Source organism: Necator americanus, chromosome V, assembly GCF_031761385.1.
Source record: "Necator americanus strain Aroian chromosome V, whole genome shotgun sequence".
NCBI lineage: Eukaryota > Metazoa > Nematoda > Chromadorea > Rhabditida > Ancylostomatidae > Necator > Necator americanus.
Window position 1 is genome coordinate 4876248 of NC_087375.1, and position 64749 is coordinate 4940996.

Here is a 64749-nt window from a genome sequence, read left to right on the forward strand (position 1 = left end):
GAAGTATTAATGATACTGCCCTGGAAGAAGATCCATACCAATCTTGGCTACAGCTCAAGAAAATCAATAAGAAAAAATTATTGATATTATTTTAAGAAAGATAACAAAAAACTGGATTGAACAGCTATATTCTAGTCTGTTTTTTGTCTCGCTTTCTCCCCTCCCCTCAACTCCTTAACTCTTTGACGATGTCGTGACTCAACGATGAACCTAGTTTTTTTTGGTCGCGTGGGAAAATGCAGCTTATCGTTGAGCCCCAGAGTTTTCAACGATTATTTTTTAATAATTTTTCCTAACTTTTTTATTATTATTATTTTTTATTTTTTTGTTTATTTTATTTATTTTTATTTATTTTTATTATTATTGTTTTGTTATTATTTCCTTTTTCGAATATGTGTAACTTGTAGTAATCTATTGGAGCCAGTTAAAAAAAGATCCCAGATAAAAAAGATAAAATATATAAAATAAAAGAAAATATAAATATGAAAAAAGATAAAATATATAAAATAAAATAAAATATAATTGTGGAAAAATAATAAAATAAAGATAAAATATACAAAATAAAATAAAATATAAATGTGGAAAAAGATGAAGTATATAAAATAAAATAAAATATAAACATAAAAAAATAATATAAACATAAATAAAATATGATATAATAAAAAAATAAAATATATACAAAAAAAAATCGTGCTGTCCCCAACGAGTTAAGGTAGCCAAAGAAAATGTTTGACAATTCGTAAAGCACATGAACATATGCAGTTTGAAAAAAAAAAAAACTTCATAAGAGATTAGCATTATAAAGCGCTATTAAGAAAAGAGCACAGTATCCAATAGGCTTTTGAAGGTTTTTGTTTTTTTAAAGCTCTTCTTTTCAAGTGTAAAGGAGACCCGAAAGATCCATAAGTGAATCATGGGATTCCGGAGACGACGAGCGCGTATATGTATGTAAGCGAACAGTAGTAGAAGTCAGACGAGCTTACTAAGGTGAACTAGGAAAACAGATGTTTGAGCTACATACGGTTTGACCAAAGAAGCATGTGGTGCCTAAGATATGCACACAACATCTGTGCTTTTTATTGTCAGATGAAAAAAATTAGGTGGAATGGTGGAATTTTTTTTACTTTCTTTCAAATTTTGAATCGGACAAAATATGGTTTCATTATTTTTCGGCATCACTTCCTCCGAACAATATCTATATTGGGTTTATATCCGCTGCAAAGTCGCAAACATTCTTCCACAAAGCTTCATTCGTTCATGTGGACACAGATCCTTATTAGATGCTCTTCTCACCAGAGAGGACACAAAAAAAAAACGAAATTACAAAAAAAATATGAAAAGAAGAATTCTCAGAGTTGTCGACATTAGTGAATAAATTGAATAACAATATAGTTAATAATAATACAAGAAATTTTGCATGATGGTCTAGTACTGAGTGGAGAGGCGAATTTTTTCCGGACACTACCTTCAGGAGATCCAAAAATCGAACCCATAGAACTTTTCCCTTTTCCCTACAATTAGTCAGAGATGTATAGGAGGTTTCTCTCTTCAGCAGCTATTTTTCATCCACAAATGACCAGCGCTTTTCATCGCTTTCTTCCATTCCTATTTATCTTTTTCTCTTTTTCACAAGTATGTATCAATATCAATAATTTTCATTCTCGTGTTGCTTTAGAAAGCTGGAAAATTCTCCAATTTCAACGAGAATTTTTCATATTTACATAATTTGAAGCTATTAGATGGATCGTTCTCTCATATGTATTTCACGTGAAGATTTCTCCTGCTTTTGGTATGGTGAAAAAAATTTGATATCACACCTTACATCACACCAATTTCTCGTGAAAATTTCCAATAAAAAAATTTCAGTGGATGTGTCTGATCCTGCAAAACAATCTTGCAAAACAATCTACGTAGTAGCTCATAAGATTATATCCTAATCGGTGATACACTGTATGATCAGGCAGGTAGGCAGGTAACGTCATATTTATTATTATTTATCATTTATTTATCATTGTTTATTGTTCATATTTTTCTATTTAATTATCTCCAGCAGCAAAACACTCCATCGCTATCTTCATTTCAGGCAAGGCATGATCCAAAGGGAACCCCTCAAAATGCTCTACGATGCTCTACGGAAACCTCTTTACATGCATCCAGTGTAAGTGAATTAAAAAAAATAAAAGCGTAAATAATAGTGATAATAATATTCCTTCAGTAATAATAATAATAATAATAATAATAATAATAATAATAATAATAATAATAATAATAATAATAATAATAATAATAATAATAATAATAATAATAATAATAATAATAATAATAATAATAATAATAATAATAATAATAATAATAATAATAATAATAATAATAATAATAATAATAATAATAATAATAATAATAATAATAATAATAATAATAATGACAATAATAATAGGAATAGTCCTTGTAAAATAAGGAGACGACTGCTGGCTACCGTAATCACTGCCCGTAATGTTTGTGTTTTGAACCTGAACGTATTGTGTGTATTGCCGTGCTAGAAACGAAATTAATATTATGCGAGGAAATTTCGGAACGATCACACAATAGCTGTTCAGTCCAAAATTGGGAAACGGGAGAATTCATAACGATGGAATATGAGAGAGAAAACATAGTTCAACGATGTAGTAGACGTGAATCCATGAAAAACGACGGCCTCTCACCACAGCAGGAGACCATTCCATGCGTATGTATACATACATGTCTAACTGTTATTAAAATCCCGTTAAAAAAAGAAGTATTGAGAGCGTGTTGAGGGATCGGACTGATCTGATCCTGATTCTTTTTTTTTCTTACATAAAAATATAAATATTACATTAAATAGGTTTTAAAATACATTATTGTATTATTATTTTTACTATAATACTATTATTCATATTTTATATTTATATTCATTTGTTTTACATTTTTTATATTTATATTTTTATTTTACCATGTTTTATATATATTATATATTATATATGTACTTATATATATTTATATATATTTATACTTTACTATTACTATATTCTTATTTATTTATTATTTTTTTTATTATTATTATTATTATTATTATTATTATTGTTATTATCATTACACACCGCTATTACATTATTATTGAATCATATATATATTGTTATATGTTATTATTATTATGTATTATTTATTATACTATTATATTATTATTTACTTAGTGCATTACATGAATTTATAAATACAAATATTGTGTCATATTATATATTATTCATTTATTTATTTAATTTTTACTATGTAATTTTTTTCGGCAATATTCTTCATTTTCACCTTTTTTTCATTTTTTTTCCATTTTTTGCACTAGAAATCTCCATTTTAAACCATCTCAACAGCTGTGCACAGCGTAATTTCTCTCTGTATCCGAATATCCTCCGAATATCGTCCGATCGTTCAAAGCGACACTAAAAACGTGTTGAGATCGCCACGGTGCACCATAAAAGAAGGCATAGGCGAAGAAAAATCGCCACGACGAAGATGCGATGCTGATGACAGAACGCAGTCGTTCATCGAATTCCTGACATGAATTCGTCTTCGCAATTCGTTGAATTCCGAAGAATCGTTTGAATAATTGAAAATGATTCAGTACCGGCCAACAAAGGAATGGAATTGTTGAACGAGAAGAGAAGTGAAATGTAAGGTGAGGTGAGTCTCAGCACGAGAAATATTTGTAAATGTAATTTTTACGGCATACATTAAACATCACAAAAACATCGTTTTCACTACTCATCACAGCAAATACGTAAATCCTGTTTATTTAATTTTTTTTCAATTACTGCTCCTATTAGTTTTAACAAATTCTAGACGTTTCATTATATTTAGAACACATATAATGTACCTATATTATGATATATATGTATAGATTTATTTTTTATGTTAATTTTTTAATTAAAAAAAAGTAAATCTAGAGTATGTATATAAAAAATCTAGTGTATATTGAAAAAAAAGTAAATCTAGAGTTATTATATCAAGTTATCTAAATTTATTATATTTATTAATATATTTTGTATTTTATTTTTAAATTTATATACTTCACTTTAATTATATTTTTGTATTTTATTTTCATATTTTTATTTATTTTATTATCTAATATATTTTGCGTTAAATTTTCTTGGAGAAGAGAATGGAATGGATGGGAACATGAATATCTATCCCTCATTGCGGTTCTACACCACTTCTACGAGACGAAATTCAGACATCTTTCAGCAATTCTACTGCATCGCGGTCCGCTAATATCTCCAGCCATATATGACTATAGCCGGGTACCAAGCCTATCTGACGCTCGGTACGTAAGTTTGCGTAAGCGGCTTCGCTCGAAGCGGTGCGGTGGAGCGTAGCGGTTAGGATCGATAGGGGACCCGTGCTAGCGCGACATATCGCTGCATCCCGATAGCGTTTCGGTCCCATCTCGTTCCTGACCACGACGCGACGCTTCGAGCGCAGCCGCTTACGCAATCACCAGATTATATATGATTATGTTTTTATAGGTAATGTTAACGTTATCGTATTCTCTGATTCGATTCTTAGTCAATTCTTTTGCTGGATGATAGCTTGATGAGGTATTTGGGTATTTGGGAGGAACCGTAGGGGATCTCTTCGCTTTTCCAGGTTCTGATGCAGGCGACCGCCACGAAATATTAATCGGAATAGAAATATAAGTGCCGTTAACAATCTTAGCCTTTCTGGTGCTGATCGACTCTTACGAGCCAAACATATTTCAACCAGGAAATAACGATAATGAATAATAATAAAAGGATAAAGTTTCTCGCGTTAATCAATCCGCTTGGGACCCGCGCCCCCACGTTCACTTCAATTCAGAATCGTTTGAGGTTTACGAACGTGTATCTGCCCTATACAATGACTTGCGGTGGCTAGTCGATGTGTCAAGTCAGTGTTTTTATCCTCCCAGACAAGTCTGGTACCAATTTATGGACCCCGGAGGGATAAAAGGCTTGGTGAGCACTAGGGAGGATTCGAACCTCCAACCTCGATCGTGCAGGAAGCGGAACCTCTAACCGCTACACCACACTCGGGCTAATGAATAATAATAGAACCATTAAATACAAAAACACAAACTTCCCAAAAAAAAATAGAAGATTATGAAAAATAACCAAAGGTAAGGGGCATTGGGTTTTAGCTGGGGCTGTCGTCAGGTGGTTAAAGCTAAAAAAAAAAACGGTGTCAGCACATTACATTGTAGCAAAAATGGCGTCTTCGTATCGGAAAAATTCTTCCAAAAGATTCGTGAGGTTCGTTTTTGCCATCTTTTTGAAAAATATTCCAAAAAAACAGGTCACATTTTTCCTACAAGAAAAGAAGAGAAGAGGAAAATTAAAGAAATCTTAAAAGAATAAAGGACTTATTGTTAGAGTAGTGGTGAGAGTAGACGGACTGGGGTCATATTGTGTGTGTGGGGGTGTGTGTGTGGGTTTATTTTCTCTTTGTGTGATGTATAGCTATAAATAATAGCGTACTTCTCACTATTCCCCAGTGTGTCTGATGATACTTTTACAACTGTCGTTGTAAACTTATCTCCCCGACGCGCGCGCTTAGCGCAGACATGTGCGCAGTGCGGCGCAGACAGAGGAGACCAACGGCGTCGAACGTGCGCGACACCAGTGTAACCAGATCGAATTCGCAAAGATCACGAAGGGATTGGTTGAACAATAAAGTGCGTAGCGCCACAACGATTTATACACGTATCAACTAATAAACGGGTTACGCGGTAGATTCAGGACATCGTCCCGTGCATGTACTTTGTGGATCTATAATTTATTTACTTATTTATTTATTCACCTATTTAATTAATAGCGACGAATGGATTAATTCTGTGCAGGCTTTCGCAGAAGATCGAGAAGGTTGGGCAGAGCTGTGTTCAAGGAGGGCACACCTCGGCGAAGATTCGTCAGGCGATGACATCAGCCAGTCGATTAAAGGCATCACCCCACGAATTTGAGGTGGTACGTGTTTCAGGTGGAATATTCGCATACGGGATCGTAGATTAAGGAGAGGAGGAGGAGGAGGGGGGTGATTCAGTCCATCTTTTCCTAATTGCCGTAAAAAAACGGTCTCGAAGATGTGGCGAGTGCACAAGGCCGGCGTGCTCCAGTCGAACTCCTTGTAGAAAATAGTGCGCCGGAACGCTCGAAGCTGTAACTTCCGGGCCGTTTTTTTACGGCACTTAGGAAGAAATGGACGGAATCACTCTCCTCCTCATAATCTACGATCCTGTATACGAATACTCCACCTGAAATCCGTACCACCTCAGATTTGTGGGGTGCTGCTTTTAAGTGAGTATGTGAGTCATTTAATATACTTTCATTTGATACAACATTGATATCAATTTATTTACAATTTGTCCATTTTTTAGTTTTCCTTAAATAATTCATTCAGTAAAACCTAGTTATTAGAAATAGTTTAAGCCTGAACATGTTATAAATTAAATTAATTAGTCAATTCGGGGGGAAAAAACCTCAACGGGTGTGATTTTGGTGGAAAAAAAAATTACGGGAAAAAGAGTTTTTAAGCACCAGAACACCACTACGACACGATATTTTAAAGATATCAGGGCGGTTGACTGATAATTTTAAATAATAATAAATTAATGATAATAAAAATAATAAAAATAATGATAGTAAAAAAAAACAGCTACATGTTATCTGGAACAGATTATTATAAAACTCTCAGCACATAATTGAGCTCATTTTAGGCGAAAATTGAATCCTCGTGATAGTTAAGAAAAGCTTTGAAGAAAAAAAAAGACTTCAAAAACTTTGAAACTGCAAACTAATCTATTTTTGGAGAAAAACATATGTAGGTTTTTTTAATAACTTCAATTTTCAATTTAATCAATTTTAATTTATTTCGTTATCATTAAAAATAATAATAACAATAATAACAACATTGATATACTATTATTTTATTATCATAACGACGTTATATAGTTCTAATTTTAATTTTTGATATGAATTTAATTTTTTTCATGTAATAGCTATTTAAATCATTCCCTACGATCCTCTAAGTGCTTCCGCTTCAACAAATATCATTTAATAAATTATTTTTAATTTCTTAATTTTTTTTTGTGGTTAGCAGCTCTGAGAGAACATGTGCGAAGCAGCCGGATGCCTCCGCCGACTCATTTTAAAACGGAATCAATCGTAATTATTTTAAACTGCACTCTCAATGGGAACCAACGACAAAATGTCTCGTTCCATACACAAACACTTACATCGCATACATATTGATCGATAGCGCTCGTGATGATCCCACTCTTTTATTATGATGTAAATCATAATACATGGTTAGTCCACATAGACATAAAAATCTTTAAAATCTGAAGTTTTGTTTTGATTAAACACGTGTCAATATATATATATATATATATATATATGCACTATTTTCAGGGAATATTTTTTAATATTTTATCTTTTTATTTTATTTTAATATTTTTAAATTATCTATTTTTTGATTCCAACACATTCCACTGCCGGATGTCGTAGACTGCCAAGAGAATAAATAAACAATATAAATAAATATAAGTAATAATAATGAAAAAAATAGATGAAAATAATAAATTGTAATAATAAATAAATATAATAAATAAATATAGTAAAGAATACAAATATAGTATAGGTCGGATAGATTGTTAAGAGAATAGATAAATATAGTATATCACTATGAACATCCGGCTAAATCCTTTCAGGCGGAAGCCATCAGACTTTTTGTTGTGCATGCTTCCTCCTCCTTCAATGATAGAAATTAAGTGTTGTGGCATTTTTCATAAAATCAAATTTCCAATTTTTTTTTCATAACGACGCTTCTTTCTTTTTCGTTCTTTCTTCCGAAGGAATATAAGAATTTATGAAATGATGATCAGTTGAAGTAATGGTTTCATTTTGGTTCTCTTTCTAAAGGCGTTAGAATTCCATTTGGAGAGTATTCAAACTTGATTTTACATCTACACATATATTCTTTCAAAACACTTTAACAATTTGGAAACATAATTCAAAGCAAAAAAAAAATTCTCATCTCCTTCTCCTTAACAATTAGCGCAGAATAATGTGGTGACATAAAATGACAGTGTAGGTGGGTGTGGTGTAGCGGTTAGAGGTTCCGCTTCCTGCACGATCGATCGGAGGTTCGAATCCGCCCTAGTGCTTACCAAACCTTTCATCCCTCCGGGGTCGATAAATTGGTACCAGATTCGTCTGGGAGGATAAAAACACTGACTTGACACTTCGGCTAGCCCTCGATAGTCATTGTATAGGCCAGTTACACGTTCGTAAACCTCAAACGATTCTGAATTGAAGTGAACGTGGGAGCGCATCCCAAGCGGATTGATTAACGCCAGAAACTTTATCCTTTTTATAAAGTTACATGAACATCATCATCGTACTGATAAAGATAAGGTTTCACGCCACATGACGGGAACTGTTAGCTGCTATTCAAACAGCCGTTTGCATTCGTGTTTCCAATTCCTGAATGCTAAAGGATGCTATCAACCTAAGGGAAACGTGCTTTGGGAATAGTCATACGGTGAAGTACATAGAAAACAGTTGAAGTGAAACAGCAACACAGCAGTTTTTATCGCCATAAAAACGTTCACAATGTTTTGTTTACTTCCTGATAAATTCATTAGGAATTCTTGTACGCTAATCCCACACCGTGGCGTATCAATTAGACGCCGTGGAGTCCATCTAAGTCATTTATCCGTTTCCTGGCGCTAGCTAACCAATTCGACGCTATCCTATTTTATCGCATTCTAGCACCAGCACACTACTTCGGCGCCATAGGTGCGATAGTCGGGGCCGGTGCTCTGACCCCCTTCACTTTTGAACGGTTGGAGAAGTGACCTCATTCATTTTTGAACGGTTGGCGAAATTATCCCCTTCACTTTTGGGCGGTTGGCGAAAGGACCTCGTTCACTTGAGCTGCACTCCATGAACTGAACCCCCTTCATCTGAGGAGGGTCCGGATTCTCCCTATCGCACCTATGTTCGATGCCATGAGACCCGCTCCACTCCATTTTATGGCGTTGTGGCGCGGCGCACCAATGCGACGCCGTGGGACCCGTTTCAAAAACACTTTGTCACATTTTGGCGTCGAGGCCGTGAAAAGTATTATCGAGGTTTTCACTCAATGTTAGCCCGTACCCCTTTTTAGTGATCCTGAAAAATTCTAGATTGATGTAGGCGATGAACAACAGGGTGTGAAATAGATCCCGAGTCCAACAAATTACAATCTGATGGCTTTGTCTACATAAGGGGAAGGGAGCGGAAGAGATTTATCTTTTTCACTTTTTTTAAAATGAATTTCTGTAAGCGCATCCATTCTCAAGAGGAATACGAGTAGTTAAAAATCTAGATATTGATCGGAAACGAAAAATAGCGAAAGTGCAGGTGAGTTGGAGAAGAAAAATGCAACAACAACCTTTTGCTTAGAACTCGTTCAGCGAATGGATTCTTCTTGAAAGAGAACATGTGAAGAGATGTTTCAGTTGTTGTCCTTTAAAGAATGAAAAAAACGACGAAGATTTGACGTTGGAAGAATGCGAAAATATTACGGAATCGATAATATCGGCGCGTCTTTGTGAGCCTACCGCGGTGTCGCATAATGTAGTGGCATTTGCATATAAGCGTTCATTGTAATTGATATCGGTACAGGCAATAAAATAGCTATATAGGTAAGTAATTGATCAGTATAAGCGATCAATTATAGAAGATGTAAAGAAATGAATAACACCTTATCCGTGCATTCGATCTTTCAATCCTACCAAAATAATGGAATAAAATTCCAGGAGATGCAGGAAAGCCGACTTGGAGTAGTCTCCAACAAATAAGCTCCAAGCTTTGAGTGATTTCCTAGAGTTGTGGCCAAAATTAGTGCTGACTTCTCTTTATTAGCTAACAACTGACGTTTCGGCGTTATCGACTTCGTCAGATCATGGAAAAACAAATTCATCAGTGACTTATTCTATCAAGCCCCTCATAACCATACAGAAAGCATTCAAATGATAGGCAAACTCAAAGAACTACACATCGGCTAGTGCTTACCTCATTTGCTGGATCTGGTAACGCAACAGACGTGATGTATCACGTATCAACAGCTGTTAGTCACAAGGTTTTTTTACAAGGGACCTGACTGCTTACACAAATTTTGATTTTGGGCTGATACGTTTGTGAACACAATGCATTCATCATTTCTGTTCAAATAGCACTAGATTCAGTAAATGAGGCAAGCGCTAGCCGTGGTGTTGTTTTTTGAGTTTGTCTATCGTTTGAATGCTTTCTGAAGGGCGCTTGAGAGGAAAAGTCACTGATAAGGCGATAACGCCGAAATTATTTAATAAAGAAAAATTAGTACCAATCTTGGCTACAGCTCAAATATATCATTTAAAGGCATCACCCCACGAATCTGAGGTGGTACGGATTTCAGGTGGAGTATTCGCATACGGGATAGTAGAATATGGAGAGGGACATGATTCCGTCCATTTCTTCCTAATTGCCGTAATAAACGCCCAGGAAGATGCGGCGCGTGCACAAGGCTGGCGTGCTCCGGTCGAACTCCTTGTAGAAAATAGTGCGCCAGAACGCCCGAAGCCGTATCTTCCAGGCTGTTTTTTTACGGGAATTAGGAAGAAATGGACGGAATCACCCCCTCTACATAATCTACTATCCCGTATACGAATATTTCACCTGAAATCCGTACCAGTTCAGGTTCGAGGGGTGATGCCTTTAAAAGCTACGCGTTCAACCAGGCAAGATTCGAACACAGTCGAACATGAGCACTACTAAGTTCCAACTCCACAAAACCCGTGAAAGTAGGGACCAGCAAAAATTAATTCAAAATTTCTTATTTATTTTTTAATTTCTTATTTCAAATTAATCTCTACACATGGTAGTAAGGGAAAGTCTCCGGCCAACCGATGTGGTTGTAGATGTCATTTGTTGTAATAAGTTGCCAAAACGAAAAAATAAGATTAAATCTCTAGATCTGAAAAATGAACATGATGAACAAACTTTTGATGATTTCCGAGTTGAACAGAAGACATGAACACATTGAAGAGGATTTATGAGCATTGAGATGTAATGAAGAAAGCCACGGAAATCTGGTTCCGTGTTTACTTCCTTGAAACTAGAGTTCTTCATACTTCAAAACACACTTCAGCAGAAACTTAGGCGCTTTGCAAACAGGAGGAGAATGTGACCTGTGTCACTGAACGCTCCATCAAAATGATGATTCTTGGAATATCTCTCTTCAACTTGCAACTGAAAGAAAGGATTCGAAGTTCTCTTCTACGTCATCGATCGAAAATTGAAGACATTGCTGCATCTATGTTTATGGAAATTGAAATACGTTGCAGAACGTGGTGCGTTCTAACGGCACCAACGTTCGATAAGGCTAAAAATGCTAAATATTAATATAATTCATATTAACGTATGCATATACAGATACACACATTTAACAGTGCGCGTCTTGGAATCGGTGCGGGTGAGATGTTTGAGTGGTGACACCATAGTGAATCATAGAAAACTTGGAGAAAAAAGTAGTTCGGCAACAAATATGACGTACAACACACTTCAACACTTGTCCTAAGAGAAAGGATCCTAAAATATTTCCAAAAAAAACTAACTAGATGATTTCACATCATAGAAAAGGAAATGGATTCTGAATTGCTACAGCGAAAAAAAAAACTATTACTGTTTAGTTAAAAGCAACGTATCACAAAACTGATGATGAGGTCTCTCCGGGAAAATATAGAATTAAAGGTGTAAATGACGAGTGTGGGCGTGGTGCCATACTGAATCCTTCCTAATCGTCCCAAAAAACGACGTAGGAACGCGTTTATTCCTACGAAACACGTTAGAACGCGCCTCATTGTATACGTTCCGTTCCCCTCAGCAGCTTATTTATATGTTCCTCTTGAATAGGATGAGTCGCCTCATTGATCGTCGACTGCCCGCTTGTGGATGCGGCTGCTGCACAACGGCGCGAAGCGTTTTAAGGAACCTCGTAGGGACAAATGCAGTTTCTCACGCCTTTTTTCATGGTGATTAGTGCAAATTGAGTGGAGTCCGACTAATCTAATCTACCCTCCGACTTCCATATTTTCTCACACGTTCTTCAATTACGTCAGTTTCGTGATACACCGCCTTTAATGAGCTGCCAACTACAAAATGAGGAGAAGAGGTTTGCGTACTTCATTACGGAACAGAGGAACTAGAAATCTGGAGAATTTGAAGAATGCTATTTGTGATTGTTTATTATCTGTTTGCTTCTTAACATTCATATTGACGAACGATAATTTGGAAAAGAATCACGACAGCGTATTCTTTCATTGCGACAAATATTCGAAATATTTCAATATGTCAGTTTTTCTACGATGCCTAAACACTTTAACAATAGCTGTACTCGATCAGTTAGCACTTCATTTTTTTTTCAGTTAGTGTGCGTTTGATCAAATATGGCAACATTACAACTTCCCTACATTAGGAAATGAGAGTATTAAAATTTCAAGAAATGAAGGAAATGTTTCCTTAGAAAGGAATAGTTGAAGTAGAAATTCAGAAAAGAAAAAAAAAACATTGCAGAGGGTGAACATAGTGAATGCGATTGAAATGGAACGAGACGACTGTTGAATAAACAAATAGTACAAGGTTGACAGAAAACAAAAGTGCAAAAAGGGGAAATGATGAAGTTCGGGAGCAGTAGAATCCTCGAATCCAATAGAAGACATCGATAATGTTTATGTTTCTTGTATGTTTGTGTTTGTAGTGAATTTTTGGAGGAAGTTCGTTCGAAAGAGATAAATTTTGCACATGTCCGCATTATTCAAAACACTAACAACTGTCAACGATGGTGAAGGTGTTCCTGCAAAGTAGGACTTTTGAGCAGTGGCTGAGCCACGAATTTGTGGAATGCTCATTTATTATTAGCATTTGACCCCAGTACTAACCATTTACATTCCAGTTTATATAGTCTGGGACGTGGGAAACCAGCAACTCTGGGATTTTTTCGTTTTAAATGTTATCCTAATGAGTCACATATTTGATCCTAATGAGTAAAGCAGAAAATTTATTCCTTATAATTTAGAAAATTTTAAAGCAGTTAATGAAATACTATTTATTTGTTGTTACCACTATTAGTAGCTAAATTTAATCCATACAATAGTAATAAAATAAGTTGTTTATATTTTGAAATTTCTTAAAATACGATATTTTTGGAAGCAGTCACCAATACCGCACTTGAGGCTTTCCGGATCAAGTGTCACAAAACTTGCTATCTCGCGTTGTTTTTCTTGAATGTTTGAACATAGGAAACAGTCTCTTTCCTTTCCTTTTCATAGTATGTGAGGTAAAAAAAGAAGTGAAAAAAGTAAGAAAATAAAGGGCAGAAAATTGCAGGAGCGATTTATCTGGAAGTGCTGAAATAAATTAAACGAGCGTGTTACTGCCAAGGCGATAGTGGATTTGAAGAAAATATTTTCAATGTCGCATGTACGGCGACGACGGAATGGAAAGGGTTAATATACTCAGGCTAAAAGGAAGTAAAAACTGAGAACTTTAAGAGGTTGTGCATTTCCTCTTTGTGGAAATCTCTTACCGAAATACTCTCAAGAAGTTCATGATTTCCAGGATGATGTTGTAGCCTACAGTAATCTTCTGCAACTCAACTTGAAGCTTCACTAATCATAAGGTGGACGTGGACATTGTGAAAGGATTATTTAGCCACAAAAGGGAAGATTATATGCGTTGTCGTAAAGAAGGAAATAATGATTACGGAGGCGGTGTTAGTGGAATCGGCAAGAGGTTCCACTGTGGCTACACCATGATCGATCGGAGGTTCGATTTCGCCCTGGTGCCAATCAAAGCTTTCATCCCTCCGGGGTCGATAAATTGGCGCCAGACTCGTCTGGGAGGATAAAAACACTGACTTGACCCATCGGCTAGCCATCGCAAGTCACTGTATGTGTCAGTTACATTTTCGTTAACCTCAAACGATTCTGGATTGAGGTGAATGTGGTAGCTCATCCCAAACGGATCCATCGACGTCAAACACTTCACACAATTTATGGGTGATTACATCAAGCAGCAAGCAAGGACCAACTTTAAAAAAAAGTCGCGGAGAATTTCAGGAATGCAATGTTCCAATGTTCCCACTTTGTTGAAGTTTTTTTTTTTGAATACAAAAAGAAAAGATTCTCACTCTTTCTCACCGCAGGGTGGAACCGATTATGGAGAAGTTCTATTCAAAACTTCAACCTTCCGTCGTTCAACCGCTGCTACAAATTTAGGAAGAAGGAGGAGACACCATCAAGGGGACATTAAGGGGCGATGTGAACCAGCACGTCACAGCTATGGCGTACAGCTCACTCTACCAACCTAAATGTTTGCTGAATGAATTTTAAAGAAAAAAGAAAGTTTTCTTCTTGCAGAAGTTGTTCTCAAGCGCACATTTATTGGCAATGGACGAACCATAAGTTTTAGGTTAGAGTTCGTTAGAGTTCGTCATGGTTTCAGTTGTATGGACCACAACCATGATTTGTTGAGGGTTGACAGCGATTTGCCGGCTGTGTCGCCAGCTCCACGTCTGACCCTTCGTCAAAAATAAAGGATAAAGGATAAAGTGTTTGGCGTTAATCAATCCGCTTGGGATGCGCCACCACGTTCACTTCAATTCAGAATCGTTTGAGGTTTACGAACGTGTTACTGGCCTATACGATGACTAGCGGTGGCTAGCCGATGTGTCAAGTCAGTGTTTTTATCCTCCCAGACAAGTCTGGTACCAATTTGTCGACCCCGTAGAGATGAAAGCCTTGGTGAGCACTAGGGCGGATTTGAACTTCCGATCGATCGTGCAGGAAGCGGAACCTCTAACCGCTACACTACACCCACTTTCGTCAACAATGAAGAAGAAATTCAAATGGAGACAGAAACAATTATTGATCAACCAAGAGATCAGCGTGCTTGTAAGGACGTGAACTGACTGGTATGAAAAACTCATCTGCTACATACTGTAGGGTCAAAACGATATGAAGCACGAAGCAGCTGCATACGCGACTTCTCTCGAGGCGGTGCGGTTAAGCGTAGCGGTTAGGAGCGCACCGGAACCGTTGCTGTCAGACATGCGATAGTTGGAGCCGGTGCTCCGACCCCTTTCACTTTTGGACGGTTGGCGAAGGGACCCTCTTCACTTGAGCTGCACCCACGGTCACCACGAGAAAAAAGAAAAAAAGGTAGACAGTTTAACCAGTTGAGAGATGTAAGAAAGTCGAATATTTCCACTGCATGTATTCTCTTCAACGTAAGAAGCAAATAGAGGACGGAACAGTCAGAAAAAAAGGAATATTCATTCATAATTACATATAAAATAAAATAATATTGACTATGAGCATAGATGCGATAGTCGGAGCCGATGCTCTAACCCCCTTCACTTTTGAACGGTTGGGGAAAGGACCTCCTTCACTTTTAGGCGGTTGGCGAAATCACCCCCTTCACTTTTGGACGGCTGGCGAAAGGACCCCCTTTACTTGAGCTGCACCCCATGAGCTGAACCCCCTTCATCTGAGGAGGGTCTGGCTTCTCCCTATCGCACCTATGACTATGAGAATAAAATCTTAGTGACTTACCTGTCCTCTGATCACAGTATCTAGTACTGTACTATATCGACAGCGTTATTGCGAGTAATTAGAAGGAAGACAAAATTCATGAGGAAATGGTGCTGTGGTTAGAGAAGAATACAACTTGAAAGCTCCCAAATAGTACAGAATAATCGTCGTATGCATTCCACATAGTTTCTGTGAATACAGTCAACGAATTCAACGAAGAATTTTATGGAATGATGAGATAGTCCTAGGCTGATTCAATTCTTAAGATAAACTCTCTTCCATCAGTTTTCCCATGCCACTAACAAACTCGTCCGATCTGGGTTGAAGGCAACGTACCTTAGCGTACTCGTTCGACTTCAATTCGGATTTCGATTCGAAATTGTTTGAATCGAAGTCCGAATTGAATTCAGGTTCTAGGACAACCAACTCAGTGTTTCAACCTCCCGGACAAGTCTCGTAGACCAATTTATCGACCCAGAGGGATGAAAGGCTTCGTTGGCACTAGGCCAGTTATTGAACCATGGATCGTTCAATCGTGGTTGAACCTCTTATCGACCACGCTACACCCTGCCGCTCGTTAATGAACGTTAATGGAACGGAATATGGATGTGTAAAACTGAAATAAAAGATATAAAAATAAAATAAATATATGAAATTCATGCATTTGGTCTGCTGGCTGCTTCAGCGGCTCATTTGCTCCGTTTCTATTCTTAGCAAAGCCTATCCGGCGCAAAAAAAGAGAACCCCATATTTTTTTCTATTTCCTCTCTTTTTGCTTGACTAATTTTTTTAATTTATTTATTGACCTTTCATTTGCTCAAATAGAGGAAGGTGCTGAAGGTGAATCGATCAATCAATCAAAATTATTTAGCATATTATTATTACTATTATTATTATTCAATAAATAAACCGATGAATCGATAACACGGTGCATATATCGATTCATTTGTTGCATTGAATCAGAAGGAAGAAGAGGACGAGAAAATTCCAAACATTCCAAGCGGCAGCGTTAAGTCTATGCAAATGAAAGGAGGATGGTAAATAGCAGGAGCATGGAGGGCAAAGAGCAGCAACGAACGAAACAGCTGATAGGGTGGAAAATTCGGGCAAAACAAACAAAACTTTGGTCACATTGTGAAATGTTTCGGGCGGAAAACCACCACGTTACATGAGAGTGAGAGAGAGAGAGTACATAGAGCGATGAAATAAAAGGATTTGAAAAAAAAAACCTACAAATTTAAGATAGAATAAATTTTCCACCATTTTTCCCTTTTGTTTTGTTTTTTTCTCACGGTAAATAATCAGTAAATTTTTGGGAACAGTAGAATTTAGTGGATTTTGAACTATTCGAATCCACAGAAATGAGGTCAACGCTTTTTTTTTCTGATGTTCCCTCTTTTTCTTTCTTTCTTCAGTTCAATATTGACATCAAAAAGACATTTGATAGAAGAAAGATAAGAATTTAAGAGGATTTTTTGAGTGAATTTTAATTTCTCCTTTTTATTTTATGTTTCTTTTGGTAAGTATTTACTAAGTTTTTGGAAATAGTGAAAATTACTGGATTCTGACCTACTTGAATACATAGAGTTCAGCTCAGCAACGCATTTGCCCTTGCCCTGTCTTCTCAGTTGAATGTTGACATCAAAATTTGGCTCTACCCGCCCAAATATGATAATAATATGGAAATAATATGAATTATTATGGAAAATTGAAGTGAATAAAATATGGAAGAAATTTTTACCGATTGTTAAACCGACGCATAATTTTCTCACGACAAATTGGTTCCTGAATATTGCGTGAGTGAATATTACGTGAACGTCGAATAACAATCATTAAAATTCCCTCTATATTTTCTTCACATCCTTTTCCTATTATTACTCTTAAATTTTCGTCTTTTCTATGGATAAAAATTTCGTTTTTTTTTGAAACTCTAAAGGTACCAGAATTATGTATCTTCCTTAGGTATTTTATGTCGGAAAGACGTTTTCATGTCAACATTCAACTGAAAAAGATAGCATGAGGGCAAAGAAGAGAATTTACAGGAGGACAAAAAGAGGACAAAGGGGACAAAAATCTCAACTCCTTGTGCTGAAGTAGTCCAGAAATCCAGTAATTTCCACTGTTTCCAGAAGCTTACTGATTACCTCTCATAGGAAAAAGAAAACAAGCAGGAAAATCATAAGTTTACACTCAAAAATTCTCTAAAATTTCTACTTTTCTTCTAGTTAAAATTTTTCTTGATGTCGACTTAGAACTGGGGAAAAAAAAGAAAAAGAGGAAGCATGACGTGAAAAAAGACGTCGACGAGAACTTTGTGGATTCGATATGGGTAATCCAGAATGCCGTGGTGATTTTCACTGCTTCTTACCAACTTCTTTAGATCCACTGGAATAATTTTGAAAACTTCGCTCAAGAGAAAAAAATTGAGTGAGTGGACAGTACAAAAATTAGAGAACGATTCGAAATTTTTACCTACACCCATTAATTAATCGGAAGAGATTGGTTTTATTTAAAATTTTCATTAATTAATTTTCAGTTGATTTTCTTGAGCTGTAGACAAGACTGGTATTGATTATGTAATTAATTATTGATCGTCTTTGCTAAACAACAGCTAACGTTTCGGCGTTATCGCCTTCGTCAGAGCCGGGAAAAAATCAAAGCCATTAGTGATTTTTTTTCTCTCGAGCGCCTCATTATCCTACAGAAAGCATCCAAACGGTAGGCAATTTTCTATACTAATTAATAAAAGGATAAAAGATAAAGTTTCTAGCGTTAATCAATCCGCTTGGGACCTGCGCCACCACGTTCACTTCAATTCAGAATCGTTTTGAGGTTTACGAACGTGTAATTGGCCCATACAATGACTTTTGGGAGCTAGCCGATGGGTAAAGTCAGTGTTTTTATCCACCCAGACAAGTCCAAGACGAATTTATCAACCCCCGTAGGGATGAAAGGCTTGGTGAGCACTATGGCGGATTCGAACCGATCCGATCGATCGTGCAGAAAGCGGAACCTCTTGCCGATTGCGCCACATCCGCCCAAATAAAAGTAGAAAAAAAATACACAATTATGAAACAAAGAATGATAATAGACATAGTAATAAACGATACAATATAATATTAATGCATAAATAAATATAATAATATAACTGAGCGATGTCATTACGGTGAAAAAAATTCAAAATTTCAAATTCAAATCAATTCAACTAATTTGATAGAACTAATCAATACAACTGATAAACGTACACATAGGGACGTGGACGTGCGGAGGGAATGAGAATGGTGGAGCACGTATGCAGGCAGCAATTGCACGCGAAGTGCACTGGCGCAAAAAAAAACAACATACACTCGACCTTGAATCGTCCTCGTCGTCGTCGTCAGCAATAGCAGAAAATATGTGTGAATGTATGTATGTGTGTGTATGTGTGTGCGTATGTGTGTGTGTATGTGTATGTATGTACGTGTGGAGATTGCACTCTCACCATAAATTCATTCAATAGAATTACGGAATAAATTGTGAATACTATAGTAGCGCTGGCTGTTTGGCTGAGCCAACGTACAACGAATACGATGTCGATACGTCATCGTATACGTATATGAATTCCAATTTTTCACATTTCTCTTTCTTTTTCATTCCCATTTCTAATATATAGGAACATCCAATTAAAAGAATTTAAAAGAATGTTTTTTCTTGATGGACGTCGACAGAAAACTCGATATTCTCTGTAAAACAGAAAAAAAAATAAATAGTAAGAAAAACCTCAACCTAGGCAGCAAACCAAAAATACGATGAAAAAATGTGAAAAATGATTTGAAAAAAAAAACGCCTATCGGTGGAAATCGACAGAAAATTCAACGTTTTGGGTAAAATAAAAAAGTAAATAAATAGTATGAAAAACCTCAACCTAAGTAGCAAACAAAAAAAAAATGTTCTTGATAGAAGTCGACAGAAAACTCAACGTTCTCGGAAAAACAAAAAAAAAAGGTAGAAGAACCTGAACCCAAGTAGCAAACTAAAAATGTGACAAAATACGAAAAATAATTTTAAAAAATGTTTTTTTAAAATAGAAATCGACAGAAAACTCGATGTTCTTCGGTAGAACAAAAATTAAGTAGCAAAAAAAAAAAACAACCTCAACCTAGGCAGCAAACCAAAAACAAAATGTGAAAAATGAAAAGAAAAAAGTGTAAGGAGATAATTCCTAAGCCGAGGGGATACTTTTTCAATCACGTGGATACTTTACAGACGAACTCAAGAAAAATTTCATTGACTCGGTGCTCAAGGTTGAAGAGTAAAATTTTCCGTCGCTGTCGCTCACTCCCATATTGTCCTCATAGAGAATTTTTTTCAAATCGATACTTCGCACGTCGGGCGAGTGTAGCGCAGTCGGCTAGATGTTCTGCTTCCTGCACAATTGATCGGAGTTTCGAATCTGCCCTAGTGCTCACCAAGCCTTTCATCCCTCCGGGGTCGATAAACGGGTTCCAGACTTGTCTGGGAGGGAATAAAAACACTGATTTGACACATCGGCTAACCCCGCAAGTCATTTTATAGGCAAGTTACACTTTCGTGAACATCAGACGATTCTGAATTGAAGTGAACGCGGTGGCGCAGGTCCTAAGCGGATTGATTAACGCCGGACACTTTATACTTTATCCTTTACGCTCCGCACGTGGTGCAGGTCTGTCGTTCGTTGCGGTCGCCCAATGCGACTCAATTATGAACCTATCCAGTTGACAGAAAAATATAAAAGATATAAAAGAAGATATGAAACAGACATGACAGGAAAAAGTCCCCTCAAACCCCCTTCTCACGGGCTGTGGCTTTTATTTCTCAGTTATTGATGGAATATGATAAAGAACAGAAGTGAACGGCAGAGAAAAAAAAACGGAAAAAAAAGAACAGAACTGAACGCAAGAGAAAAAGGTGTGCTCGGTAGTGTGCTTGTTACAACTGCCACAGATTAAAGGCATCACCCCACGAATCTGAAGTGGTACGGATTTCCGGTGGAGTATTCGTATACGGGATCGTAGACTAAGGAGAGGGGGGTGATTCCGTCCATTTCTTCTTAATTGCCGTAAAAAATGGCCCGGAAGATACGGCTTCGAGCGATCCGGCGCGCTATTTTCTACAACGAGTTCGATTGGAGCGCGCCAGTCTTGAGCATGCGCCGCATCTTCCTGACCGTTTTTTTACGGCCAATTAGGAACAAATGGACGGAATCACACCCCTCTCCATAATCTACGATCCCGTAAACGAATAATCTACCGGAAATCCGTACCACCTCAGATTTGTGGAGTGCCTTTAAGTGATGTGCCAGATAGAAGAGAAGTCAGAGACGATGATGAATATAGCAAAAGATGATTTGTTTAGCCGCGTTCGTATGTAAACAAAAAGTTCTAAATCCTTTCAAAATTTCATACAAAGTAATTTTTTTCTTCTTGTCGCTTTTTTTTTCCTAAACCTATAAATATTGATGTATATAGCTGTCTGAACAGTTCATTTCTAAACACAGTTTGGAAACGCTAAACTGCACAAAAAAGGGACCTACGTACTGTAATAGTTTACGTTCGAAAGCTGTTACAGAGATGTACATAGGTCCCAATTTCAATCTTATTACGGAATTTTGGCATTGAGAATTGGAAAATGCAAAAGTGAGAAATGTGAGGAAAAAAATGAAGAAAAAAAAAGTGAGAAGCAAAATGAGAAGCCAGTGCTGTAGTGTAAACTTTTGGAGCAAATCAATATGATTTGTTATTGATCTCCCATTTCCGCCAAAACATTCTGGCGCCTTGAAAATCAAACAAAACCAGTGTAATCTATGTACCCTATACACTCAAACGCCTCTTCACCCCCATAAAATATTATTTAGTAAACATAACTGAAAAACAACAACGTCAGAAAGGCGTACCATTTGGGATTTCGAGCACCACCTCGCTAATGACTAACGAGAAAGTCTCCTCACATCGAATCCTGCAGAAAATCCGCAAATTTTTTGATATGATGTCAATTCGTTGGATACTGTTACGTTATATTCTTCGTTATAATAGGTACTAACGCTTCTACGTGTACACGAAATTCTCCAGTGTTTTATGGTCAGTGCATATATATGGAGTTCACGTGCAGTTCACGTGCAAAGATCGTGACATTTATCCTCGAAAAGAAGTATCACCATGACATTGTCGGCGATAATCGCCTAAAAGAAGAATCCAATTAATTTAATTAATGCTAATTTTTAATTTCAATTTTAATTTTACAAACTCATCCAGATTTTCCTTCACTCGTCTACATAATGTTCTATCCCTCATAAAACTCAGTCAATCCATAAGTAATAACAATTTGATCAATATTTCATTCAATATTTCAATATTTCATTATTTAATTTAAAACCAGACGGAGAAACATAGAAAGCGCTTGCATCAATTTCCTCTGAACGCAACTACCAAAACAAAATAACGTTGTTCTTAGTCTTATCGGCATTTCTGGTAGAGTCCAAACTTTCAGAGTTATTTTTACAAAGTTGAGTTGAGTGTGGAAAATATAGAAAATATATAGCGTATTTGATTTTTTTTTGTTTTATAGGTTCGATAAAGGCAAGAGGAAGGCGACGACGGTGAGATGTTAACCGAAATGAACGAATTCAAAAAAAAAAATCCCGGTCTTTTGCTCAAAAAGTAATACACGACTCCTTGGATACAATCAACATTCTCCGGCTGAAGATTTACAGAACCTGCAGTCGCTCATGGAATTTGGAAATGTTGATCAACATCGCCATCGTCTAGTTAACAACATCATGAACCAATTCTTAAAGGCAGCATACCACGAATCTGGTGTGGTGTGGATTTTAGGTGGAATATCCGTGAACGGGGTCGTAGATTATGGAGACGGGGTGGTTCCGCTCATCCCTTCCTGAATCACTGCAAGCAGCCGGCTCCTGAATGCTGTTTTGTACGATGCTTTCTATTACAACGCGCCACCCTTGCACGCGTAGCGTCCCTTACTGCCTATCGGGGCGCTCCGAATTGATTTTCGACGAATCGCAGGGCGGAGGCGGTGCAAGGGGTGGAGCGATACAATAGATGGCGTCGTACAAAACAGCATTCTGGAGGCGGCTGTTTGCAGTGGCGCAGGGAGAGATGAACGCAACCACCGCCGTCTCCATAATCTACGATCCCGCCTACGGATACTCCACCTGAAATCCGCACCACCTCAGATTCGTGGTTTGCTGCCTTTAAAGCTACCAGAAAGCTAATCTTGTATACAGTACGCAGTTCACGTTCACTATGTACAAATTCACGTACTCAAATGTGCGGAGTATGATTAGACGAACATGTCCTGACCTATGACCTTCTCTCCCGTTATTGTCTTAGGAGGATTAGTACGGCGATACGTTATCTTATCGCGGTAACCTTGTTTGTTCAATCCTAAAGACATCACTCCACGAATCTGCGGTGGTACTGATTTCAGGTGGATTATTTGTACATGGGACAGTAGGAAATGGAGAGAAGGGTAATTCTATCCATTTCTTCCTAACTGCCGTAAAAAAACGGTCCGGAAGATGCGGCGCGTGCAAACGGCTGGCGCGCTCCAATCGAACCCGTTGTAGAAAATAGCGCGTTTAAAAATACGTTCGGAGCCGTACCTTCCGGGCCGTTTTTTATGACGTTTAGGAAGAAATGGACGGAATCACCTCCTCTCCATAATCTACGATCCCAGCGGAAATAAAAGTATAAAATTATTACATCTATTATTAATTATTATAAAACTGGGATTTTATATTTTATATAAATTATTTTTTATATTTCACTAACAGATGCCACCTTAGATTCGCAACGTATTTTTAACGGTAATCGTAAGACTGCACTAAGGGAAAAAAGAGATGATTTATGACAAAACGTTTAGCCGAAATGCTAAAGGCATCAAGTTACTATGGAGTCGGCGTATCGATGAATAAATTATCTTGGACATGAAATTCTGCACCACCAGCCACAGAGTGCTCCACGGACATCTCTCATTACCGAATACATAGCATTTTTATTCGGATTCATATATATCGACTTATTTATATTATTTTAAACACTATATATTTTATTTTATTATTATTTGTATTTATTCGTTTCACATAAAATTATTAGATTTATTATTAAATATTATAAAATTGGGATTTTATATTTTTTGTAGAAATTATTTTTTATATTTCAACAACAGCGACACACCGCCAAAAATCTTGAAATTCTGATCAAATTTTTTCGAAAATCGGCTGGAACTCGAGACGTGCTTTGCGGTTATTTCACGCAACAAAAAAAAGGTAATTTAGGATCACGTTGTAAAGTTTTTGACAAAAAAAAATGGATCCTTAGCGATCGTAACCGTAGACAATCAGCCTAGTTGGAATATTGGAATAAAACACCTGAATTCTTTTTTAAAACGGAATTTAGGTACACACCAAAAAAGGTACGCTATCTGTATGAATATTATATTTGGTTCACCAAACCCTTCATCGTTCCGAGATTAACACATTGGTGCCAGACTTGTCTGGGAGGATAAAAACACTGAGTTGACACATTGGCTCGCCCCCTCAAGTCATTGTATAGGCCAGTTACACGTTCGTAAACCTCAAAACGATTCTGAATTGAGGTGAACGAGGTGGCGCAGGTTCCAAGCGCTGATTGATTAACGCCAGACACTTTTTCCCTTATCTTTTGTCTGTTAGGAGGTTTTTTGAAAGTCTGTGTGTCCGGATTTATTCATTAAAGCCCTATATACTACATACTGAACCCTTTAAGGTCTTTAAGTACTGTACGACCAAGGATCAATCAATAAAGGAACGACTATTTGTGATCAACAAATCATCAAAATGGATCAAGGATTGCAAAATTGGATTTTATTGGAAGAAAGATTGAACTGATAAAAATAAATAAGACATAAATATAAATATATATATCAATAAACAAAAATTTGCACAACAACAATCGAATTGACGTTTCACCAGGCGATGTTAAGAAGGAAAGGAAGAAAGAATGGATGTTTTCGGAGAAGAAATTTATGAAATCCACGGATAAAAAGGCTACTCATTCCTGAACCTACGCAATTTTGGCAAAAAAAAATGTCGCTTCATCCAAAATATTCATAAGATCACTCATTATTTAGTTGAACACTAGTTTTTTCCAGAAACATGGCAGCTTTTTCATTTCATTTTAATTTTCCCTTGAGTTCCTTGATTTCTTTCTTAAGAAGGTACCGTAAATTTTTTCATGTAAACAAATCTTCTACACCTAGAACAGAACGGAATCGTAGGTGGTTTCATCGACATAACGATCGTTTTTCACGGTCGATGGTTCGAGATCGTTCAAGGCCAACCGAGACCTCCATCCCCATCGGATCAATAAGCGGCTACTAAATGTTTAACTAATACACATTGATACATTGAATAATCCCGGCAGATCATTTAATGGCTGCTGTTCCACAAATCGCTTGGACTACTTGGAACTGTAGCTGAACGCAACGTTTAGGACACATCGGAAAGGGATTGAACAACGTCAAGCGCTTTACGGTTATTTTTTTTTCAAATGATCAATTCAAATATAAAGCCATAAATATATTTTTATTCAAAAATATACATGCAATGTTTAATTATAGGTAGTTCTATGTTTAATTATATGCTACGTTATAATTTAATCTCTGCCTCGGTTTTTTATTTACTTTTTGATACAACTGTTATTATTTAAATATCAATAATTCAAAATCTATCCATTAAAAAAAATCGTATTTATCAAATCAAATCTATCAAAATCAAAATCAATTGTTTTTATATGCACTTATCATTTACTTTTATTTATTATTTATTAATTTTTAAAATTTGTATTTTTTAAATGCACCTGTTATTTTTTGCACATCTGTCAACTACACATAACTATACCACCTACGGTCAGGTATGCTCTCATCAGAACATGAATGTAGCTCGTTTTTGAGCGCTGTGGTAGGAGCTTGTCGTGAAAGTTAATCTAATCAATAACTATTAAACGTGGAACTGCAACTAAATAAGTATTAAGTAAACAAAAAAATAGAAATATTAAAAACAATGAAACCTCCGAAAAAATGAATATCAATCCACCCCGGATGCGCCGACGGCATTTTCAACTGCAAGTCAGAATCGTTGAAATTTTTAAGAACGTCGGTGGTGGTTTGGCCTCTACAATTATTTGCGAGGTCAGCCAATGTATTAAATGAGTGCTTTTATCCTCTCAAACATGCCTGGCCCCAATTTATCGACCCCGGAGCCATAAAACGCCTGGTTGGCATTAGAGCGATTCTGAGCCATCGACCGTGCGGCTATGCAGTGGACGGGTCATGCCGACTGCGCTACACATCGGCTCCGTTTGCAAGTATGGGATTTAGAGGACTAGCAAATACTTTTAAACGCTTAAATTTTATATATACTGTACTTTGATGTGATCATCCAGTATATTACGTTGCTGGAGTATTATATCTGTTTTCTCATAATTAGTAAATACCAAAATGTTGACAAATCACTTAGATTACGTTAGCAATCTCATCGTTTTTATTCCTTATTCCCTTGAAAGGCGGATTTCTTACCGACTGCGCTACACTCGCCCTCATTTATATATTAACTAAAAGGATAAAGGATAAAGTGACTGGCGTATCAATCCGCTTGGGATGCGCCAACGCGTTTTACTGGAATTCGTAATCGTTGAGGTTTTGGAACGCGTGGTGGCCTATACAATGACTTGTGGGGGCCAGCCGATGTGTCAAGTCAGTGATTTTATCACTCCCGGAAAAGTCTGGTACCAATTTCTCGACCCCGGAGGGATGAAAGGCCTGGTGAGCACAAGGGCGGATTCGAACCCTTGACCGTGTGGCTATAGCGGACCTCTACCCGACTACGCTACACTCGCCCTCATTTATATATTAATAAAATAATATCCTGTCAGATCACAGTAATATCATACTGTTTTCTAAATGTTAAACAAGAATTATCAACTACATTTTAAATTTTCTTTTAATTTTAAAAAATTTAAAATTTAAAAAAAATTTGAAATTAAAAAAAAGTCCATCGCAGATGACTTGTAAGTAACGTGTGATTTAGTGTGTCGTACTAGTAACCTCATCACCAAAAATCCTATAACCAAATGATTAATTAATATTTTAAAGGACGTCGAGGGAAAAAGCAGAAATGCACCAGTTTTTTTTTTCTAAAAAAGCTGCATTTGTGAGATTCTTGCACTTTTTAATGAGTACCATGTTTTAATTTCTACTTTTTGTGATGAAGCACGCATTTTGAAATAAAACCCTATAAAGCGCCTAATCTGACATTAAAATCTCATTTTCATAGAGCAGTTGCCCGGGGCTTAGATGGCCTTGAGAACCCTCGATGAGAATTGACGGGAAAAATTAGGAAAATTATTGTCAAAAGACGAGAAAAATTGGAAAAAATACCGACATTTTTCTAGAAAACACTCTCCCAATAAACCGTTGTGACTGTTTCCGAATTTTCAAATAGAATTACAGATAGCTTTGAATGTTTCTGGTAAATTTTCTTTTATCTATTACTAATATTTTGATCGAGAACGTGAAAAATAGAACTTGAGAACTTAATTTTACGCCTAATCATCGAATTTGAAGCTAGAGTGGGCAAAAAAAGAGGGAGAAATGCTTTTTCACTTATAAAAATGTCATATGACAATTAAAAATTGAAATTGTATATGAATATGAATTGAAAAGAAAAGAAAAAAAAAGCTACAGTATGATAGGGAGGAGAAGAGGTTTTAGTGTCTGAGTGTGTGTGTGTAGGTGGCGAATCCTCGATGCTCGCTCTCTCCTTGCAGCGCATCTAGTTTTTTTGGCCTCGCGCCAATGGCCTTGGGTTTGAAACGTGGTACGTGTGATGGAGACGACGTAGGCGGCAACGGTACGGGAGATCGAACAGCTGATTTCTCTTAGATTCACTTTCGAAGTTTTGCGAAAAATCTCGAAGAGTGATTTTCGAGAAACTACTTCATTAAAGGCATCACCCCACGAATCTGAAGTGGTACGGATTTCAGGTGGAGTATCCGAATACGGGGTTGTAGATTATGGAGAGGCGTGTGATTCCGTCCATTTCTTCGTAATTCCCGTAAAAAAACGGCCCGGAAGATGTGGCGCATGCACAAAGCTGCCGCGCTCCAATCGAACTCCTTGTAGAAAATAGTGCGCCAGAACGCTCGAAGCCGTATCTTCCGGGCCTCTTTTACGGGAATTAGGAAGAAATGGTCGGAATCACCCTTCTCTCGATAATCCACGATCCCGTATACGAATACTCCACCGGAAATCCGGAATACCACTCCAGATTCGTGGGGTGATGCCTTTAATCGCGCTCTTGTCTTCACCTATCGCCGTTATTCGAGAAAATTCCGCGGTAAATTTCTTGAGCGCCGTAAAAGAAGTACTTTTACGGGGCGTTTTCGAAATATAAGGAGGGTTCTTAGATAAATTAACGACTTTTTAATTATATGTAATTATAATTAAAAAGTCGTTAACTTATCTAAGACATGTAATTATATATATGTATGCATAGTGTGGTGATGAGCATCATATCATGTTTTAAATCATTTTTTTTTTTTGCCAAAAAAAAAGATCTACTCAAATTACACTTTTCAAGTAGAGTTGAGGAAATTAGGGAAAAAAAGCCTGGATAAACCAACAACTATGAAAATATCTCACGGAATTTCTGTGTTTTCCAGGATTCTCGAGAGATGAAAGCAGAATTCACTGCGAATTTTCGTTATGAATATTTTTCGCTTTTCGTTGTGAATATTTCGTTTTTTAATCCACGGAATCGCATGAATTTCACGTCGCTCCCGTCACATGAAATTCTCCATTGTGGTCAGATGGGACCTAAGCGGATTTCAGCGTTCGATGTAGGTGTGACCCAACCACGAGTTTACACGAGATCCATGGAGACGCTTTTTCTGCATTTTTTTTTTTCGAAACCATGTTTATTGTCGTCATTTTCTAAACATCCATGCATTATGTTTGCCTCAAACATCCTTTCAATCGCTTTTTTTTTTGCTAAGGGTCTTGATTTTTAGCAGAGAATAAATTAATAATCAATAATTATAATAAATAATAAATAATAACAAGTAATAATAATAATAAATAATAATAATAATAATTGAATAATTCTGAGAGCAGAGAATAAATTAATAATCAATAATAGTAATAAATAATAATAATAAATAATAATAATAATTGAATAATTCTGAGAGTAGTGCTGGAATGGAGTACTTCCCATTATTCATTAGGGATCAATAGGTCAAAATAACAAAAGTGACGTGGAGGACAACAACAACAACAACAACAACAACAACAACAACAACAACCACAACAACAACAACAACAACAACAACAACAACAACAACAACAACAACAACAACAACAACACAACAACAACAACAACAACAACAACAACAACAACAACAACAACAACAACAACACAACAACAACACAACAACAACACAACAACAACAACAACACAACAACAACAACAACAACAACAACAACACAACAACAACAACAACAACAACAACAACAACAACACAACAACAACAACAACAACAACAACAACAACAACACAACAACAACAACAACAACAACAACAACAACAACAACAACAACAACAACAACAACAACAACAACAACAACAACAACAACAACAACAACAACAACAACAACAACAACAACAACAACAACAACAACAACAACTAATATGATTTGTTTAGCAATTTCAGATGAAACACAATGATTCATGGGAAAAAACCGAAATCCGAAAATCCCTCCCCACTGGTAGGTCACATTGTTTCACGCGAATCTAAGGCTGTGACTCACCCGTGGGTCACGCGATCGTCAATGATCTGAGGATACACCACCAATGTTCTTCAGAGAACCGTATTCTTTCCAGGAATTCTAATAGTTTCCAGAAATAAGGATATCCGTATTGAATCCCGAGCGACCAGATGAACGTATGAAAGAATGAAAAAACTAGAATTAGAAATAAATCGATTATGTATGTATATATCGATCGAGGTTGAGACATCTATTTCACGCGTATTTCAGCCGTGTATTTTTACATCACATCTACGCACATACATCTATACAAATGGATATACATATGTATGTATACATACATATGTATATAGGCTTGAATATACGTGAAATACACGTCTCACCTCAACATGTACTCATATATTCGAGGAACGGACGAGTCGTGTGTGCATACATTGGGGGTCAAGTTCCCCGCTAATTTCCAATTTGAAATTCCACCCCTGCTTTTTCTGGAATTTTTCACATTTTTTTTCACGGAATTTTTCACGAAATATCGAATACAGATTGGGAGTTCGGGAATTTATGCTATTCTCAGAGCAAAAGCGTCAACAGAGACGTACAAAACAAAAAAAAAAACATCCACCATAACTCTCTTTTAATTACTAGTAAATTTATATATTATTAATTTATGTGTTATTATATGAGATTTATTAAATGATATCTTCCACGTTTCTATCCTCTGTGCTTCTATGCCCATCATTTTCTTTATATGTTATTTTCCTGCTTTAGAATCACTAAAAAAAATACTTTTGTTACCTGAAAGCTTGCTGTTTCCCTAGTTCCTTCCTAAAGCTTCGATACGAGAGATCCTGTGGATTCTGGAGCAGGAAATCGAAAACAGCCTAAAAAGGGAATTTTTCCAAACTAATATTTGTATCATTTATAGTTATAACGGCTGTTAAAGCTTAAAATGTTTTTCTTGTTTTTCAGACACCAAAAAACGAACGTTTTAACGAATTTAATTAATTTAAAAGTTTAAAAAAGAATTAATTTTGAAGAGAATTTAAGAAATTTAAGAATTTACAATCGTACAAGTCATGTCTAGGCTTGGATTTCGAATTTGAAGCCGGTCCGGGACCGATTATTCGTGATATCGTGGATAAAAAGTTAGAATATTAGGAAATAACGTGCAAAATCGAGAGAAATTAGGCAACGGAAATCCCAATTAAAAACGATCGCATCGGACATCTTGATTTCGCGGTCATATGTGCACTTATTGTGCGTCAATTTCGGCTCGTATGACTTCGTGACAGCAGCAGCAGCCACGAACCTCTTCCCGATCGATGCGTATCAATTGAATGGAGTTGCTTGATCGCAATGATTAGATCTTACTTTTTCACTAATTCTCTAATTTTTCTGTAAGGAAAGTTAGCACGTGACTCACCGCGTTGTATTTCTCTCTCGGTACCGGATGTAAAAAAAAATTGTTTATTCTAGGGTTAAAGCCCTGGAAAACTTCCTTGAATCAATAATCTCCACAAAAACGGATCTTGCACCAGGATTTCCTTTATTTTCGGTGGATTTGACAAGATTTATTCCTCCAATCATAGCGAGTTTACCGCTCTCTCGAACATAAAGTTCTTGGAGTTTCTGTTTTTGTTTGTTTCGTTTGATTTAAACTAATAAACAACTAATGAAAAGAGCTGTCCACACGGTAGTGTCAGAATCTGAACACTTGGATATAGGCGTTTTTTCTAGAGTTCTGTAGACGCTTCTTTTAATTATTTCAACTAATTGCTGGCAAATGGAAAGAGGTGAAAATACTGAATAGAGAAGAACATCAATTCAACTCTTAAATATGAGATCAATTAACTATCAAGAATACAGGATTATAACAACCTCAGTGTTTGTTGGAAATTGGAAATAGAACAACGTTTCGTTGATACATAGAGATTTACTTCCTTTTTTAAAAAAATAAGAACAGAATTTCACATCGTAACCTGATGGAAATACAGATCAAATGCTCTTAATGACTAAATATGTTCCGGAGCAGGTGATAATTGCTGCGAAGTTATTTCTGGCTTGAAACCAGCGTACTTCGCGTGCATACAGCAGTGACGATGAGCCTCTCGACTCTTCAAACGTCACATGAAATTTGAGTTCAACAATAAATAAAAAGAAGCAGACGATTTATGAAAAAAAAAACACAAACACATAAACGAGTATTTCACGAGTGAGATAATTACAATAAGGTAAGAAAAAAATATCTATATTTGTCTATTCTACACAAATATGCACGAGTGCTACAGATTTCACAGTAATCTGACGACCAACATTTGGGGACCTGCTCTTCAGTTTTGGTTTGTTGTTTTCAAAGATTTACTTCACAAAATGTTGTCTGAAGAGTCTCTCTACTTCCACGATGTTTCACTTTTAACATCAGAGACCATCCATGTAATTATTTAAGCAGCGAAAGTTTTTTTTTCTAAAAATTCTAGAAAAAAAAACTAATTAATTAAAGTTCTAAGAATTAATCACCTAACACAATCAATTGAAAGAAGCGCTGTTAAAGGAAGTATTCAAGTAGGAATGGAGTCGCCTTTCCAAACAAAAAAAAAGGAGTACAGCCAGGTCCATGGTTACATAAAATTCTGGATATGCGCGGAGGCGAGGGAGGTGGCTGAGGAGGGGGATTTTTAGATGTTCACATGAGATAAAATAGTACAACGACTGGTATGGTGACGAGTGAAAGGAAGAAACTCATGAAAATAATATCAAGTCGTTCCGATATTCGCACGTATCCGTTCGCTTCACGGCGTCTTCTGAACGCAGTCGGATCGTCCACATCGATGTCGTCGATTTCACCCTTAAGCGATTTTCATTTATTTTTTAATATTTTCTATTCGTGTATCTACGGAGTTTCTAGATGTAGCCATTATTAGCCTGACGTTACTGTTTTTTTTTAGCAGTAACCTGTACGTGCTACCAGCTTCCGCACACCCAATCGGAACACCATGGAAGACTAATTTCAGGCTTTCGTTTTCTGGATCTCCCTTCTTGTACAACAGCACAGTTTTGCTAGTTTTCATTGCTTAGGAACCTTGTATTCCGACAGATAACGAGTGAAGAACCTCGCCGGTGTGTTGATAAGAAGTGGTGGGAGGTTCTTTCGATGTCGTTTCCGACACTTTATTCACTATCCTGAACGATCAGCGGAATACTGATTTAATTAGTTACTGCCGAAAATAAAAGCGGGGTTGAGTCCCCCCCACCCCTTAACCAACCCCCAACTACACTTTATCCAGAATGTTCCAATCAACATCTATATGAGCCTCTGAAGAAGGCGAAAAAGTCGAAATCCAAGGCTAATAAGGAGTCTTTCATCTAAAAAAAAACCTTGTAAGCACTTTAGTAGAAAACACATACAGGAGTATGCCAATATTCCAAGATGCGGAAACATTTTAGTTACTCATTTTTGATTCTAATGATAACTTTAATTTTAATTTTCAAGTGACAATCAGTTAATCTGTTCTCATCCATACATGGATGCAAATTAAATTAGTGATTCATAACTCCTTATTCACTACCGTGAAAAGCGTTCAATGGCGCTTTAAGGAAAACAGCAAAAGATTCGTGAGTAACATAAATTTCGATCTGCAAAAAAAGAACTGTTCGATAAAGGCATCACCCCGAATCTGAGGTGGTACGGATTTCAGGTGAAGTATTCGTATACGGGATCGTGGATTAAGGAAAGGGAGGTGATTCCGTTCATTTCTTCCCGATTGCCGTAAAAAATGGCCGGAAGATACGGCTTCGAGCGTTCTGTGCTATTTTCCACAAGGAGTTCGATTGGAGCGCGCCAGTAGTGTGCACACGCCGCATCTTCCGTGCCGTTTTTTAAGGCAATTAGGAAGAAATGGACGGACTCACCCACCTCTCCATAATCTACGATCCCGAGTATGAGTGATCCACCTGAAATCCGTACCACCTCAGATTCGATGCCTTTAAAGTCTAAAGAATAAAGTCATCGCCGTATCAATATCCACTTGGGATGCGCCAACGCGTTTCACTCCAACTCGTAATCGGTGAGGTTTTGGAACGCGTGTTGGTCTACAGAATGAATTTCGGGGGCCAGCCGATGCGTTAAGTCAGTGTTCATATCCTCCCAAAGAAGTCAGGTACCAATTTATCGACCCTGGAGGGATGAAAGACTTGGTTGGGGCTAGAGCAGTTTCGAACCATCGACCGCGCTGTCACAGCGGACCTCTTACCTACTGCACTACACCTATCCCTATTCGACAAAGTTACTCAACTAAATTCTTATCATGGTACCTCTAGACCATTACACAAAAGCTGGGAGGAGAAATAAAATTGAAAGAGCAAAAAAAAAACTTTAATGTAAAGAAAAGAAGGTGTTATCTCTCTCACATAGTCTCCGTTGCACGAACACAACTTTTTTGTCCCAATCTTTGTACATTTTTTTTATTTTGAAAGAAGGAGAAACATTTGTAATTAATACATGTAAATTCGCATAAATAGCATTAAAAACAATCCGAAAGTTCTTCAAATGAGCAATATGGAAGAAAAATTCTGATTTTCAACATACATGTAAGTATGAAAAGCAGGATTTGTTTGAGGTGAATTTTTCAGTTTTTCGGGGATTTTCCACTCTACCCTCCATTCTTTTTTTGTCATAAAACACAAAACAAACATAACATATTTTTCTTAAAAAAATCCTGCACTCACTAATCATTTCGCTTTCCAACACCATTGTTTCGATGCTATTAATATACAATTAGTAGTAGTAAAATTTTCAATTCATTCGAAAATCTTTCAGATAAATATTTTTGAAAGAGAAATTTTGATTCTCAAACATGATATAATTAACAAGATTCCTTATAATAGAATTTTGTAACCAAATTCTCTCTCTTTCTCCCCTATCATTTTTTTTTCGTCCCACATAACAAAGAAACATAAACATAACATTTTTTTCTTTCTTTTCCGAAAGCATTATGCGGGATGCGGGATCTCTACAAGAACTTATGGCAGTAGAATTCAAATTCAAAAATTCTTCAAATGAGGGGTTCAGCAGATGAAAAAAGAAATTTTGATTCTCAAAATGAAGCTATGAATAACAGAATTCTTTGTAAAAAGTTTCCAACAAAATTCTCTCCCACCTCATTTTTTCTGTCGTAAAAACAACAAACATAAACATAACAATTTTTTTTCTTTCTTGATCAGTCCCGCACTCACTTATCACCTCACAGCACACCTTTCCACAACAGCATTGTTCCGAGTCGATCTCTGCACAATTTATGGCGAGCAGTTGGCGAAACGCGCCAGCGACCAAGCATAGTAAAAAGCTCTCCATTCGTCGAATTTAATCAATTCTAACGTAATCTCTCCACATCCAGAAGCTCTCCACATCCCGGGAAAATTTGGCACGTAACAAAATTTTCCCAAAAAAAAAACTCACCTGTATATTTGCACAAGTGCTTGCGAGTTTCTTTATATACGATTCTAGGACGGGAATCCTTTCGGCCATCGGCTGCGACTCACATTTCCGTAGTTCTCCGCTTAATTCTTTTATATAGGAGGGAGTATGGAACGGGGAATCGGCAACGGTGTAAATTCCATTCTAAATAGGCATAAAATGAGAAAAAAAACGTAAAATGAGGAAAAAATAAGATGAAATAGCACTTACACGGATTTTTACTGGACGTAGACAGAATAAGCGCAACAACCATTCTTCCGGTTCCTGACCATGTCGACCCATTCGATGAACTTTCATCACCAATCCTGTGGTCATCGCCGCCACCGACACCGAAATCATATTGAAGAGGAAATAAGCCACTGGAAGAAAAAAAAAGAGGATGAAACACCTTGTAGAACGATGAAATTGTTTAAGGCGTTTTTTTTTTCAAAAAGAAAAAAAAGACACTGCGCGTAGAGAGAAAGACTTTAGGTACTCGAAAAAAAAAACTCTAGAAAAAAAAGTTGTGAATGCCTATTTTTACTGACCGAGCAGAGGAACATGTGTGGATGAATGTGGAACTTTTTCGCTGACAACCAAGGAGAGTACGGCCATCGTTAGAATCGCTGTCACTCCGAGTGTGAATCGTTCCTGAATTGAGCATCGGTCATTTATGAAAAGAAAAAAGTGACACAATTCCTTATTTTACAGATATTTACTCAGATATTTACTAAGGGAAAACACAAAATATTGATAAAAACACAATAATATCACAACAAAAGAAAACCGCTACAATTCTGTAATTCACCGATCGTACCTATTAATTTTTTTTTAAATTACTGACAATTCTCGATCCAAATAATGTGCGAAAAAATCAAAGAAAAATTAGAAGAAAAATTACATAAAAGTAAGAAAATTGACGCTGAAGCATGAGCAATCGCATATTTTCTTCGAATTCGATAATGTTTAAAAAATTTTCACTCTTTTTTAAATCAGATTACTTAGTAATTCGCTTAATTCACTTAAATTTCACTATTCACTAAAATCTGTTTAGTAATCGCCTTGATTGGATCACCTAGTAGTTATGTAAGTATTCTCAGGAAGGATTAGTGATATAAAATTCCCTTTCCATAATTTATATATATATATATATCTTGTAAATATAAAAATGCATCGTAATATACATATATCTTGTATATATATATATATATATATATATATTCTTTATGTATTTTTTCTTATTTCTTTTTTTTTCAAATATAAAATGCAATACGAATTTCTTTTCTAAACTATAAGTAACCAGTGACAAAAGCCGTAACTGACCTCTCGTTCTCCGGTAGTGGAAAATCTTGCAAATAATCCTACGACAGATATGGCACACATCACATAACTTGGAAATGTTAACGTAACCATATAGAAAAGTGGCCTTCGCTTTACGGATACATCGTAACGTAGTTCGGATACCTAAAGAGAACTAGAATCCCATAAATCACCCTGAAATCTCATAAATACGCCCGCTTCCATTTTTCCTTTTGTTTTTGTTTTTTGAAAGATGCTTTTTTGTTACCCTCGCCTCTTTTTTTTTGCTTGACAATCGTTTTCCAACGAGTTTTTTTTAAAGTCAAATTTTAAACACAACAAAATATTATAACAGAAAAGTTTTTTTTTACTATTATTATAAAAGGATAAAGGATAAAGTCACTGGCGTATCAATCCACTCGGGATGCGCCAACGCGTTTTACTGGAATTCGTAATCGATGAGGTTTTGGAACGCGTGTTGGCCTATACAATGACTTGCGGAGGTCCAGCCGATGATCAATTCAGTGTTTTTATCCTCTCAGTCAAGTCTGGTACCAATTTATCGACCCCGGAGGGATGAAAGGCTTAGTTTGCTCGGGGGCGGTTTCGAACCCTCGACCGTGTGGCTACAACGGACCTCTAACCGACTGCGCCACACCCGCCTATTATTATTATACTTATAACAATCTACTACGACAGCGATGATGACACTGATACCGTTACACTTTGTCAAGCGGACTTATCCATATGGGATTTTAAGATTTTAATTCGATTTAAAAAAAAAACATCCGCTAGCGCAGGAGCTTACATTAATCCCTTCGTGTTCATATTCGTCCTCGATCACCGACACCTTCAGCAACCTCCATTCCTCATTATCCGTATAGTGTTCTAGCGAATGTTCAGTATGTGCGTGTAGTCGAATTTTATCCTTACCGTATGTCCAACTGGCGATCTAAAATTGTATTTATTTGACCGCTAATCTCTGGAAAATTGCATAAAATGTGCTGAAACCGACTTCCAGTGCACATCGTTGATCGTCGAGTGGGAAACGTTTGATGTTAATCTCACAGCTTACAGTATACACAGCTGGATGACTTGCTTCTACCGTACCATTCGGATAAATTAACGCTGGTGCGCGTACGGATGAGAGAAGATCCTCACGTTGTAACCTGGAAGCTCGGACCCTTTAATAAGGGCTGATTCGCCCGATCAGCTCTTCGAATCACGATGATATCGATGATTGTGTAATCAATAAAATTTGAATATCGATTCAAATCGATGCTTTTCAACACAAACTTTTGCGTTTGAATCATGCTAGTCTAATCTCTGGGCTGATTCTCCGCTACATGCACATTATCCGAACGTGACGAGCCTTCTTACACTCGTTAACGAGCTTATTTTATGGATATTGGCGTCATTCTGGGGCAACACGTGACTCAACTGGTCACTGATCAACCCCCGGTTTGATCTTCAAGCGAAAAACCCCAGTTGTTAAACGAGTTATTCTGCTATAAAGAAACAATTCATGTCCTACGACCCTAAACTCTCAAAGAAACCCGGTTAGCACTAGCTAAATGAAAAAAGAGCAAAGAAAAAAACGGAAAAAATCCAAAAATTTATGCATTCCAAGTAATAAATCGCTTAGATTCCATAGAAAAAATAGAGAATGACTAGATTCTTGCTCTTTTAATGCAAATATATTGTAAATATACTGGAAGCATCATTCAAAGGAATGTAATGCTGATAAAACAAATAGAACGAATGGACAAATATGTAGGATTCGTTGCCGTTGGATAGTTCATCTGCTGTTGGGGATAAAAAACGTGAAAAAAAAAATTGCTGGAAGAGTCACTAGGAAGGAATTTTTCTTCAATAAAAAACGTGTGCCTCTCATTATATAGCAACGAAGCCTACTATCGATTATTTTCATGATTCTATGTATTTTAAAAGTCCCCATAGTTTTCGCATGTCTACAAAAAATAAAGGAAAAATTTTTTTGTTCTGATTTTTCAATTTTATTTTTAAATTTTAATTTTAATGCTATTTTTTTGTTCCAACTTGCAGTTTTGAACAGTAATTTTGGCTAAAATTTGGTAGAGAAATTATTGCGGTGGTTCAAAAATCACCGATGAAGAGGAAATTTTCTCAGTATTCGACTATCCTCAGTAAAATCCACATTTAACACAATTCCAAGTTCATTTTTCAAGGTTTTTCTCGGATTTTGCGACCGGATGAATAATGGAATTGGAATCTTACTTTTCGTTACATTCCTTCTCTTACATTTTTTTTTTAGTAATTTTTAAGATTTTTGAGAATTTTAGGGTTTTTAAGAGTTTTTATAGGTTCCGCTAAAAACTATTTAATTGCAATAAAATATACTCACATATTGAATATAATAATATCGGGAACCCATATCTTTGAAACAGGTATCCAAGTCTTCAAAATCCCGCCAAACAGTGCCGGATCCCATGATAGTGATGGATCAGTCCATTTCTACAAAGGAAATAAGATGGATTTTACCGTAATCATTCATATATTGACCTGACGTTTTCAGATGATGATGTTATTTCTTTCTTTGACTTTTGTTCTTTGTTTGTAAATGATGGATTATTTTTGAATTCAATTTTATTTTCAATTATTGTTTTCTTTAGTAGAGCCGTACACGAGGTTGTTATAGTCCTTTATTCGTGGCTAACGTTTCGGCATTCGCCGAGCCTGAGGGGTGAAATCGAACGTACTAATCCGATCAACGCCTTTCCGCCACAAGAAAGTCCTCGTTAACCGTTGGGTCTCTAGCTTTGTGAGCACGTTGCATCGCTGACTATCCTGCCACTGCTGATACCTGATGGGGTGACTGCGCAATCATATGCCTTAAATAAGGCGCGGTTCCCGTATGGGGCTCCTCTTGTTTTTTTGGACTCTTGGGTGGATCCAAAAGCCTCCGAGCCTTGCGCGCCGCAATGGGTTCGCGCAAATCGTATCTTACTAAACTTCTCGTTATGACGCCGCACCCTGACCTTCTAGAACATTTTACTATGTTTTACTTATTTTCAATTTTTTTCCCAAATTTCTTGAGTACAGTAGGAGCGAAAATGAAACTTTTCCGCCAACGCCCATTCAGAACGTATTTTCACTATAGGTAGCACCCGGTATCGCTACAAAATAAATAATTCCTAATCAATGAAAATCAACAAATATACAATAATACAACAAATAATAATACTGTAGATATACAACAATACTTAATATATGTAATAATAAATCCCTTTCTTAAACTCTTCTCAAATCCACAAAGTCCATAAAATCGAGGAACAGGTGAAACTGGTAATACAGTAACATAACTTTTTTAATAACTCAATTTATCCGATCTTTCAAAGTGAACGATATTGACTGATTTCCATCAAAACATCCATGTTTTCGTCTTAATATACAAAGTAGATCATTTTCAAAAAACTAATCTGTGAATTTGAACAAAAAAAAGAGTGCAAAAAAGCTTACAGTAAGCCAGTAGCATACAGTAAGAAACGCCCATCAACTTGGAAACTATGATTATTACTATTCGATTGTTCATTTATCCAATTTAAATTTAAATTTAATTATTCTATTATTTTGATGAAGAATTTCATCCTCTGTGTGATCCTTGCAAGATCCATGGATCTCCTTCCGCCTTCATTATTTCTTTGTAAAAAGAACTGAACCTACCTCATCCACATACACCAATACTGTCATTGTTTGTTTTAGCTCATCAATTCCTAGAATATGGACAAGTTCCATCTCATAATGTAGATCCAGAAGACCATCCGGTGGCGCATTCATATTGTGTCGAGACAACAGATATTCCGTTAATTTCTTTGATGAACCTTCAAAATTTTAAATAAGTGATTGAAGGGGGTTCCAAACTACTGTAGAAGCGATGTTAGTGATTTATAAACAGCTTGGAAAGCATATTTCAGACATTTCCCGTTACTTTTCCGGAGTTAAAGGCATCACTCCACGAATCCTGGTAGTTTTCCGGAGTTAAAGGCATCACTCCACGAATCCTGGTAGTTTTCCGGAGTTAAAGGCATCACTCCACGAATCTGAGGTGGTACGGATTTCAGGTGTATTCTTATAAGGGATAGTAGATTATGGAGAGGACGGTGATTCCGCCCATTTCTTCCTAATGGCCAAAAAAAAAACGGCCCAGAAGATACTGCTTCGGGCGTCCCGGCGCGCTATTTTCTACAACGAGTTCGATTGGAGCGCGCCAGCCTTGTGCACGCGCCGCATCTTTCGGGCCGTTTTTTACGGCAATTGGGAAGAAATGCACGGAATCACCCTCCTCTCCATAATCTACTATCCCTTATAAGGGTACTCCACCTAAAATCTGTACCACCTCAGATTCGTGGGGTGATGCCTTTAAATGGTTGGAAAGCTATTTTAATTTGATTTAGGAGTGGATGTGCTTTCCCAGGTTTCAATTGTCTGGTTTTTTTTTTGGGAAGTGTACAGTACTTTTTTCATTTAAGATAGTTATAACGTATTTGGAGCGATTTGAGTTCTACGAGTTACAATAGAAACGACAGTTCTTAACTCGAAATGTTCCGATTTCGTTATCCCTCACTTTACGTGGCTACTACTAACTCAATAGGCATGTTTTCTTGTCCTATTTACCATCCTCTTCATTCGTCTATCTGGAATTCGTTTGTAAGTTGAATATTCATCAGTAAAGGATAGTTAATAACTTAAGTAGAGTCAGTGCTGAACTCAGATTACCTTTCAAAAGCTATTTATTTTCTAGAAGTGTTTCAAAGTTCTTTTCCTTCTCTTTACAACTGTGAAGAGGTGAGTGTAGCGCAGTCGGTAAGAAGTTCTGCTTCCTGCATGATCGATCGGAGGTTCGAATCCGCCCTTGTGCTCACCAAGCCTTTCATCCCTCTGGGGTCGATAAATTGGTACCAGACTTGTCTGAGAGGATAAAGACACTGACTTGACACATCGGTTAGACCCCGCAAGTCACTGTATGGGCCAACACGCGTTCCAAAACCTCAAACTCGATTCTGAATTGGAGTGAACGAGGTAGCTCAGGTCCCAAGCGGATTGATTAACGCCAATTATCCGGACTTTATCCTTATCTTACTTCGAACTTCGCGTCAAACTTCTCCATGATCTCATTTTCCTGCCCTACCTATATTCCTGAATCATGCCTCTGTCCCCCCTGAATATTTAATTGAGCAGTGCTTTGCTAAAGCCGTGGTAGCTGGTGCACACTAACTCAATAGTTCACATCAGGAGAATGATCGAGAGACGATCGAGTTAGTGTGAGCGTGGATTAAACAACATTTCTCGGAAGTGGGGAATAAATGAGCGGTCACTGAGACTGAACGAGAGTTGAATAACCCAGAAATTCTAGCTGCACATTCTTTGAAACAATTTTTTTTTCTCTGAAAATTTTATTTCTCTGCAAAAGAATATTTTTGCATCCCATTCAACACTAATGACATAGTACTTTGCATGTGCGTTAAAAGCGGAAAAATGTTTTTTTTTTTTCAATCAACAGGAGCAGTGTAGCGTAAAACGAAGGACTAATCGTTATGATTGACTAAAAAAGATATTAAGGAACTTACCAACAACTATTTCCGAGTTATCCTGTGAGGATGTTGAGTAGTCGACGCTGGTCAACTAAAAAATTCAACGTCGGGACGGAAAATTGACAGCTACACACGCTAAAACTCTTAAATACAAACCTCAACTGAAGGCATAGTGCTACTTGAGTCCCATGCTGCACAAACATTGACAAAAAGTAGAAGTGACACCAACATTCTACACCTGAAAACTACAAAATTTATAGACGCACAAAAACTGACCACTGAACCAAATATTTATATAAAAGGATAAAATCCCTGGCGTTAATCAATCCGCTTGGGACCTGTGCCACCGCGTTCAATTCAGAACCGTTTGAGGTTCACGAACTGGTGTGACTGGCCCATACAATGACTTGCGGGGTCAGCCGACATGTCAAGTCAGTGTTTTTATCCTCCCAAACAAGCCTGGCATCAATTTATTGACCCCCGGAGGGCTGAAGGGCTTGGTTTGCCACTAGAGTGGACTCGAACCTCCGATCGATCGTGTGGCTACAACGGACCTTTAACCGATTCCGCGAAACCCGTCGCAAATATTTACATATGCTTCAACAAATCGTTTATTTTTTTTGTTTTGAAAAATCCATAAATTAACGAGCTAAGAAAAACTAAAGGCACCCTATCTAAGGAAATTTCAAGAAAAAAAATACTAGTGTTACTCTACTATTTACCATAGAATTAGAAGAATATAATAGAAAAAGTAATAGTAAAAAAAATATAGCGGAAAAAAGTAGAAAAATAATAGAAATCTCACTGAGAAAAGCTAACTAACAATGATACTTCTAAACTGTGTTAAAAACACCATAAGGTTACTGTAATTATACAGTAATTTCTCATTTAGAACCACAAATCGCAATTAAAGCAGCAAAAAGGAACGCAAAAAATCTTTAGAAGCGATGAAAAATCAAGCGGAAGAATATAAACGTAATTTTACAACTATAGACTCGAGAAAAAAGTACTGTACTTTGCTTCATTCCATAGTTCCGTGTAGGATACATAGAACGATTAAGCCTAGAGCATGTTAAGACCCTAAAAAAACCGATTGTGTTGTAGGTGCAAATTTAGCATGTCAAGAATCTAAAAACTACACGATTTTAATGTTAGTGCAAACTTAACGAGCATTTTTTTTTTTTTGATACGAGAAGAAAAAAAGCACGGACCAAGAAAAAGTTCTCAAGCGTTACATCACGATGAGGACGATTTTTTAGTGAAACACAAACTCCTTGTGAGGCGTGTTAGTGCATAAAGTTGCTTATAATAAACACCTAGCTAGAAGAGAAAAAAAAGAAAATAAAAAATGTATTCAAAAAAATAAGTGCTACTTACGTACTCCGTACTTATTACTTAAATGCATTATTATTACTTAACTAAAATAATTACTTGAATATTATCACTAAAATGCAATTATTATTACATAATATTCTCTTTCGAATCAATTTTTGAACTTCCAGATTAGAGAAAAAAAATTTCAGTTGAAAGTTCTAACCTCAACAACGTCCTAACATCTACTATGTATTTTCAAATCTTTTTTTACGAGATTAATAAAGGTGTTTTTTTAATTTTTAAATTATAACCTATATATGTGTAGGATTCGCCCAGTCAGAGAACAAACAAAATCGACATGCGGCGTAATAGCGTATAAATGTGGGAACTCTGGTTAGTTTTCCAGTTTTTTGATTTTGAAAAAAAAATTCTACAAGGATTTTTCTTTTCAAAACCAAAAATTTTTTTTTTATAGAATTGTAGAAAGAAAAAATCATTTGTTAGAAAATTAATCATTCCGAAAATATAATGTTTAAAATTTTCCCTGCATTCACCCAGATATAATCGTTTATATAATAAAATGATTGTTTGTAATTAACACCTAGCTAAATAAAAAAAATGAAAGGCTGATTATTTTGAACTGTTATTATTATTATTATTATTATTATTATTATTAACAACAAAATTATTTTGAATTCTCATTACATTTGAACAAACTTCTTTTTGTTATTAGCTCAGTAAGGCTAAACAAAACGCATTGTAAAGACAAAAAATCCATTCTTAAATCAAGGATATTTTCGAGAAAATGAAACTTTCGTAACTACGACACTGTTCATTTTATTTCAGGGTCCCATTTAGAAATTAGAACAGTTGAGGAGATTGTCAAATCATCAGTGTACCACAAGACAGTACGTATTTTTATACACATTTTATTTATTTTTTTTTACATATTTACAGTACGTACCGTACGTTTCTAGTACACTGAAGATATTTGACGCTGATTCTTCTCATTGCTGCTCTGATTTCTATATGGGACCTAAAATAACATGAGCACTGTCGTGTAAGTGTATTTCATAAAGGATAAAGGATTATTTCATAGTACAGTATTTATTTACAATATGTACATATCCTCATGGTCTGCTTAGAGGAATTTTCAAAATTCTTGAGCTGGATGTTCGTAGACAGGGAGACAATGTGGTCACCGCCACTCAGATCAGATTTGGAATTAAGAACACCGTAGGTCTGATAACTAAAGAGGATAGCTTTGCACTATTTTTTACAGTATCTTTTTTTTGAATTATCTACAGTACAATTTATTCTCATAGGTAGCCTTTGAATGCTTAAAAATGAACGAAAATTCGCGGTAATAGGCGCATTTCGTCAAAAATAACACAGAAAAAAACAGGTGTTCAAAACAGGTGTTCAAAACATCAATCCCTTAAAGTTATTCTCATTCGTTATTCAACAAAAAGATGTATGCATAAATCAGAGGGCCCACTAGAAGAATTTTTGTAATTTCATTAAATATTTATTCTCTTTTCCTACCGTTAATGGTTTAATCGACTTCCCATTTCCCTTCTACGCCTCAAATCATCAACTCGGATTTAAAATGACTAAGACGAGATCGATAGAGGCCAACTATTCCTCTAAAATCATTTTTAGAGATGGGATGATGAACTGGGGATTCGATAGGGGATGGATTGGATAGCCATTCGCAGTTTTACGAACAAATATTTAATTCATAAATACCAAAATAAAGAAATATTAATTTTTTTTTACCACATATCCTCTTGAAAAATACACAAAAATTGGAAAACATGCGTTTACGACATATTCCTTCGCAAAAAAAAAATAAAACCATGATTCATTTGGGAACTTTAAAAATATTTGTTTGTTTATTTATATGGAAACACCTTATGTGTGCCATGAAAAAGAACAATAAAGAAGAATCCCAGCAGAATCAATCTCTCCTAAACTTTATACAATAAAGTCAGCCTTTATTCACATTTTTATGGTAGATGTGATCGAATAATATACTTTAACACATACTACTAATATCATAAGAATATAAGAATTGTTCGATTGCTCTAGCTGAATTTACTCCTACAGTGAACAGCGGAAAAACAGAAATCAACCTTTACAGTTGTGTTCCTGTGTGTGTGAATCGCTAGATTGATAAATTTTCCTCCATTTCTTTCGAATCTGATGTAACTTCTTCTTAAAGGCAGCCTATCACAAAACGGACATTGTGTGAAGAAAAAATCTGGCGGAAAGTATAGAAAGTAAGGTGCAGGTTAGGAATATGGTACGGTGTCCTCGCTCAATTCCCCCCTAATCGTCCTATAACGCGGTGTGGGAAGCGCCATTTGTTCCTACGAGATAAGTTCGAACGCAACGCAGAACCGAAGCTTGTGCAAGGAACTCGTTCTAACGTGTCACGTAGGAAAAAAAACTCGTCCTCGTCTTCGCACGCAGTTTTTCAGGACGATTAAACGGAATTGGGTGGGTCCACGCACATATTTGTAATCCACACTCCAAACTCTATGTTTTCCATCAGCTTTCCAACTGCGGCTTCGAGCAACATTTTTCAGTTACTACGAAATTGTTGTTGATTCACCTACAAAAAATGAGAATTTTGATCTGACCTCTTAACAAATGAACCAGAAAAACAAAAGCTTTTAAACCGTAAAATGTTCCACTGAGCACTACCCGGTTTTGATGCCTTTGATATTATTTAATAATAATGATATGTGGGGCGGGTGTGGCGCAGTCGGTTAGAGGTCCGTTGTAGCCACACGGTCGAGTGTTCGAAACCGCCCCCGAGCAAACCAAGCCTTTCATCCCTCCGGGGTCCGATAAATTGGTACCAGACTTGTCTGGGAGGATAAAAACACTGACTTGATCATCGGCTGGCCCCCGCAAGTCATTGTAAAGGCCAACACGCGTTCCAAAACCTCAACGATTACGAATTTACAGTGAAACGCGTTGGCGCATCCCAAGTGGATTGATACGCCAGTGGCCTTATCCTTTATTTTTTAATGATATGTAATTTAAAAAATTGGAATAAAAATAATGATAAAAATCCGAATAAAATGAATAAATATGATTAACTGGCTATTCAATGATGAACAGACACAGCTAATTGTGGCTAAATGTCAGAGACACGAAAATAAGATTGAAAAAAATAAGTAAAAAAAACCAAAAAAGATAAGAATAAGATCAAATCCACAGAGAAAGAGGAGTGCAAAAGCATTATCCGAAGCGTGGGCGGTTTAAGGTATGATGCGCAACAATGTGATATGTACATCATCGCTATGGTAACGAAAACTTCACAACTTCTTAAATCTGTAATTTTGTGGCATTCTTTTCTTTGTTTTTATCCTCTGCCCTCACCGAGGTTTTCATCAAAATCCTTTTCTGTTTAATTTTTGAATTTTTTGAATTTAAATTAAATTTTTAATTTTTTTTTTGGTTGAACGCCTTCAAGTGAATATTTAGGTCAAAGTGAATAGATTGCAAGATTAGTTAAAAATAATCCCTTGTATAAAAAGAACATCAGTTGGATGTTGTAGCCGATAACGAATTGGTTGTTTTAAGGGATTCATGCATCAAATATTATTAATAAATCAATTATCGATTTGTTAGAAACATGAGACTAAACATCTGAGGAGTTCACGGTGTCCCATATGTAGCACAAGCAAATTCCCATTTGTCCTTTGAGATCAAATAGTTATCACAGGAAACACCAGTATTTCTTTATTTATATTTATATTTTTTATATTATATTTATTGTATTGTAAGCAATTATATTTATATTATACTAATTTTATTTATTTATTTATATTTCTAATTTTTTTGCACATTTTTTCCACACTTGATCTGAGGAACAGCGCTGGTCGTGTATGTAGAGTTTTGATGATCCGAAGAGGGGAACAAGAAACAGGAAGAATGGAAACCTAAACGCTCGATTGGCACAAATCTACTGAGAAAAGTGTTCTTAAAGGACTCTTCCGGAACATTTTTCAACGTGGGAACAGATCTATGTACCAACGAAGCAACTTTTTACAATCTAGAATTGATGTGAAATAAAATGTGACGAATGAGCGATATAAAATTTACTAGCTACATCGAAAATCTCCCCTAAAAGCTGCGTTTGGGAATTCAACAAAGAAAAATCATACTAAAAATTAAAATCAAAGTAAATTTAACTATATGAAACGTTAGGGAAAAAAATCAAACATATCAAAATCAACAGAAAAATCAACAGAAAAGAAAAAATACATACGATTCAATTTGGACTTTGAAAAATGATTGAATTAGTTAAACTAACAAATTCTCCTGAACTTACAGTACAGTAGCCATGTGCCCTTAAGTTTCCTCTTCTTCTGAAGAAAACTTCTCAAGAAAAGGGCACTCCCATTAATTTCCTTTCATTTTTTTTTTCTCTGGCACCTCGTTAAATAGGCTAGATGATAGAGTTCGTCTAGAACTGATTGTTCACCGTTTGGAGAAAAAAACTGCGCTTCTCCTTTGATTTTACTTTTTTTTCCAAAATCTTCGAATTCAAAATTTTTTAATGGATCACATTATCTGACTCGGCATTGTGAACTGTTAATACAATTTTGTGCGGTGTGAACTGTAATTTTTTTAAAATATCAATGAACAGCATCAACAAAAAACTTTTTTTTCTCTTCAATTTCCTAGTGGAAAAAAATGCGCAAAAAGATAACGAGAAATGAGAAAATTTACTTATTCACTATGGTATCGAAGTCGATTTCCTTCTCAGTCAGTCGCTTCCATTGTCATTTCCAGCAGAGAACAAAAACATTGGATTCCGAGATGTTTAAACGATGTTTCTTTGCATGTGCAAATCCATAAACTCAGCGATTTTTCTGGATCGAGCATAAAGTGTCCGGGATTAAAGGCATCACCCCACGAATCTGAGGTGGTGCAGGTTTCAGGTGGAGTATTCGTATACGGGATGGGAGACTATGGAGAGGAGGCTAATTCCGTCCATTTCTTCCTAATTGCCGTAAAAAACCGCCCGGAAGATGCGGCGCCGCACAAGGCTTGTGCGCTCCAGTCGAACTCCTTGTAGAAAATAATGCGCTAGAACGTCTGAAGACGTATTTTCCCGGCCGCTTTTTACGGCAATTAAGAAGAAATGGACGGAATCACCCCCTCTCCATAATCTACTATACCGTATACGAATACTCCACCTAAAATCCGTACCACCTCAGATTCGTGGAGTGATGCCTTTAAACGGCCGTGTCAAGTCAGTGTTTTTATCTTCCCAAACGAGTCTGGTACCAATTTATCGAATCCGATGGGATGAAGGGCTACTGTTGTTGGCACAAGGATGACCTCGAACTAGCGATCGATCGTGCAGTCACAACGGGACCTCTTACCGACCACACGACACCCACTCTTTTCAGGATACTTTACCAACAAAAAGTCCTAGATAAAAATTAAAAATTTTCAAATGAAAATATCTTGGATAAATATATCCGGGCCGGGTGTAGCGCAGTTCAAACGACTCTGAATTGAAGTGGTGGTGGTGGTGGTGGTGGTGGCGCATCCCAGGCGCGACCCATTGATTAACGCCAAACACTTTATCCACTTTAAATATGTCCAATCCGGACACGATTTGATATGCCCTTATTTCCTCGTTGGATAGCAGTAGACAAGCTCAAGCCAAATCTATTTAACCCGCAAAATCACGCTTATCCGATTGGATGTAGTCATGTTGGATAAATGTCTACGAACTGTTTCAAAAAATATCCGCTGAACCTTTGAAGTCGTCTTTTCATTGTTCGTTACACGTTTAACCCACATAATTACGATTATTTGATGATGTATTGATTGATTCTGTGTTACTGATGATGGAATCAATGCATAGATCGGTCAATACAAATATGTATCAATAGTGATCAAGGGGAAAAATCATTGAAGGAATGAAAAACGCTAAAACGTAGTCGATGGCTAATTCTTTAAAGCGGCAATGTCAATGATAGCTGAGTCCTGAGCTCTGGGATCGTATCCGCTATGATATCCCTGTACTTATGCTTGTGTTCGAAGTATATTAGTTAATTATAGTGTTTGTATAATTTCAAATTCTTTAAAAGAGCTCTTTATCCAGATTTTATTTTATTCATTGTATTTACTATATTCATTTTTATTTAATTTTTTTTTTAAATTTTTTTCTCATTTCCAAAACAATCAGGTTTTGATAAATAAAAATAAATAAAATAAATAAATAATAATTAAAGATAAATAAAGTCTTTGATAAATGCAAAAAGAGCGGTGTACGTCAGAATCTTGGAGGATTAATCGCCTCCATCCGAAATTAAATTCTCCTCAAAATTCTAAAAAACAATATTACGTAGCTTTACGCTACGGCGATTCACTAGTATTAATAACGTCGGCGAAGTCTGCAATTGCGTCCTTAACTTATCCTTTATCTCAATGCGCAATGATATCAACCTTAATGCCACCCAATCGTACGATGTTAAATAAAGTCACCTTAGTCAAAGTAGTCATTTCTTCTACCGAGAAAAAAAAAGACGAAAACATTTTCTCTTTGTCAAGTTTTTCAGATTTCTTTATAAACATCAAACATGAACACGTTATACAGAGAAGTAGACACCTTATTGAATTATTAAAGAAATATAAAAGTATACTGTATATTGTAAGTCGATAGAACAAGCAGAAACAATTCCCTTGAAGAGATTTTGACCGATTTCGAGAAAATTGAATTCCGATTGAATAAAATACGTTTTAAATTTAGAAACTGGAAAAATTAGAAGACATTTTGCAATACATATGTGAATGGTGCAGGACTGAACATTCTGAATTAAATTTTTGTTGGTGCAGTTTCCTTGTTTAATTAGAAATCGAAAAAAAAGTAATTATTGAAAAAGATTTTCTCGAACTAAACACATTATTCGAACTGATACACTAATCAACTGTTTTCACCCGAACTAAACGGGTTCCTAAATATTTTCCAGGTCCCTAAAGAGAAAAGGTGATTACTGCAGTTTCACTAATAAAATCTACAATTATTTTTGCTTCCTAACCTATAACTAAACAAATTCCCCTTCACTTCAAATATGTATACATCCAAATTCTACAAAAAATCAAATATTGCCGTTGGGTGATTGATGGATCTCAAAAAAACACGGAACAGAAAAAAAGATGTAATTGAAAATTTCAGGACTATGCACTTCAGTAGCCGCGACTTGAGTGACGTTTTCGAAGGCAGCAATAAATAGAATTTTAAAAAAATAAATTTTATTAATTTAAAAAAAATCGAACTTAACAATTAACCGACAAAGTTACAACTTTTTTCTCTGTTTCTTTTGTTTCTTTTTCGATTTAATTTTTTTGTCCCTTTTTCTTCTTGAATAATTAAATAAGATCTAAATAAACCGATACACTACTGTGTTTTCTCGAAAAATCACTTATTTCATGATTTTTTTTTTCAATTTTAATGATAATAACACAATTACATGTAGGACTTGCAGTCGGGGACGAAGAAGGAGACCCCAATCCCACCTGGGGCGAATTATCCAGAAAACGCAATCGTTGTCAACGTGTTAACGTAGGATACGAGATTTCTCACCACCTAAAATTTATCACTGCTGGTCACTTTGCTTGATCCTATGATTTTCTTTTTCAGAGGAAATAAAAACAATCAATTCAATCAATTCCAATCTATAACCGTTCGTTCAAAATGATCAACAAAAACTACCGCGGATCAAAACGATCGATCACTACTCGTTATCACTGGTTAATTTTCAGGGAAACACTTATGTTATCAAGAACAATTCATCAACAAAACATAAACAAATATTATAAAATTATAAATATAAAAAACATGTAAAAAAAACAATCAAATTAAACAAATATCCCTAGTTGTTGTTTCTTCGGTTGAGGACGATACACACCAGGATAAGCCGAATAACAAAAGATCAAAATGTTCACGAAATGACGCGGTGAACCTCTAAAGTTGAATTATTGGCCTCTATTAGATGGTCCTCGAGTAAACGAAGGCGAAAAGTTGCTTCACTTCATAAGCTGATCACCGGTTAGGATTTTTCTTTTTGTAATAATTGTGATATTAAAAACAACAGTTATTACTGTAGATCGATCGAGATCAAAAATCGTCTCAATCTGCTCGAGGTGAGCACTTCTGTACCTATATAAGGAGTAACGAGGATTCCATGTTTTGTAAAGGGACCGTAACTACGAAAAACCAAATTTTCCAAGTGTTTTCTAGAGTATATTTTTTAAATTTAATTAGATGATTGACCAATAAGAAAAATTTTTTTTGTAAATCACTATATTTTCTATCTACTCTATTATATTATTATATTTTTTTTATTATTCACTAACTATTACATTTTTTATCTATTTTTCTATTATCTATTATTTATTATCTATTATTATCTATCTTATACTATCTTATTTATCTATTATTTATTATTTCTATTTTCTATCACATTTTCTACTTGTTTTATTTATATTTATTTATCACTATAATAATTGTAATATTTATTATATTGTTATTTACATTATGTATGTATGTTTATTTATTATTATATTTTCGGAGAAAAAAATCTAAATTTGCAAAATTTCGTGCTTTGCAAGCAGCAAAACAAAACAAACAAACACACAAAACGGTGGTGCTGTATTTTTCAAAAAAAAAAAAGAAAAAAAGAAAAGAAAAAATTTTGCGTCCTATCCATGCATTCTCGAGAACATCAGTCTAAAAACAATCCCAATTACAGAGATAATGAAACAATGGTGGAATCCATGATTTGGAACTGGTGCTGTGAAATCTACATATTTTTCAGAAAAAAAACGAGTAAAAGAGAGAATAAATAAACACGAAACACTAATGTCTATGTTTCGTGTTTATTTATTCTCTCTTTTACTCGTTCACACTAATGTTTCGTGTTTATTTAACGTTTAAATTTGTTGCCTCATTCTAATTAAACGTTGAAATAGCTGTTATGTTAAGAACGATTCATGCAAAACGTGTTTCTAAGACATTTTTTTCGGATTTCGCTATGATATCAAACAATCTAATCTAGTGCATATCCTATTTCCTTTACAAGATACGGTTGCCCGAAAAAAAAAGTTCTTGAAAAGATCCGTTGATTAGGTGAAAATCTAAAACGTCAGGCTAATATAATAAATGTTCCATCTAAAAATCTCGTAGGCACACTTATAGAAACCATAGACAGAACTATGTCGGGATTCGAAGACACGAGGAGCATATTTGAGCTACACTTAGGAACATTTGAGCTACAGTTAGGAATATTTGAACTGCTTTGATCATCCTTATCACCTTGACTCCGCCGTTCTTCTTCGAATTGCGGAGATCCAACAATTTTTCCCCTTATCCACGGATCGCGTGCGAGTATCGGCCAATGTTTTCTTCATTTGCATGGGACATGAAGTGCATAAAAAACGTAAGATTGCTTCAATCAACCTCTATTTAAGCCTCTAGAGATGGCAAAAAAAAAAGTGGAAATTTCCGGCTAATAAATGTTCCACCTACAAACCTTGTAGGCGTATTGAAAGAAAATAAATTCGTAGCTGTATTTCAGTTGCTAGTCTTGATAGCTTCCTGTTGTTAGTAGTTTATGCTTGCGATAAAAATTAGGAAGCTCTGGAAATTAAAAGAAAAATACACATAATACAAAATTTCTTTCCTATGGATTCTTCTTTCTAACCAAGACACAATGTCTGAAGGAGCTACAAAAAGTACTGTATCAGTGCGAAATAGTGCTAAATTTACAATATTTAACAAATTCAATTAATATTTGTTCAGTGAACTAATACAGAAACTCAGTTAAAAATACAGTAGAGAGAAGCTCAATCGCAGTGTTATGTACGGAAATACGGAAATATCGTATCGAATAGAAATATATATATATATATATATATATATATATACTGGAAATACTCGTATAAAAATATACTGGGACCACGTAATTATGGAAAAACTTGCAAACACAAACTTGCAATAGATCTATTGATAAACGAAGAAAAATTTGATGGAACAATACAAAACCCTAGAGAACCATCCAATTTTACCAGAAATACAGAGCATCTAGCTTTTGATCCTGCGAAAAAAAATGACCTGATTTAAAATTTACGACTGTTAGGCTTAACGCTGACAGATCTGCATAATATACGTCCTTCTACCAGTCCAATGCAACTCATCAACAACGTATCAAATGCTTTTTTTTCAAGTGTCCAAATAGCATAAATGTTTTTAAATGCAAATAAAAGACTTCAGACAGATCATTTCAATCACTACCGTATGATTGTTGATACGGTATACTATCGATGGTTTGATTTACTCGAAAAATCGGTGGTTCTCATCTAGTCATCTAGTCCGCTCAAAACGACATGAAGCTCGGTGCAGTAACGTAAGCGGTTGCGCTCGAAGCGGTGCTGTGTGAAGACGGCGGTTGAAATCGAAATGGGACCCTTCCTAGCCCAACTTATCGTTGCTGTTCGTGACGGTGGTCCCACCTCGATCCTACCGCAGCACCTTACGCAGCTGCACCAGATTTCATGTCGTTTTGTGACACGACTATAACAGAAAAAAATCAACATGAGCCTCCTGACTACAGTATTTCTCCCTGCTATCAGGAGCCTCTACTTCACTTACATCATGACGAACAGCAGAATAAACCTAGTTACAATCTAGCTCTAGGAAAATTAGGCAAATCCCAACGTTAAAGCTTTACTGAGACCACGTACAAAAGGTCCACACATTTTCTGTTTTTTTTTTTAAATCAACATTTGAACCTCTTCAATTGGGATGCTTTCTGCTAGGAGGAATAACAGTTAAATAGCTAATTTCGCAATATGAGGCAAAAAATCGTGTTTTTCGAACGCTCAACGAGAAATGAAACTCATTAAGAACGTTAGGCCATATAGCTTGTAACTTTAGTCACTATGATTGAGAAAATTTTCAGGAAAACAAAAATAAAACTAAAGGAAATCTCCGGTTCTAAGAAGAGGACACATTATTATTATTATTATTTGTACAAGGGGACTTCATACTACTGTAATTACACTTCTCACGGTTTGTTCTGAGAAGAAATTTCTTCAATGATTAGTTAGATTATCATTAGAACAGGACGACTACAAGTGATGTAATGGAAAAATAAAATTACCAACCTTCTGTACATACTATCCTGGTAGGAACGGAAACGTAATACGGAAGTTCGACCAGCGTAAGGATTCGTTTGATTCAACGTAGAAACCGTGGAAATTGGCCGATTTCTCGGAGGCATAGTTAGAGCAGTGTGTGATGTGCGTGGAAGAACAACGACAACTGATCTTCGAGGGAACCGGCCGACTTGGTGGTTGATAGGCGGGCGGTCCGATGAGGCGACACATCGTTGAAGCACCGCCCTGGAATAGAAATATGCGTACTTCCAGCGAAATCGGGGCACTAACAACACCAGCCACCAGAGGTTTTCAGGAATGAAGAATCGGCCAGGATGAATGATGTGAGGAACGTTTTTCCGATCTCCAACCAGAGATCCGCATATTCTCTCAGGAAATCACACACATACGCCGTCTGGTCACAGTTACATGACTCATTAGGAATGTTAGGCCATACAGCTTGTAACTTTAGTCAGTATGATTGGGAAAATTTTCAGGAAAACAAAAATAAAACTAAAGGAAAACTCAGGTTCTAAGAAGAGTCATCTTGTTTATTTTTTTTTTCACAAATATTTGTCAAGTGATCAACATTTGATCCATCTAAATTTGGTTTTATCAGTTTTTTTTTGTCATTTCTTCTTTTTTTTTGCTTCATTTTTAAGTTTTTCTTCCAGTTAACCATTTGAAGCACGTGCCACTCGTTCTCGTATCGGATATTGATCGATAGATGGAGGATCTTCTTTTGAGGAGTAGGTACGTTGCATGAATTTTCTCAAACCAGGGTGAACAGATTTCCACTTTTTAGTGTGCTTTAAAAACAGTAATGGAAATTTTTCGGTAATCTGGATGAAGTTCACGGATAGTTTATTCTAGAATGACATAAAATTACGAGTAGCTGAGAAATTTCCACATGACATAAAATTATAAGGAGCTGAAGAATTTCTAAATGGGATGAAACTACGATGAGTTGATAAATTTCCAGATAACAATATTATGGAATTGCTCCAATCAACGTAGCCGAATCTTTTTTTAAATAGTTCGTTCCTTCGCTAAAAAAAAAAGATTGTGAAAAAATAAGTGGTATTCACTGAATTTGTCGAAATACTCAAGTATGTATGGATGAATGGAAACACTTTTAGTTGGTCTGTCGTGGTTTTTTTTTCTTTTTTTTTTTTGCTTAGAGATCCGTTAACACCTTTCTCTGGTCGTTTCTAGCCACTTTCGGATGCCGCCTACGCAAAAGTTTTACAGTTTTACGTTTATCTTTTTATTCACCGAATATTCACTTTCAACTTCTTCCTTATCCGCCTCCTAGGAATATTTATCGCATGGAACAAGCCTTTCATGGAACTAACGAGCTACTAATAACATTCACATACGTTATCTCTGAAAAAACGTCTAGATCAAATGTTCAGGATTCGATATTTGTCCGACTATGAGGAAATTTAATGAAATCTTACCACTATATAAATTCTTATCCGGAGCTAATTTTACGAACAATTTTCCTAATGCACTCTGCATTTTATTGCACATACAGTATTCTATTTGTTTCGTCTCTTCTTCGTAGAATCTCTTTAAAAAAGCGGATCTTGTATTGCTAATGGAGAATAGGATTTACGTTACTAATTCCGTGAGTTATCCTTATCCGAGAAAATGTACATGTAATTATCCGTAATGCAGCGGTAACATTTATTTCGAAACGAGAAAAAAAGGAAAATGTGACTGCAACATCACTCAGTACTACTCAATTCTGTTTTGTCATGTTTTTTTTTGTGAGCTTCCTTAAAGGATAAAGAATAAAGTGTCCGGCTTCGGATACGCCACCACGTCACCTCAATTCAGAATAGTTTGAGATTTATGAAGGTATAACTAGCCTACACAGTCATTTGCAGGGCTAGCCGTTATGTGAAGTCAATGTTTTATTTTTTTTTTCCCAGACAAGTCTGGTACCAATTTTCAGTAACACTACACCCGTGCAAGCTCCATTTACTTTTGATAAATCCACTTTGAGCTACTGCGTTATGTGCTCCACCGCAGCACACGAATTCAACGCCTTGGTGCATATCTCACTTCATTTTACCTCTTTGTGGCACGACCACGCCTACCTAATGCCGTTTGACCCATCTTACAGGTTTTTGGGATTTCGTTTCACAAATATCCACTTACACACTTGACACAATATGCCCGTTATTATATAGCATTATATAGGGTAGCAGTAGGAGGGTTCCCACTCGATCCTAACCGCTACGCTGCACCGCTTCGAGCGTAACCGCTTACGCAACTGCGCCGTGCTTCATGTCGTTTTGACTCTACTATGTATATATATATATATATATCAGTCTGAACGTCTAGTAAAATTTTAATTTGATAAAATTTGCACTTGGAATGGAGGAACACGTTCAACAGCGCTGCAGTGAGCGCTGATGAGAAGCGAGACAAAGCAAGAAAGCCGTAGAACACTTCGTCTTACGTCGCGTAGAATTGATCAGAATTTGGTTCCTAGGAATCCACGATGATGCTGATCACAGATATGCGTAGTCAATAAACATTATCTTCCAGCAGTAATCGATCTCATTGACTTTTTTACTCTCTAGCTGTAAAAATACCTGTTAAGGTTTTTGTCGTGCCCGGCACAACTTTCCCTGCCAGCCGGCCGCCGTTCTCGCGCGCCGCGTGGGAAACATCGCCAATGGCAATGTATTACGGTAGCGCTCCCACGCGGCCGCCATATATAAGAGCTGGCACCGGGCAGTCGGGGTTCCGGTCTTTCTTTCGTCACTCTCCCGATCTCGGTCCAGTCTCGTATCCGCATTTTTCGTGGTGTCGCGTTGCGTTACGTTATATTTAGCCTCGTTCGATAGCCGCACCGCCACGCCACCGCAACAACCCTATCCCTGGCCGGCTGCCCACGGGGTCCGAACCGCAACCATAATCCATCTGCCGAAGAGAACCACTTAACCATCTAGCCATGACTGGCCCCTTTATTGATCCACCTTATGTCGTGTATATTTGTGCGTGCCGTGTCGTGTTTTGATGTCATAAGGATAAACCCTATTTGTAAAACCCTTATGACCGCATTGCACCCTAGGAAACATAGTGGGGCGTGGGATCAAGGGGGCAGCCCCGAGGCCCCCAAAGGGGGAGTCGGGGCAGGGGGGAAGGGACCCTCGGATCGAGCCCGCAGGGTTCGGAGGGGCTAGGCCGCCATCCGGCGACTAGCCCAGCGCAGGGCACCTCCGGATCCGGGCAGTCGGCCCTGGGTCCCCCCACCGATGCCCGCTGCTCCTACTCGGAGCGGACCCGGGGCACGACAGTTTTTCGAATATAGCGAAAACTGCGGGGATGATTGATTTCAGATACCTAAACGTTACATAAACTACCTTCAGGGAATTATGAATTTCACTGATATTGATTATCCCTGTCCTTGTATGAACGGCGGACGAAAACTGTTAATTTTTTAAAGTACACTGATCACATTTATACGTTGTAATTTATGTAGTACATGCCCTGAGCCTACATTCAATTATTTGACCAGAAAGCACTCAGGCACATGTACGTGGCTACACTGAAACGTATTTGGTTTAATGAACTCGAGGAAAGTTCACGATTGTTCTATAGGCTTTTTTATTTTTTTAGTTTTTTTTTTTTGTAATAACCAAGTGTTCACCTTTTTAGATAACACATGCATCTAACAAACTGTCTCATAATAGCACAGTTTTTTTTGTCGACGAGGAACATTCCTATAGATCCCCTATAGAAGAGAACATTGCAATTAGATTTATTCTAGACATAAACTTCTCTCTTTGTTAATAATGTCTTTGCAATCCTTTGGAGCGAGAAATACGATGCTTTCATTAATCTTATTCTAAAATATTTTTAATTACTTTCATCCACTCTCTTTAGGTATGTTGGAGAAATATAAATGAATAAGAAATTCGTCTACAGATACCCATACAGTTACAACACAATCATGGGGGGAAAATTTTGTTTTTCTTTTACAAAACTCACTTGAAACTTTATTTGAACAAAGGAGTAATATGAAAAGGTTGATGACTGTGAGCTTTTCATACGTATTCAAAAAAAAGAGTTCAAAATTCCTTTTTTTCTATCAAATATCGACTTTAGCAAGATCATACTCAAAACCACAATACAACCGCAGCTACAATTGTGACGTCTGCAGCAATTTTCAGTAGGAATTCCCGGAAAAAAGTTGAAATTGAGTCAAAAGCTTGAAGCAGTTTTTTTTTCAAAACTGTTTAGATTTATTTTATTAACTGTGATTATTGTATTTCTAAACACTTCAGTGCATAATTACAAAATTACAGAAACAAAAGGTGAATACTACTGCTACTTGCACTTGTAGTAGAATTCACCTTTCGCGTCCGTGTTCTACTGTACATCATCACCTACATCCGTTATGACTATTCTGCATATTAGAATTACAATAAATAAAAGTCAAAAAGGATAAAGTCACTGGCGTATCAGTCCACTTGGGATGCGCCAACGCGTTTTACTGGAATTCGTTTATCGTTGAGGTTTTGGAACGCGTGTTGGCCTTTACAATGACTTGCGGGGGCCAGCCGATGGGTGAAAGCAGTGTTTTTATCCTCAAAGACAAGTCTGGTACCAATTTATCGATCCCGGAGGGATGAAAGGCTTTTGTTGCGCTAGGGCGGTTTCGAACCCTCGATTGTGTGGCTACAGCGGATCTCTAACCGACTGCGCCACACCCGCTCCATTACAATAAATGACATCATGCAATTCTTTAAGGTGGCATCGAGTTCCGCTCAAATCAGATTATAAGGCTCCTTGTAAAGGTTGCAATCTCAAATAGTAACTGAAAACAACTACATTACAATGTTATTTTTTTCATTGTCCTAAACATACAAAAGTTTTAAGGTGTCAGCGGTATCTTACTTTGTTACGGTCGCAACCTGTAGAAGCAAGCGTGGCCCGTCATGTGTGTTTTGTGTGATTACAAAGTGTGAATATCGAATCAATTAATTCTTCATTAAAAGCATCGTCTCACGAATCCGGGGTAGTGCGGGTTACACGTGGGTTATGCCTATGCGGAGTCGTAGATTATGGGGAGGAAGGTGATTCCGTCCCTTTCTTCCTAACTGGCGTAAAAAAACGGCCTGGAATATGCGGCTTCTAGCGTTCCGGGGCGCTACTTTCGGGCGATTGGAGCGCGCCACCCTTGTGCACTTCTTCCGGGCCGTTTTTTACGGAAATTAGGAAGAAATGGACGGAATCGCCCTCCTCCCCATAATCTCCGACCCCATATAGGCATAACCCACCTGAACCCCCACCACCCAAGATTCGTGGGATGATGCCTTTAAAGGCCGCATACCACGAATCTGACGTAGTGAGGGAAACCGATGGACAAGTTAGAGATGGGGTTGTAGATTGCGGGATCAGAGGTGGTTCCACTCTTCTCTCCCTAATCGTTGTAAAAAAAAACGGTTACGTATGCGTATGCATGCACACGTAACCATTGTTAAGTGTCTCGCAGGAAAATTCCATCAAGAAGCTCGTTCCTCACGGTTTTTCAGAAGATTAGAGAAGAAATGAAATAGTGAACGTCCTCTGACTCACCCACTCTTGTCTGTCTAGAAAGATCCCAACATTCTTAACTTTCTGAGAAGGTCTTTGATTTGGATTGTGCCACGAATTATTTGCGCAAATTTTGCGCCCACCCATACCTCGATACATGTGAATGTTACTGCCACCTAAAGGATGAATAATTTTGAGCGTATTTCTGAAGGTCTGTGTAGATTTCGTTAAATAAATCAATATTCGGATACCGGTTACATGAGATAACTGATTAAATAAATAGAAAGTTTGTTAACACCCCCCCCCCCTGTTCTTCCTTACCTCCAACTGTCGAAAAGAACTGCTCTGAAGAATCACGTCCTTTCCGTTTGAAATTCCAGCAAACAATATCAGAATCCACCATAAATCGAAAGGAAAGAAAGCATCAAGTAAGCTTTGACCTTCAACGAACATGTGCTGTGCAAAACAATTGCTCAAAAAACGAAAATTCAAGATATCTTATCTGGCCATTAGAGAAAAAACTCAAAATACCACGCTATGTGAATAAAAAATTTGTTATCAATCTAAACATAATTCAAGGAATACAGACAACGTTAATCTTGGTACAGCCTTTGCCATTAATGAAGCTTTCGGGCTTATGCCCGGATCTAGAACGAGGCACAGAAATCATTGCACAGTCGAGTCGAACTCAGTAGAAACAACAATTACTATTGTGTTGGTTAATATGCAGTTTACTTTACAACAAAAATTTCGCCTTTATGTACGACGTTCACTAAACCTCGACATGGTGATGTTTCATTATTTGTTTACTTTAATTGAGCCGGACACGAGCTTGTTATAATCCTTTATTCGTGGCTAACGTTTCGGCAATATCGGCTTCTCCTGAGCCTCAATTTGTGAAATCAAACGTGATTTAACTGATCTCTATTCGCCCATAAAAGACAGTCCTAAGTTTACAATTGGACCTCATAGCTACAAGTAGAAGAGTATATCGTACCTTAGCGTCAGATGACTATCCTGCCATTGCAAGATACCTGAGGGGCGACTAGCGCAATCAAACATCAACGCATTAAATAGGAGATGAACTCCCGCGTAATGCAGAGAAATTCCCCTTTGGCATTCATCTTTCGCCGCTTGGAGTGGATCCAAAACGCCTCCAGAGCCTTGCGCGCCCTAATACTCGGTTCGCGCACCAAAATCGTGATCTTAACTTCAAAATCTTCTCCGTTATGACGCACCCTATGACCACCCAATGCAGTGGAGTCAAATAATTTCGACTTTTGTCGTCCAGGTGTTCCTTAACTCGATTACATAGTGGTCCAGCTGTTTCTCCTATGTATTCGTCACAGCTTTCTTTAGCGCTACAGAATAGCAAAGAATTGCAAGTTCACATCCTTCCAAACTTTTGTGCCGTTCTAGCCGAGTCATTAAAAATATATGTGTTTTTCTTCAGCAATGCTTATTCATCGAGCTTCTATATGTAAAATCAAATTCTCTGTCACTGAATCAGATGATCGATCAACGAGATATTGTATGATGTATGGAGAGTACATCAAGTTTTGTTCCTATATAACCCGCTTCTTGGATCTTATTGTTGCTTCCTTAGCAGCCGAATAAACGCCTTACACGCCACCTCTTTCTTGGAGCAAAACAACAGCACTGCATACAAGAAATCAGATAAACAACATATGAACCCATGCAATCACCGTCGTTGTTATCCGAACACATTTTGCACTCCGGTGTAGTGCGAATACGATAATATAGGCGATTGTGCATGAGTCTTCGCTTAAGGTTACTAGGGGGAGCCAATGACTTAGAAAATTTCTCGCAGATATCGTTCCTCGTAATTTCAAGAAAGGAAATGTAGCAGCATTCACATGTGACTCAATAAATCACAGCATGACAAGTAACATAGGGCCCTGTCCAGCTATTTACCCACCTTCAAACATGAGCGACCATTTCTGTGCTGAATACTGCTGTCAAGAGTTGAGTGCGATGAAGCGTCAGCGACTTCCTCCTGGCCCTATTACCAGGATCAGGTGTGTGGTAGGATTTTCCAGTTGAGGTGTCGTAGAGGGAGGGGTACCAAGGGATGGGGGTCATAAGGGAGTGTACGGTGTGCAGTAGTGAATAAAGGATACCATGATAACCAGTGCAAAATATTACGCAGTATTAGGTGATAACATACATTATAAAATATTACAGTAAATAATATTAAATTATTACAAAAATTACAAAACACTATATTTGGTTCCAGGCGTAGGACACGATGGAAGTTCAAACATTTTGTTTCGAAAATGTACAAGGTGTTGACAATGTAACATTGGGATCACCCAGATTCAACACCCCGCTTGGTCAAATTTTGGAAAATAGTTAAAAACTTAAAACCACTTCTAAAAGATGAGAAATTAAATCAAAAGTAGTAGTCAGCAGTTTAAAAGTGGATTTGATTTGATTTAATGACTAGAAAAACCGGGTTCTGTGCACATTGATAGGTCTCGAAGATCGCGAATAACTTCGTGACAAAAGGACGGAGAGAAATGTTTCAGCTAGTTTTATAGAGAAGAAGCGCTACAAGACAGCCATATCGCTGTTTTTCCCATATGATAATTTTTTTGGAATTTAGATGGATTTCATACTTCTGGGTGGATAAATAGATACCAGCTTGGTCTGGGCGAATGAAGACAGATTTGATACATCGGCTAGCTTATTCATTTTACAAGTTGAACAAGCGTTCGTAAACCTCAAACGATTCTCAGATATGGTGAACACGCCATCGCACCCTAGCGGTAGTAATTAACACTACAAAAAGGACCTGTTTTTTAAAGCAAAATATACACACATATAGATAATCTGGCAGCGGTAATCCAAGGAAATACAGTTAGCCTTCTTGGACTTCGAAGCCGCTTTCGACTCTCTCGCGAAGTACCAGGAAAGTTGATACGTCTACCCGGCGACGTGAATCAACTGCTGTAGTTCGAACAGCAGTAAGACGTAGAACATCGTTTGAGGTAGTAACTGGAGTAAGACAAGGGGCAGCAGCAAAACCTTTTCTGCTCAATTTCGCCATCGACATTAAGCGAAAAATAGAAGGTCAGCGTAGTGTTGATATTATCCTAGCACCATCAAGACGCCCCTTGGCCGATGTGAAGTAGTGCCGACGACATTGTTATATTCGCGGAAAGCAGCGCGAAACTTCAAAATGATGTATAACCTTGTATCGAAGCTAGCAGCAGTCCATGGACCCCCGCACGCTGGTAATTGTAACCAGATGTGGGACTCCTCGACGCCTTGAACGGGTGTTACGGTAAACGATTAGATCGAGTTATTTTACCTGGGTTGTATGCCGAAGAACAACGGCAGCTATGAGAGCGATATACAATATAGATGCGACAAGGCCAGTTCCGCAATCAACTCCTTGACAAAGTGATTTTCATCGACTCCAATCGCACACGAAATCGAGTTGCAAATCTACAGTCTCAGTACCTAGTAATTTAATAAAGTGTCTGCTCGTCTGCTTTCGCTATGCTTTCCCTGTTTCTTCCTGCACATGTCCGCGATCTTCATTCACAAAACGTGACGAAATAAATTCTCTTCTAACAAACAGGGAATTTGTCAGCATACAAAAGATCAAACAAAGAAGGTCCTCTAATCGATGCTGACAAACTCTCATAAAATTCGTCGAAATTAGTTCGAAGCAGCAACATGTTGTTTGTACTGTATTCCACTGCGACGCATCGATGTGACTGTGAGTGTTAAATAATTTTTAGCACCGTTATCATTTATTGTTCAGCTCCCATTGAAGACTGAATAATAGAGCATAGAAAATGAAGTAAATAAATGGAGGACAAATAAAGGTAGAACCTCAAACGAAAGAACAAACTAAATCACAAAATACTGGCAACATTCTCTGCAGTATAAATTGTTCCGGTGGAATGTTTGTTAATGTTAGGCGATTTGAGAACATCTCATCGTTATTTGGTCAAACACCTCTCCTTTTCAAGCATTTAGCTCTCAAACTGTTTCGCTTCGCTGGCCCTTCAAACAGTCAACATGTCTATCAGAACCGGTCTTTCTTATTTTTGGTTAACTCTCAGGTCAAACAACACAGCATACTGCTTAGCTGTTTACCATTTATTGGTACTATTCGTGCTTAATACTTACAATTGAACTTCGGATGCAAACCTGCTGCATTTTACTGATAGGTATAACGACGAACAACAATTAGAAGTATCGCGAGTATACATACAGTATACAAGATGTGTCCCGTTTTCGTCGGCTTGAAGAAGGCCTTCAATTCACTTAAGACTGTAGTGTTCATGGAAACTCTAAACAACCAGGGCATATATAAAGATACTTCGTGAATAAATAACAATTCCGCAATGAAGACTTTCCTATTCCATAATAGCATCACAATCAACGTAAAGAGAGGAATTCGACAAGATGATACAATCTTACCCAAAATATTCAACTAGCCTCGAGAACGTAGGATGTAGATTAGAGTTAGAAAACGTAGAAGTGCATACTGAAGGCCGGCAGCGGCATTTCCGTTTCGATGATGATGAACCCTTCTGTTAAGCAGTCAAGCATTACTCAGGAGGTAGCAATGCTGCTCGAACTTGGTGAAAAGTGCAAGAAGATCTGTCTCCAGCTGAACCTAGACAAGAAGATACTCATGAGAAACGAATAGGTTTCTTATGCCCCACTCACACTCAATGGAACGAGTGTATCAGAGTGCTCCAGCTATGCATATCTGGGTCGGGAAATTAACGTGATGCGCGTCCTGAGGAAGAGCGGGACCCTCATCAGGTGAAGAGGGTCTAGCTCATGAGGTGCAGCTGAAGTGATGAGGATCCATTCCCCAACCG

The 64749-nt window shown here is 36.9% G+C and overlaps 3 protein-coding genes across 6 annotated transcripts; 1 reads left to right on the forward strand and 2 right to left on the reverse strand.

Annotated features, from left to right (window-relative positions):
* Nucleotides 1–2167: 2167 nt before the first annotated feature.
* RB195_012933 (uncharacterized protein) lies at nt 2168–5988 on the reverse strand (the record flags this gene model as incomplete). Its single annotated transcript, XM_064202536.1, has 2 exons — nt 2168–2510; nt 5939–5988. 2 exons carry the CDS (start codon nt 5986–5988, stop codon nt 2168–2170), a joined length of 393 nt encoding a protein of 130 aa, XP_064058417.1.
* A 21541-nt stretch (nt 5989–27529) lies between these two features.
* RB195_012934 (uncharacterized protein) lies at nt 27530–29424 on the forward strand (the record flags this gene model as incomplete). Of its 2 annotated transcripts, none has more annotated exons than XM_064202538.1 (2): nt 27530–27584; nt 28967–29424. In XM_064202538.1, the coding sequence occupies 2 exons, from the start codon at nt 27530–27532 to the stop codon at nt 29422–29424; spliced, it is 513 nt and encodes a 170-aa protein (XP_064058418.1). The 2 variants fall into 2 exon arrangements, with proteins under 2 accessions (XP_064058418.1, XP_064058419.1); XM_064202537.1 differs by lacking the exon at nt 27530–27584 and adding an exon at nt 28495–28576.
* An 864-nt stretch (nt 29425–30288) lies between these two features.
* On the reverse strand, nt 30289–60334 carry RB195_012935 (uncharacterized protein; the record flags this gene model as incomplete). Of its 3 annotated transcripts, none has more annotated exons than XM_064202540.1 (17): nt 30289–30378; nt 30921–30983; nt 32202–32342; nt 34953–35114; nt 35181–35329; nt 35498–35600; nt 36273–36413; nt 37057–37200; nt 37264–37417; nt 38632–38741; nt 39951–40108; nt 41855–41909; nt 41975–42056; nt 54335–54571; nt 59924–59937; nt 60031–60057; nt 60203–60334. In XM_064202540.1, the coding sequence occupies 17 exons, from the start codon at nt 60332–60334 to the stop codon at nt 30289–30291; spliced, it is 1962 nt and encodes a 653-aa protein (XP_064058420.1). The 3 variants fall into 3 exon arrangements, with proteins under 3 accessions (XP_064058420.1, XP_064058421.1, XP_064058422.1); XM_064202541.1 differs by having other exon boundaries at nt 37264–37432; XM_064202539.1 differs by lacking the exons at nt 30289–30378; nt 30921–30983 and having other exon boundaries at nt 32181–32342; nt 59928–60057; nt 60203–60284.
* Between the last annotated feature and the right edge of the window lie 4415 nt (nt 60335–64749).